We start from the raw sequence: 72089 nt of genomic DNA on the forward strand, positions 1-72089 counted from the left end.
TGGGGAGAAACCCTATGTATGTAAGCAATGTGGAAAAGCATTCAGTCAAAAAAGTAACTGTAATATACATGAAAGATCTCATAGTGGGGAGAAATCCTATGAATGTGAGCAATGTGGGAAATCTTTCATCCACAATTATAGCTTGCAAATACATCAAAGAACTCACACTGGAGAGAAACCCTATGTGTGCAAGCAATGTGGGAAAGCATTCAGTGCACACAATCTGTGTCAAAGACATGAAAGGATTCACATTGTTGAGAAACCATACATATGTGAGCAGTGTGGAAAAGGATTTGCTCATAAGTCTGTATTTTGTAGACACAAAAGATCCCACAGTGGGGAGAAACAGTATGTATGTGAGTAATGTGGGAAAGCATTCAACAGATACAGTAACTGTCAGAGACATGAAAGAACTCACACTAAGTAGAAACCTTATGGATACAATGTGGAAAAGCATTCAATGTGCAGTGTTGTAAAATCGACCCTCTCTGTAAGCAACGTAAGATGTCTTTTAGCTGAAATAGTAGCTTTTGTGTACATAAAAGAATTCACACTGTGGAGAAAATTTATGTATATAAGCAATGTGTAAAATGATTTGTTGATAAGTCCTCATTTCATAGACAAGATCTTATTGGGTGAGAAACCCTATGTATGTGGAAATGTAGAAAATCTTTTCATCACTAGAGTGATTCTCAACATGAAAGAACTCATTGTAATATTTCTATGCATTTGAACAATGGTAGATAGCATTCAGTGCCCAAAAGTGCCATCTAATAGAGGAATGATGCACACAAGGGAGAACCACCCTATGTATGTAGGCAGTGTGGAAAAGATTTGCTGCAGAGCTTTCATTTTGCTAACATAAAATTCTCAAACTGGGGAGTAAGTGCATATGAGAAATGTGGGGAAAAGTTAAATTGATTGAGATGCTAACCTCTAAAATGATGTCACATGGTCAAGACATATGTATGCAATGTGGGAAACTATTCAGTATAGGTGGGTATTTGTCAAATATGTGAAAGAAATCAATACGAAGTGTAAATAGGTAAGAGTATTTTGAAAATAGTTTGAAATTTACTCACATGTGGAGACATGAAAATAATACAAAAATTTGATGTCAATATATAGTCACAGAATTTAGAGAAAATATGCACTATGTTGGAAATATCCAAGTGTATTCATTTTGTGTTTTTAAATAAATCACACATATAATTTGATCTGTGTCTGGAGTCTTGCATTTAAAAGTATCACACACACACAAAAAGTAAAAGTGCTTCAGTTTTGATGTACAGTCCTTTTTGCCCTAGGAAATCATAGCTTCTTTTTCTATGCTCCATCCCAGACAATGGCATGGAGCACATGCTCCATCCCACTTGGCTCAACCACATATTTAGGGAGTCACTAGGTAACGCTGACTTGTTGCTTCAGAGATTACACATCAGCTCTTCGGCTAACCCAATGTACATTGCTTAAAGCCAATTAAAACAACAAAGAAATAACCCAGCCAGCTCTGTATACAATGATACATTGGAGATAAGGCCAAGTTTATCAAAAATGGAGATAGTTGCTCTTTTCAAGTAGAGTCATCTGGGTGGTTCTGCATGGTTTGATTTTATTTTTAACTCTAACTTCAGGGACTGGGAATTTTTTTTTTTTTTGGTCTTTTTCGTTTTTATCAGTACCAGGGATCAAACTCACGGTTGCCTGCTTGCAAGGCAGGTGCTTATGCCGCTGAGCTAAATCCCCAGCCCTAGGGACTGGGAATATTGACTATTTCCCATCTCTGACTTTCTACCTATGTGCTGTTTACTCTTGAATGATTGTGCAACAGAAAAAAGTAGGTTTCACTCAGTCCATTCAGATGCCCACCTGGCAGTGACCCTCATGAGGAGGATGCAAGGCCTCCATTATGCCATATGTTGGTTGTACTGGGACTGTACTTCAGGAAAGGCCTCAGTCAGCCACAATGACCAGTGCTTCCCACAGTCAGAGCAGCCTATTGCTTATGCTGTCTGTACCACTCACACATTTCACAGGAACTCAGAGGTTATTAAACATTCCAACCCTCTTCCCTTGAACTTGGTCCTGAATAATAGGAGGTGATCAGACTTGCCTTCTGCTTGCACTGAGTAGGGCTGACAGATTAACTAAGATAGCCTAAGGGGTCTTACCAGAAACTGGCAGGCAGGCAAGCAGACTGACAGATGGGCAGACAGAGATAGAGTACTCCTCCCTTTGTGGTTTGGTGTGAGCTGTTCAAGTGGGGATACAGGAACCCTCCTCCAGATCTATGAGGGGAATAGAAAAATCTTAGTAGTTCACCTTCCTATATGGACCTACAAGGTCCTTGCTACATCTGACTGGTGACCAAAGAGGTTAGCATGGTCAGTCTTTATAGCTGACGTACCAGATACAGTGACAAGAAGAAATACAGAAAAGACACTCAGGATTTGGAAGCAGGTTATTCAACATTCCCACCCTCTTCCCTTGAATTTGGTCCTGAATAATGGGAGTTGATCAGCCTCGCCTTCTGCTTGCACTGTTGATGTTGATGGGTGCAGATTGGATTCATTCCTATAATATCATGCCCTGATCTCTGGTGGTCTAGAACTTATAAAGAATAAGCAAGCAGAAAGTACAGAGACAGATGGCTTGTCAGTTGGCAATTGGTTCTTACTATGTGCATCATAGTGACCAGCCATGCTCCACAGTGATGAACCACTTTTAAGCGATATATGCCTCCAGAATTGGAACAGGAACTGGAATTCTTCACTGGGGCAACTGAAGAATACTGGCCGGGGGAGCATTTTCTTCTACAATATCTATTATATATTTTTTTCCTACTTATTCTTTCAATTTTTTCATATCAGTGAGAATTCGATTTTTATACATGTTTGTTCAGGTTATTTCACTGAAGAGTACGTATGAAGGTCCATTAATTTAACTATAAATCTCTCAACTTTATAGCTGAAAATTACACTAGTGTATGAAAAACAATCACATCTTTTTTATCTCTTCATTGGTTGATGGGCATTTGAGTTGTTTCCAAGATTTAAAAATGTGTGGTGTTGTAAACATGGCTACAAATACATGGCTGTGATAAAATTCATTTAATTCTTTTGGGAAGTTACCAAGGAGATACCAGGGAGGGGAACAGCTAGATCACATAGGCCTTGCAGTCCTAGTTTTTAAGGGAATCTCCACACTGAATTCCATAGAGGTTGTATCAGTTTATATTTCCACTGACAGTAGAGAAATGTTTCTTTTTTTCCACATCCCATTAGCATTTTTTGTTGATAGTTTTTCTTGATAATAGACATTTTTCAAATGTGGGATGGAATCTCAGTGTTATTTTAATTTGTATCTCTTGAAAGGTCAGTGATGATGAAAGTTTGCCATACATTTATTTGCCATTTGTACTTCATCTGAGAAGTGTGTTTTCATATCTGGTGCCCATTTTTGGATTGGGTTTTTAAATTTGGGGTTTCTGATTTTCATTAATTTTTAATGTGTTCTAGATACTAGTCCCGTGTGTGAGGAAAAACAGGCTAAAACTTTTCCCCACTCAGTGGGTTGTCTTTTTATCCTATTGATGATTTATTTTGATGTACAAAAGCTTTTTAATAAGATCCTAGTTGTTCATTCCTTGTGATATTTCCTATAAAATATTTTTTCAATTTGGCTTTTGCCTGCTTTAAGTTCTGAGTGTCCTACTTCTTTGCCTTTTCAACAGGTTATGTTTCTATTTTAATATTTAGGTATTTGAATAATTTCTTTTTTTAGTTTATAGTGAGACACATGGGTCTAGTTCAGCATTCATCATGTGGAAATGTATTTTTTAGCCCCATTTTTTAGAGAGGTTATGTTTCCTCAGGAGAAAGTGCTTAGTCCCTGTGTAAAACATTAGGTGGATAAGAGTGTTTGGAGTTGTTGCCGCATCCTCTAACCTGCACTGCTGATACTGATTTTATTGTTGTTGTTTTTTTGCAGTAGCCACTGGAAGAGGATCTGCTGCACATCTGGTTTCCATTTCCATATCTCCTCTTGCTGGCAGCTCCTTGGTGACAATAACACGCACAGAGATGTCATCTGCTGTGATAACCTGGAGCTCCTCCTGAGAGACCTGCCTGAGGTTCTTCCTAAGCAGGGGTCACCTTCCCAAAGTCTGTCCATGACGGCTTATTTTCATCATATATGGTTTATTCCTATAGGAAGATCAGGAACAGGGAAGTTTTCTCTTTGTTAACAAAAGTGTTGCAGTGCTGGGATCTATATTTCCAAGACTTAAGCAGCTACTTGAGGTGTCAAAATATTCTGTCAAACCCTTCAATGTGAATTTTCTGACAATTATTCGTTTTTTTGTTTCCTCAGACAGGTTCCCTTCCTATTGCTATGTCTTCTGACACAATTCAATCACCCTCTCACTGGACAATTCCTCCTCAGGAAGAAAATCTAGGAGTTATAAGTAATCCTCACCCACGTTCAGCGTGGTTATTTTAGTAAGCTCAGCCAGAGCTTTGTTGATATTTGCTACCCCTGCAGATATGGACAAACTCCCTGAGTGTCTTACCAGAAACCATGCTTACACTCCATGTTGACCTTATTTCTGGGCCAAAAAAGGACTTTGATTCAACCAGAATTGCAATTGTGTCTTCGCAGTGTTTTTTTATGAGGTTGAAGCAACAGTATGAGTGAAGGTCCTGCTCAGGCAGTGTGTGGTACAAGTTGCTTTAACACCTTCAGACATGGATCAGAGTGTAATGCTTCCAGGCAGAAAAATCACTTTCATTTCCAGTTAAAATTGGTAGAACAAAGATGTGCAGACATATTATCTACCATGCAAAAAATCGTCAATGGTCTGCTGATGTCCAAGAGGAACTTCTGTATCTCTGATATGGCAATAGAGGTGAAGATCTTGGAGAGGAACAGGATCACCCACTATCTTTTCTCCCTACTTTTTCTCTTGTAGTGATAAGAATCTGTGCATGTTGATGTGCTTGAAGGCCCTGTATTCCCACAGCACCAGATGCCAGTATTCAGTCTGTAGTCTGCAAGATCAGATGTAAGACAGTTATACTGTCCTAAAAAGCCTCGAAACACGAAAGTGTGTTGAATTCACTATGGAGGAAAATTCTTCAAGTGATCTTTTCCCAAATGAATGAGTTGTCATCCTTGAGAGATTTTCTCTGGTGATATATTTTCTCCAATTAGCTTAATTTTCCCCAAGTAGTGATAATTTTCCCATTAGTTTAATTTTCCAACATTCTTCACTTCCTTTCACATATGCACTTAAAGATTCAGCACTGTCTCTCATTTTATGTACTGAATAATGTTCAGTTAATTGTTAAACCACATATAGCTACCAGCAAATCCTCCATCATGGTTGGGTCCAGATTTTCTTTTCTCTACTTTCTTTTTCTTTTCTTTCTTTGTTGGCAGGCTCTCCCTGTGAGTTTAGGCTGGCTTTGATATCATTATGTAGCCCAATTTGGCTACCTGCAAACAGAGGAGCATTGGTGGAGTCCGGGGGAGGCTCGGTGCAGCCTGAGGGGTTCCTAAGACTCTCCTGCGTGGCCTCGGGGTTCACCCTTCGTAGACTCCAGGGAAGTCTGGAGCTGGAGTGGATCTCATCCATCAGCCAGCCTGGTAAGAACATAAAGTACTCAGACTCCGTGAAGGGCCGATTCACCATCTCCAGGGACAATGGCAAGAACACGCTGTATCTGCAGATGAGCAGCCTGAGCCCCGAGGACACGGCCAGCCGTGTATTACTGACGCAGGGGACACCAGTGAGAGCCCCAGACACAAACCTCCCTGTAGGGGCTCCTGAGAGCAGTTGCGATGTTCTTTACCCCTTGGAGTCTCGCCATGGCCTTTCTTCAGCCACCATGCCAGTCTATGAACCAGTGCCTAGGAATAATCCAAAAAGGAATGAGCTGCCTGACACGCTCATGGCCTTTCCAGCCAATTTCCACCAGCTCGGGATTCTAGTGCAGTTTTTCTTTATTTTCATCTAAACAATTACGGGTGCCATTTATAATAGTGTTTTTCAAATACTGAATGAAAATGAGGGAAAAAAGGAACAATTATCAATGCATTTTAAGTTCATTTCATTTATTTAACAGAAATATTAACAAATATAAGCAGAGTTCCTGTATCCTGCACCTGTTTTCTCTGCTATTGGTATCTCATATTAGTGAGCTACTTTTCTTTCACATAAAACACTAATATTGACACTCACACTTTTCTGAGTATTTTTTAATATATCAAATATCACCATTTTATTTTGTCACTATAATGAATTTTGTTTCAAGCAGGTTGTAACAAAATTAATGCAGATTATTCAAACAGAAAGTGTTAATACTGGAGATTTTAAGATATTAAAATTGTTTAGAATTCTAGCATGGACTCTATTGTTTTTATTATTAATTATTAGCAGGTGTGCTATACATAACACATATTCAGGATGGGAAATTGACCCACCACAGTCATGCATTTTCAGATCATTGTTTTGGTGTACCTACCTTTGTGAACAACTATTTTCAAGAAAGCACAAAGATTACTAGCACAAATCCAACAGACAAAGAGACAAACACGCACAAGACAATGTCCATTGAAATCAGATGTTTTTGGCATCTCTTCCTGAGCCTGATCAGGCAACAACTCTTACCTTAGTTAATGATGCAACCTATATCTGCAGCTTCTGTCACCCCCACTCACTCTGAGACCAGTATGAGGGGACAGCAAGTTAGCTGCTGAGGCCTTAGACCTGAATTCAGAATAGGTAGATTCTCTGGATTTTATCTTTTCTCTGTTGGAGCCTAAAGGTTGGATTTTTCCCCACTGGGACAATGGAAGGGTATTAGTCCCAAAGCAACTAACTGAGGGGGTTCAAAGGAGAGACATCCATTTGGGGTAATTTCTGAGGGCAAAGAACAATTGTACATGGGTTATTTTACCCCATTTCCCTTTGTTTTTGCAAAATGGGCCTAGTTGGTATATGGTGTTGTAATTTAAAATCCTTCCTCTTGCTCCCTCTTTTGGTCCTTTAGGGGGTCACCCTGACCATGCATGGAAAAGAATAGGGTCCTGTTTCTCAGACTTGGGGGAAAGAGACTCTAGCAGTGAGCATGGCAGGATAGCTGATGGGCCAACAGAGAGGAAAAGGCAGACTGAATGTGAGGGTCCCCTTGTTCCCTGGTGCATGGGGTTCCTAGGTTCTCAGGCCAGCATGAGGGAAGAAGCGATGCCCAGGATCCAACCTGCTGGGCTACAGGTATCCACCCATGGCATATTTTCTCCCTCCATCTGAACCCCAAAAGCCAGAATGTCTCTTGCTTTTCCAGGAGGTCTGATTGCAGCCTCAACCTCCTCCCCTGGCTCCCTACCACCAACAGAATTCATCCCATTGGACCTGTGTGTGAATTTGGAGCCAGGATCCATGATGGTTCTTTCTTCCCTGGGAACTGGATGAGGGACTTAATAACCCCTCCACTTCCCAGTAATGATGTTTGTGCCACATTTCAAGTATGGAGTGCTCCCAGAAGGCCCGTTCTCTGAGGGGAAGTGAGAATGGCTGCTCAAGTGAAATTCCAAAGTGAATGGGGGTTTCTTTGGCTTACAAGTACTGAGGAATCATGACCTGCAGAGGCCACATATGGGTATCTGGGGTTTCCTGGGCTTGATTTCTAATTTAATCTCAAGATTTTGATTGAGAAGCACTAAACACAGAGTAGGGAGAGAGGTCTTATGACACACCACTCCCTGTGGAAGCCCGAGTGTCTTAGGAAGTTAGGAACCAAATTGTCAGAAACAGTGGGCTGGTAACAGAGCAAATGAAAGGTGAGAGGGAGGAGGGAGGGGTCTGGCTAGTGCCTTACTTCAAGGCCCAATTATTCTTGAGAGGACAGTGGTGAAAAGGACAAACTACACTGGAAAATCCCAGCCTGGGAAGGAGATCTAGTACCTTTGGTCCAGAAGAAATCCAGCCCTTGGGCTTTAAAGAAAAAGTTTCTGGGGCCTTTGTGCTGCTCCTATGGTCCTCTTTAGATGGAGAACTGAGACCAAAGTTTATTTAAAGCTCTCTCTGAAGGCTTTTGTCCCTAGGTATCTTTAACACACTTATACAATGCACAGATTAAAGCTTGTTCTCACTGTCTGGTAGCCACAAGTTACACACCAGGGAAAAATAGATGTCCATTCCTCCCCCACCATCTCTCTCTCTCTCTCTCTCTCTCTCTCTCTCTCTCTCTCTCTCTCTCACACACACACACACACACACACACACACACGGAGGGAAAGGGATAGGAAGTAGAGAGATTTAATGGGAGAGTGAGTGGGAAAAGCAAGCCATTGAGCTCCTTCTCAGCATTAAGCCCCAGGCTTTACCAAAGCCCACGAACAACCTTCTGTTGCTAAGGCTGTATCTGCACCGTTTAGGACATACCCCCGCCACCCGTGAGGGGGAGCCAGAGCATCAAGTGGACTGAGTTTGTGCCCTATGGTTCTGAGTAACCGATAGAGCAGTTCAGAATGTTTCTCAAACTAAATACCTTTCAGTTGCCACAAGTGTTGTGCTTTTGGAAATAGCTTCCTCCAGTTTCACCTGGAGGCGGTTCTTTCCACTCTTTCTCAGGATCCTGTCTCTCACACCGGTTCCATGAGACACTGTGCTTGAGACGTCAGATAGGGGCTTCTCCTTATGAGTTTCTCTTTGGGCAAGCAAGATTTCCAGTGTCGTATCTGCCCCAGAAAGATAGAGTGTATTCCTGCCCTAAGGAGCTACCTGTAGAGGCTGCTGCTTTCTCCTCGTGGAGTGTGTCTCCTGACACCTCTCCCCAGTCTTGGCCAGATGAGTGAGTGCCTTTTTCTTCAGTGTCTTTATGAATAAACATTACTTTTTTTTTTTTTAATTTTTTGTCTTTTTCACTTTTATCGGTACCTGGGATCGAACTCATGACTGCCTGCTTGCAAAGCAAAGCGCTTATGCCACTGAGCTAAATCCCCAGCCTCCTGAATAAACATTACTTTCTAAGGGCTTAGTTTGGGAGTTTGTAGTTTCTGGAAAAGAAAGAAGAGATCCTAAAATTAAGACAAAGGAGAGAAGGGAGAGGATACAGGAAAGAAGGAAGAGGGAAGAGGGGAAAAGAAGAAAGAAAGAGAAAGAGAAAGAGGAAGAGAAAAAAAGAAAGAGGGAAGCCGTATCACTTACTTTAAACAAGTATTGGTCTTATTCTGTACTGTTTTGATCAATTCTATTATACCTGATGATATAGGCAACTCAGTTGAAAAATAGCAAGAGGCACAATGGTAACCACTTTTGATCACCTGGTATTTTATTTTTGTATCATAAGCTATGCCCACCCTTCTGTTCTGACTCTGTTTTGCTTAGTCACATTTGTTTTTATTCTCTTCAAAAAAGTAATAAGAACTGTGGGAGTAATAAAACCCAAAAAGTGTAATTGTTATTGTAAAAAAGAAAGGAAAAGAAGGTGGACTAAGGGATATAACTGCAGGTATGTTTGAGTGTGTAAGATGGGAAATCATATTACTGAGCTTTTGCTGGATCATTGAACGGAACTGTCTCCAATATCACTGTATGAATGTCCACTTTATATGCTTTAGTTTTATAATTTGGACAACTGTTTCTAAGAAGACAATATGTAACCTATTAACTAGAGATTTCTTACTGTATATTTTTTCTTGAAATTATGTATTACTTGTACCCTTTTACTGCTTTGTTTTTTTATGCCCTTTCTTTTTTCTCTTTAAATTAAAAACAAAAAACAAAACAAAACAAAAAAACCAAAAACACCCCCCCCCAAAAGTAGCGATCTGGTGTATTTAAAATAATGTCCACGAGGGGGCGTTACAACATCACTTTCTAACATGACCACACGACTAATCCATTCCCTGCTCCAGAAGGAAAGGCTGCTTACTGCCTCCGGGACGCACTCTCTTGGCTGTGACAAGTGGTTGTGCTTCCTAAAAGGAAGGTCCTTTTACCCATCCAAAAGGAGTAGCATGGAGAGCTGACCGTAGCTAATCTGTGGCTGAAGACTCTGGACCCGCGTACTGACCCTGTCCATTACTCTTCCTTCTGAGTACCTGGCCAGCGAGCCAGTGACATCATGTCTGAGGGATGTGCCCCACTGTTCTGCTGTCTGAGCAGCTCTCAGAATCCCGAATTCAGCCCCCGAAAAGGATCAAACGAACCAAGTTTAGAAGGGAAGGCTTTATTGGAAAGGATGAAAAGGAGAAGATAGACGGTTACTCTGATAAGAATCAAGTTAGGGGGTTCCTTGAGCCCTTGTTCCTGGCCTCTTTTTAGGCAGTTAGAGACTCTGCCCCATACCCAGAACCTGCCATACCTGGATTGGCTTCTGGACACCTCTGCCTACATCATCTCTTCCAGATCTATGTATAATTTCTTTCTATTTATCTGTCCTTGGCAAGGTCTTATCGCTAGAATGGGCAGCAGGTCAGTAAAGGGCTTCATCCATGGTTAGCGTCAAGTTAGTAAGGGCATGTGTGGGTATCCACTGTACCTGTTATCCCTGATTACCAGGGGAATTTCTCTAATAATAATCCACTCACCCCTGATTACCAGGGGAATTTCTCTAATAATTTTATAACTCCTAGCCAGGGTTAACTGGAACAATTAATGAGGCCCTTACCCTATTTTCTTGCTTTGTACAAACCTCTAGAGGAAGAAGGTTGAGGGTATATTCTGTGCACAGTGTATCTATTGAAACAAAAGGCAGTTTCAATGGTTGGCAAGGCATTATTTCTACAGTTTGCAAGAGATTTCAATGTACTAATTATTGGAAATAAACACAGTTTTGGACTCACCCAGCAACTCAGCAGTTAGTCCTAGACATGAGAATAGAGGCAAACGCTGTACTTAATTCACCTATAAATAGGATTAACATCTATGCAAAGGACATTTTATTTTGCTGCACAGTATCTGCACATCCCCTTTGCATGAGGTCATCATGCTTACTTTGTGAGGCTCAGGTAGAGGGGCTCCCCGGGGAACACATTTTGGCTGGAGGACCTGATCCTTTCTGGGTACAGAAAGGATCTACTTCCACACTGGTGGAAGTAGAAATTTTGCTCACAGTTTTGGCCGTAATAATAGGAGGGGTCCTTCTAACTAGGGCACCACGGAAAAATTCCAGGGGAGGATCTGTTGGTTGATATACCACTGTGAGTGCAGATGGCTGCTGGTGACAGGATGGGCCCAGAGGGTGGCACCTAGGTGAGGTGGAGAGTCTTAGGGCTCCTTGGTACTAGGGCTGATCAACCCCTCAAGTCTCTTTAGGGAGGTTCTGCTCCCCAGAGCCATCCCAATCCCTTTTCATTTGAAAAGTGAGTGAAATGATCACAAATGGAGAGATTGGAGAAAACAAAACATTCATACATTCCCTGATAAAGTTGTGAAATTTTTAGTTGGGGCAGGCAGTTTCCATTCAGTAAAACAGAGGTTTGTGGCGACTACCACGAAGTCATCCTTACTGAGCTCAGATGTTAGAATTTTGTTTAAATCCTGGCCAGGAAAAACAATCTCAAACACAAAAATGCCATTCCTATGTAAATGCCTATTTCTGATCTCAAAAAGGCCAGATGTCATTAGGAACAAAAGAGAGCAAGGCAGAGAGCCCAGCTGTGACAGCTCAGGGTGAAACTGCTGCAGGGGGCCCTCTTCAACATGCACAAAGCCCAGAGGCCAGAGCAACTTCAGTCTCTAGAGAGGATTCCAGAAGGGACAGGTCCAGACTGCCCTGGCCTTGCTGGGAGGGAGGGTGGGATGGGGGTGAGAATGGTGACCATCCTGCTGCTGCTGCTCCTGGGTCCTGGTACCATCACAGTCATCTATGGGACACCAAGGACAGCACCAGGTGCGCTGCACTCTGGAGCTGGGCACATGAGGTTCTCCTGTTCTGGCACCATAAGGAGGGGCACACCGGTGTGCCTGGGGAGAAGCTGGCACCCCTGTGTCTGGGACAGAAAAGAAACCAGGTGAGTTTTATTTCTGATTGCTTACCAAAGTCATTTTCAGGAATGGGGTGTATTAAGACTCTTTTTTTTTTATTTAAAGGAGAAAAGAAACCACAAAAAAAAGAGTTAAAAGCAAGAAACAACCAACAACATCACTAAACCCCAAGTAATAACTATATAGGCTTTCAAAACAAGCTGATAGGAATTTAACAATGGTTAAACAAATTGCATATTGCTATTTTGAAAAGAGTTGCTTAGGTTACCAGAGATAGACATGCAAAGTTAATCCAATTATATGAGTATTAACTGTTCTTTTCTAAGAACTAATAGAACTAGTAGTATAGTCATCTTAGCCAACTTATGTATATATACAAATATATGTATATATACAGAAATATATACAAATAAAATATATATACACATTTATATCTTTTTCCTTCTTTCCTTTCTTCCTCCTTCCCCTATCCCAGTTACTTTTCCCCTTTGAACAGTTTCTTACCTTTATGCAATGTTTGTTGTAGATTTGGGGTCTTATTTGCTCTTTCAGATTCTTACATTAGAGAGGCAATATGGTATTTACACATGTGACTTTTATTTATTTCACTTATGAGTATGATCTCCGGTTGCATCCACTTAGCTATAAAAGCCTCAGTGCATCCTTCTTTATAGCTGAGTATTGCTCCACTATAAAATACCACATTTTTTGTATCCATGCCTCAGTTGATGCTTTGTAAGTAGCTGTATTCATTTCTGTATGATTTTCCCTGAACATTGTTTATCTGTTTGCAGGAATCCAGTGTGACGTGCACCTGGCAGAGTCCAGGGGAGGCTTGGTGCATCCAGGGGGTGGTGGTCCCTGAATCTCCCTGACACATTCTCTGGATTTACCTTCAGTGCTTACTACATGAGCTGGGTTGGTCACATTAGAAACAACGATGATAGTCACACAATAGAATAGTCTATACCTGTGAAAGGCAGAGTACCCATCTCCAGAGATCATCCAAAAGCAATGCCTACTTGGAAATGAGCAGTGTGGGAGCCAAAGGCACAGCCCTGTATTTCTGTGGGAGAGACATATCTCCATGTGACACAAACCTCCCTTCTGAGGTGCTCTGGACCAGCAGGGGGCACCCAAGTTCATCAGAATATTATTTTGCTGCTAGGAGCACAATTGGTATTTAGAAATCTGGAGTTTTCATTTTGGAGCAGGTTCCTAGCAAGAAGCACAGACCCCTTTCTGCATGCTGCAAACTGCCAATTTAAAATACTACCTAATACTGTGGCACAGAGTGGGGCTTTCCTGGGTGTGGCCCATCAAGTTGACAAGATTTGCCTGCTCCTGTACCTATTTTTTGAGTTTTTTTTCCTATCAGAATGCTAGAATTTTAAAAAAAAGCTCTGTGTCTTCTAAGGTAATATACATTTCCTCACTCTTAGCTTATTAACATAATGAAATATTACATTATTTTACTGTAGAATAATGCAGTTAATTTAATTACATTAATTTAACTTAATGTAATTAATTTAATTAATTACATTAATTAAAATAATGTAAATATTACATTATTTACTGTAGAAACACAATTGGTTGTGCTGTGTTCTTTGTGTGGTGTTGGATTCTTTTCTCAGATTTGTTGAGAATTATTACAGATATGTTCACAGAAATGTCAATCTTTGGGGTCATTTTCTTATCTTGTAATACCTTTGTCTATATCTGGAATTAATAATGATGGCCTCATAGAGCAAGTTGGGAAGCATTCTTTCCTCTTAAATTTTCTAAACAATTTAAGTAAAATCAACATTATTTCTTCCTTCACTGTCTGGTGGACTATACCATTGAAAGTTTCTTTTCTCGGAAAGGTTTTAACTAAGAATTTAATTTTGCTATTTCTTTTCCAGGCTCTTTCTTTGAATGTGTATGTTCCATCTAGGAGTATCAGCTCCTTAAGCTTTTACCTTAGACCCCTGTTCATCATCATCCTGCAAAGTGGAGCCTCCTTAGTCCCTCACATTGATTGTGAGTATCTTCTTTCTCATTTTTTCTCATCAGTATGACTACAGTTTAGTCATTTTCGTTAACCCTTCTCAATATCTGCTTTGCCTTCATGATTTCTCTACTTCTCTGTTACATTTCACTGATTTTCCTTCCCTTTTCCTTTCTACTGCTTGTGCTCATTGATCTTGGGTTCCTCAGATGGGTGCTGAGGCTGCTGGTTTGCGGACTTTCTTCTCCCCTCCTCTGGGCAGTAAATGCTGAGTTGTTGACTGTCACCTGGGCCAGAGTGACTGGCTGAAATAGTAATCTCTGGTCTCACCATAGAAATGCTGCCAGGTCTGGCCTGGGGTGGGGATGATTCTATCAGGGAAAGGTATTGGAGGGGTACCAGGGTTTCCATATCTCTGAATGTATGTCTGGCTAACAAATCAGCAAGAGTTGTGGATAATGGTGACACTGGTGATTCACATGTGATTCTGGTGCTGTTACAGCCAGTGACTGGGCATGACTACAACCCCTGACCTGCAAGTATAGGAAAGCTGCAGAGGGCTGCAGAAAGAAAGTCCCAGTCTTCCGGTTTTGCACTTGCATTTCAATGGTGAGACTTTGTTTTTATGTGATTTGTACAAAACAATTTGATTCACAGCAGTGTAAATTTAAAAGAAAATCTAGGGAAAGTGAAAACCAAACACTGGGGAAGGCAATGCCATGCAAGCCACATTACACAATGGTTTGGAGGATTTCTTTTGGTTCAGGCCTGGGGTCTCCCCTATCAGCCCACCCCACTGATCCTTGGTTCCATGATGTGAATCTGGTACACAGCCTCCCAAAGGAAATGCTTCCTGATGGTGCTACTCTTTATTCTTTCAAAGAACCAACTCTTTGATTCATTGATTTTTTTGTATTGTTTTCTTAGTCTCTATTGCATTGATTTCTGCTCTGATTTTTATAATTTTCTCTCTTCTTTTGGCTTTGGGCTTGACTTGCTCTTCTTCTTTTAGATGTTTAAGGTGTAACATCAGGTTATTTATTTGTATTCATTCTGTCTTCCTGATGTGGGAACTCAGTGCAATAAATTTTCCTCTGAGGACGGCTTTCATTGCATCCCACAGATTCTGGTAAGTTGTATTTGTGTTTTCATTTGTTTGTAGGTATTGTTTAACTTCTTCTTTAATTTCCTCTGTGACCCACTGATTACTCAAGAGTGTGTTATTCAGTTTCCACGTGTTTGTGGGATTTTTGTAGTATCTTTTATCATTAGTTTCTAATTTCATAGCGCTATGATCCGATAACATGCAAGGGATAATTTCAACTCTTTTGCATTTATGTAAATATGTTCTGTGAGTTAATATATGGTCTATTTTAGAGAATGACCCATGTACTGCTGAGAAGAATGTGTATTCTGTTGTTATTGGGTGGAATACTCTGTATATGTCTATCAAGTCCATTTGTTCACAGTTGTGATTCAGTTCTTTTATTTCTTTGCTGATTTTCTGTCTGGTTGATCTGTCCATTGGTGTCAATGGTGTGTTAAGATCTCCTGTTATAATTGTATTACTGCTAATTTGGTTTTTCATTTCTGTTAATACTTGTTTTATATAACTGGGTGCTCTGGAATTTGGTGCATTTATAGTTAAGATAGTTATCTCTTCCTCTTGAAGTTTTCCCCTAACCGGTATGTAGTGACCTTCTTTATCTCTTCTGATCATTCTTGGTTTGAAGTTCATGTTGTCTGCGAATGGAATAGCTACCCCCGCTTTTTTTTGGGTTCCTGTTGCATGAAGTATTGTTTTCCATCCTTTGACTTTCAGTCTGTGGGTATCCTTTTGGGTTAGATGGGTTTCTTGTAGACAGCATAAGGTGGGATGTTGTTTCTTGATCCATTCTGCCAGTCTGTTTCTTTTAATTGGTGCATTGAGACCATTTACATTAATGGCTATAACTGTTGTATATTGGTTTATTGTTGACATGTTATCTTTCTGCAGTTGCATCTTTATCTTTCTGTTCTGTTTAATTGTCTGCTTCGTTTAATGGTTTTTTACTAAATGTATTTAAACTGTCTTTCAGTATTCTTTGCAGGGTTGGCTTGGTGATCATGAAGTTCTTCAGCTGTTCTTTTCATGGAAGTATCTTATTTCTCCATTGATTTTGAAGGACAGTTTTTCAGGGTACATCAGCCTAGGTTGGAAATCATTTTCTGTAAGTATCTGAAATACTTCACTCCATGCTCTTCTTGACTTTATTGTTTGTGCTGAGAAGTCTGCTGTGATTCTGATAGGTTTTCCTTTATAGGTGATCTGTCTTTTCTCTCTGACAGCTTTTAATATTCTATTCTTTTGTTTGATTTCCGGGATGGTCATTATTATATGCCTGGGTATAGTTTTATTTTGGTTATGTCTATTTGGAGTTCTATATGCTTCATGGATCTTGATATCAGTTTCCAATCTCGTGTTTGGGAAATTTTCAGCTATTACTTCTCTAAATATCCTCTTGACATCCTTTGTATTGTCGCCTTCTTTTTCATTTATCCCTATCAACCTTATGTTGTTTTTCTTTGCATCATCTTGCAGGTGTTGATTTGTTATTTCCTGATTTCTTGTTATTTTTAAAAGATCTTTCCTTTCATGTTCACTGGCTGCAATCTTGTCTTCAAGGTCTGGTTTGAAATTCTATCTTCACATACATTGAGGCTGTTTTTACAACTTTCAGTGGAATTTTTGATGTCCTGTATATCTTTTTGCATCTGTTTTATATATTCTGTTTGTTTCTTTTTTTTTCTTTTTTTTTTTATTTAAGAGGAAAAAGAGAAAAACACAAAACAAACCAAAGCGGCGTAAGGGTACACGCAATACAGAACTACAAAACAAAACAAAACAAAACAAAACAAAACAAAACAAAAAACCATAACAGTAAGAAATTACCTGCTAGTAGATTACACACTATTTTCTTGAAAACAGTTCCTCAAATCACAGTATCAAAGAACACAAGGTGGACATTCAAACAGGGAGACTGCAAACAGCTGTGTTCAATGTTCCAAAAACATTGATAAAGTCAGCTATTTAACACCCCCAAACACACTTGCTGTTATATCCGTTAGAGCTCTTTTTCTTTTTTTTTTTCCCCTCTCTTTTTTACAACAAAATTTACACATCTTGGATTTTATTACTCCTTAGTGCTTATTACTTTCATGGGGGGGGGGGGAAGAATACAGTCAAATATGGCAAAACAAAGCTGTCAGTCAATACCAAGGATAGACATAGCGCATGGTGTAGAACAGAGTACAAGTTTATCAACAATAGTTATCAACGTTGTCCCTTGTTTCCTTAAAAAGAATTGTCTATCTTATTAGATATTATAAAGTTGGACAAAACAGTAGAGAACAAGACCAATAAAACTTAGGCATTGTAAACATTACAGGACTTCCAAAGAAGACAATAGTCAAACCAGAATTGGTATCTTAGTGAATCTTATTGTCTTCAAAGTAGTTGCCTATGTCTTCAAACTTGATACTATCATATAGAATGGAACAGAGTCTAATCAGTCAAAACAAGATCGTGGGAGTACTACAGGACTTCAAAACAAGTTAATAGGAAATCGAAAAGAGTTACTATTTATATATCCTAATTTTTTTTTGAATTTTTTCTTTAATTAAGACAAACATAAGAAATGGCTAAATAATTTTTTTTGAGACAATAAGGGGGAGATTGAGATAAAACAGGACATAACAATATAACAATACAGGTCAAAGCATGATTGTTTCAGCAACCTAGTGGTTCACCACCAAATAACCCAACTTAATAGTAGTTACCAAGTGTCTGTCTTTTTCCTTGAAATATTTGAATAAAACTTCATATACTATAGCTTCAAATATTTCCATATCAAGAAGCCCAGAATAAAGCCTTTCCAATTAATAAGTGAAAACTTTATAAGGCTTCAAGGCCACATAATGGGGAATCATGATTACCACATATTTTTATATATTTGAATCATTACTTACATTAGGGAAACTATTCGGTATTCACACATGCGAGATTGATTTATTTCACTTATGAGTATGGTCTCAAGCTGCGCCCATTTATTGATAAATATCTCAATGTGATCCTTCTTTATAGCTGAATAATACTCCATTGTATAGAAATACCACAACTTTTTTATCCATTCCTCAGTTGATGGGCACTTGGGTTGTTTCCAAGATCTGGCGATTACAAATTGTGCTGCTATAAACATAGGTGCACATATATCACTGTGGTATGATGCTTTCAGTTCTTCTGGGAATATGCCTAGAAGTGGAATAGCTGGAATAAATGGGATTTCCAGTCCCAACTTTTTGAGAAATCTCCAGACAGATCTCCACAAAGGCTGTACCAGTCTACACTCCCACCAGCAGTGCAGGAGAGTTCCTTTTTCCCCACAGCCTCTCCAGCATTTGTTGTCGGTTTTCTTGATCCTGGCCATTCTTTCAGGAGTGAGATGGTATCTCAGTGTGGTTTTAATTTGCATTTCTCTAATGACCAATGATGATGAGCATTTTTTCATGTATTTATTTGCCATTTGCATTTCTTCATCTGAGAATTGCATATTCATCTCAGATGCCCATTTTTGGATTGGATCTTTGAATTTCGGAGGTCTGAGTTTCTTTAATTCTTTGTATGTTTTAGACAAGAGTCCCTTGTCTGAGAGAGAGTTCACTAAAATCTTTTCCCAGTTTGTGGGTTTTCTTTTCACTATGCTGGAGATTTCTTTTGACATGCAGAAACTTTTTAATAAGAAGTGGTCCCAGTTATTGATTCTGGGAAGTATTTCCCGTGCGGTTTGAGTCCTGTTCATGAATTCTTTACCTACTCCTATGTCTCCAAGGTTTCTACCTATTTTGTCTTCCAATAGATTTAGTGTTTCTGTTTTAATATTCAGATCTTTGACCCATTTAGATTTTAATTTAGTATATGGTGATAGACATGGGTCTAGCTTTAGTTTTCGGCAAATGGAGAGCCAGTTTTTCCAGCACCATTTATTAAAGAGACTGTCGTTCTTCCAGTGAACCTGCTTGGCTCCTTTATCAAAAATAAGGTGGTTGAGTGTGCTCGTAGTTGTGGTTGTATCTTCTAATCTATTCCACTGATCTTCAGCTCTGTTTTGATTCCAATACCATGTTGATTTTACTACTGTTGCTTTGTAGTATAACTTCAAGTCAGGGATTGTGATGCCTCCTGCTTTGTCTTTGCTGCTTAGAATTGCCTTTGCGATTCTAGGTCTCTTCTGGTTCCAGATGAAATTTAGGAGTGATTTCTCTAGATCTATAAGGTATGTTGATGGTATTTCTATTGGGATTGCATTGAATCTGTATAACAGTTTTGGGAGAATGGCCATTTTCACAATGTTTGTTCTTCCTATCCATGAGCAAGGGATGTCTTTCCATTTTCTGAGATCATCTTCAATTTCCTTTTTCAGTGTATTATAATTTTCACTGTATAAGTCTTTCACTTCTTTCGTAAGAGTAATTCCTAAATATTTCATTTTTTTGCTTGCTAATGTGAATAGTCCAGTTTCTCTTATTTCCCTCTCTGTAATTTTGTTGTTCGTGTATAGGAATGCTATTGATTTCTGATTATTGGTTTTGTATCCAGCCACATTACTGAATTTATTTATTGTATCTAAGAGTATTTCAATGGAGTTTAGGGGGTCTTCTATGTAGAGTATCATGTCATCTGCAAACAATGATAATTTAACTTCTTCTTTTCCTATCTTTACCCCTTTTATTTCTCTTTCTTGCCTAATTGCTCTGGCTAGTACTTCCAGTACTATATTAAATAGGAGTGGTGATAAAGGACATCCTTGTCTTGTACCCGACTTTAAAGTAAAGGCTTTCAATTTTTGGCCATTTAGTATGATGCTGGCTGTTGGTTTGTCATGAATGGCCTTTATTATATTGAGGTAAAGACCATTTATTCCAATTTTCTGTAAAGTTCTTATCATGAATAAGTGTTGGACCTTATTGAAGGCTTTTTCTGCATCTATAGAGATGATCATGTGATTCTTATTTTTGGCTTTATTGATATGGTGGATTACATTTATTGATTTGCGTATGTTGAACCATCCTTGCATTCCTGGGATGAATCCCACCTGGTCATGGTGTATAATCTTCTTGATGATTTGCTGGATCCTATTTGCCAATATTTTATTGAGGATTTTTGCATCTGTGTTCATTAGGGAGATCGGTCTATAGTTCTCTTTTATAGTTGGGTCTTTCTCAGGTTTTGGTACTAGAGTAATATTTGCTTCCAGGAATGACTTAGGAAGGATTGCTTCCCTTTCAATTTCATTGAATAGTTTGAGGAGTGTCGGCATTAGGTCTTCTTTATATTTCTTGTAGAATTCTGCAGTGAATCCATCTGGGCCTGGGCTCTTCTTGGTGGGCAAGGACCCAATTGCATTCTCAATTTCATTAGCAGAGATTGGGTTATTCAACAGTTTTATATCCTCTTGATCTAGCTTTGGTACTTCATATGCTTCTAAGAATCTGTCTATTTCTTCTGTGTTATCAAACTTTTGAGAGTAGAGGTTTTCGAAATAGGTGTTGATGATCCTCTGTATTTCTATTGGGTCTGTAGTGATTTCTCCTTTTTCATTTCTTATTGCATGAATTTGAGCTTTTTCTTTCCTTTTTTAAATAAGGTTGGCTAGGGGCTTATCGATTTTATTTATTCTTTCAAAGAACCAACTCTTTGATTCGTTGATTCTTTGGATTGTTTTCTTAGTCTCTATTGCATTGATTTCTGCTCTGATTTTTATAATTTCCTCTCTTCTTTTGGCTTTGGGCTTGACTTGCTCTTCTTTTTCTAGCTGTTTGAGGTGTAGCATCAAGTTATTTATTTGTATTCGTTCTGTTTTCCTGATGTGGGAACTCAGTGCAATAAATTTTCCTCTCAGAACGGCTTTCATTGCATGCCACAGATTCCGGTAAGTTGTATCTGCATTTTCATTTTCTTTTAGGTATTGTTTAATTTCTTCTTTAATTTCTTCTGTGACCCACTGATTACTCAAGAGTGTGTTATTTAGTTTCCATGTGTTTGCGGAATTTTTGCAGTATCCTTTGTCATTAATTTCTAATTTCAGAGCGCTATGATCCGATAATATGCAAGGGATGATTTCAACTCTTTTGCATTTGCTTAAATATGTTCTGTGAGCTAATATATGGTCTATTTTAGAAAATGATCCATGTACTGCTGAGAAGAATGTGTATTCTGATGTTGTTGGGTGGAACATTCTGTATATGTCTATCAAACCCATTTGTTCACAGGTGTGATTCAGTTCTGTTATTTCTTTGCTCATTTTCTGTCTGGTTGATCTGTCCCTTGGTGTCAGTGGTGTATTAAGGTCTCCTGTTACAATTGTGTTACTGATAATTTGAGTTTTCATTTCTGTTAATAATTGTTTTATATAACTGGGTGCTCTGGAGTTTGGTGCGTATATATTTAAGATAGTTATCTCTTCCTCTTGGAGTTTTCCCCTTACGAGTATGTAGTGACCTTCTTTGTCCTTTATGGTCATTGTTGGTTTAAAGTTCACGTTGTCTGCAAACAGAATGGCTACTCCTGCCTTTTTTTGGATTCCTGCTGCATGAAGAATTGTTTTCCATCCTTTGACTTTCAGTCTGTGAGTATCTTTCTGGGTTAGATGGGTTTCCTGTAAACAGCATATGGTTGGATTTTGTTTCTTGATCCATTCTGCTAGTCTGTTTCTTTTGATTGGTGCATTGAGACCATTTACATTAATGGTTATTACTGTTAAATGCTGGTTAATTGTAGGAATGTTATCTCTCTGCTGTTGCATCTTTATCTTTCGGTTCTGTTTAATTATTTGCTTTGCTTAGTGGTTTTTTCCTTTGTGTATCTAAACTGTCTTTCAATATTTTTTGCAGGATTGGTTTGGTGTTCATGAAGTTCTTCAGCTGTTCTTTGTCATGGAAGTATCGTATTGCACCATCTATTTTGAATGATAGTTTTGTAGGATATATCAGTCTTGGTTGGAAATCATTTTGCTTTAGGATCTGGAATACTTCACTCCATGCTCTTCTTGACTTTATCGTTTGTGCTGAGAAGTCTGCTGTGATTCTGATAGGTTTTCCTTTATAAGTGATTTGTCTTTTCTCTCTGACAGCTTTTAATAATCTATTCTTGTGTTGGATTTCTGGGATGGTGACTATTATATGTCTGGGTGTAGTTTTATTTTGGTTATGACTGTTTGGAGTTCTATATGTTTCACTGATCCTGATGTCAGTTTCTGATCTCATGCTTGGGAAATTTTCAGCTATTACTTCTCTAAATATCCTCCTGACATCCTTCATGTTGTCTCCCTCTCTTTCATTAATCCCTATCATTCTTATGTTATTCTTCTTTGCATCGTCTTGCAGTTGTTGAATTGTTGTTTCCTGGTTCCTTGTTATTTTCAAAAGATCTTTCCTTTCCTGTTCACTAGCTGCAATCCTGTCTTCAAGGTCTGAAATTCTATCTTCACTTTCATTAAGGCGGTTTTTACAACTTTCAGTGGAGTTTTTTATTTCCTGTATATCTCTGTGCATCTGCATTATGTATTCTGTTTGTTTCTTATATTGCTCGTCTAGGGATTCTATCTTTTTGTTTAGTTCCTCCAATTTTTTATCTGTGTTTTCTTTAGATATATTTAGAATCTCTTTCATTTCTTTTATCATTTCTTTTTTTATCTGGGAGATTATTTCGAGTTTGAATTTCTTTAAAGCTTCCTGGAGTTGTTTGTCAATTTTAGTGGCTATTGTGTCCGATATATGAGGTGGATGGGATATATTTTCTTCTATATACATCGCTCCTAGGGTTTCTTTAGATGGGCTGGAGGTTTGAGGTTGTAATTTGGTCTTTCGTTTTGTCATTTTCCTATATTTCTGTGTTTCAAGTGTTATTTGAAAGCTTCCTCAGGATCTGTTGAAAATCCCCTTCTATGTTTGGAGCTACTGGGACTCTGGCGCCACGCTACTCCAAGCCATTAGGCCTACAGAATCAGTGGCCCTCCTCTGCCTGCTCAGAACTCCGCAGTTCCAGACAAGCTGGGCCTCAGGGACACTGTGCGCCCACCTGCCCCTTGGAAGCTCCACAGTTCTTCAATCGCAGCTGGGTTAGGGTACTCACCACAGGCCGCAGTGCTTCAGGAACCTGTGGACCCTCCCTGGTTGCAGAGATATCCACAGTCCTCCAGACACGCAGAGAGGCCAGTGAGGGCACCCCAGATCTGCCCAGCTCCTCCTCTGCAAACTTATGGCCAGGCGCGGCAGCTAAACAGGCTGGGCTAGGCTGGTAGTGTGGGCCAGCCCACCTATCGGGAGCTCAGCAGGTCTCCAAATGAAGCCGGGAATGGGGAGGCTGATGTGGAAGCCTCAAACCCACCTCTCCCCTTCACTGCACCTGGAAGCCTGAGGGAACTCCAGCAGACTGGGCGCAGATATCCAGAGTCCTCCAGACACGCAGAGAGGCCAGTGAGGGCACCCCAGATCTGCCCAGCTCCTCCTCTGCAGACCTATGGCCAGGCGCGGCAGCTAAACAGGCTGGGCTAGGCTGGTAGTGTGGGCCAGCCCACCTATCGGGAGCTCAGCAGGTCTCCAAATGAAGCCGGGAATGGGGAGGCTGATGTGGAAGCCTCAAACCCACCTCTCTCCTTCACTGCACCTGGAAGCCTGAGGGAACTCCAGCAGTCTGGGCGCAGAAATCCAGAGTCCTCCAGACATGCAGAGAGGCCAGTGAGGGCACCCCAGATCTGCCCAGCTCCTCCTCTGCAGACCTATGGCCAGGCGCGGCAGCTAAACAGGCTGGGCTAGGCTGGTAGTGTGGGCCAGCCCACCTATCGGGAGCTCAGCAGGTCTCCAAATGAAGCCGGGAATGGGGAGGCTGATGTGGAAGCCTTAAACCCACCTCTCTCCTTCACTGCACCTGGAAGCCTGAGGGAACTCCAGCAGTCTGGGCGCAGAAATCCAGAGTCCTCCAGACACGCAGAGAGGCCAGTGAGGGCACCCCAGATCTGCCCTGCTCCTCCTCTGCAGACCTATGGCCAGGCGCGGCAGCTAAACAGGCTGGGCTAGGCTGGTAGTGTGGGCCAGCCCACCTATCGGGAGCTCAGCAGGTCTCCAAATCTCTGTTTGTTTCTTATATTATTCATTCAGGGATTCTATCTTTTTGTTTAGTTCCTCCATTTTTTAACTGTGTCTTCTTTAGATATGTTCCGCATCACCTTCATTTCTTTTATCATTTCTTCTTTTACCTGAGAGATTATTTCTAGTTTGAATTCCTTTAAGTCTTCCCAGAGTTGCTTCTTTATTTTGGTTACTATTATTTCAGATATTTCAGGCATATGGCATGTATTTTCTTCTATGTACATGGCTCCCAGGCTTTCTTGGTATGGGCTGGATGTTTGAGATTGCATTTTGGTCTTTTGCTTTGTCATGTTCCTATATTTCCATGCTTCAAGTGTTGTCCCAAAGCTTCCCCTGGGCGTGTTGGAAGTTATATCTCTCTTATGTCCTGGACTCCTGGGACTCCTCTGGTAGTGTAGCTCCATCCTTGAGCAGCGAAGCCCGTGGATTAAAAGAAGATTGCCAGGCTCCTCTCAGGTAGACCTAAAGCCTCCTCAAGCTACATAGCTCCCCACTCTGGCAGCAAAGCTCCCTTGAGGGAAAGAAGGCCACCTGGTGTGGTCCAGGCAATCCCAAATTGCGCTAAGCCCAATCTAGTATGGCTGCAAGCCCAGTGGGCCCCCCAACCCCCAAAGCAAGGATCTCATACTCTCCTAGGGATTGGATGTTGTGTAAACATCCAGCTCCTTGGATGGCAAAGCTCCCCGAGCTGATAAAGGGTCCCTCTATGGCCTAGGTTTGAGGTAGGCCTCAAACCTCCTCAGCAGGGCTTCTCCCTCCTCCAGGCCGAAAGAAGGTCGCAGGCAAGGTCAGAGCAATTTCCCGCAGCTTGGCCCTGTTCCCTCCTTCAGGTCGGGTAGCTACCGTGTGCCCTCCGGGTGAGAGAGGGCAGTCTGCAAGGCTGGAATGGGTTCCTAAGGCTTGGCCCAGCTCCCTCTTTCTGGTGGGCAGCTGCAGTGTGGCCTTTGTGTGAGAGAGGGCAGTCGGCAAGGATGCTACTCTTTCACAGAGATGGAAACAAAGAATTCAGGCCATGGTCATTGGCTGCACCTCACACAAATGTGTGTCATTCTTTATAAAGTGAGCTCTGCATACATGCAGAGATAGAAAGAAAACTTTTAAACTGCAGAGCTAGGTGTTTTCCTCCAGGGAACAGCGTTCATTGTGAGGAAGACAATCCTTAAGCTAATCCACAAAGTCAAGGTAAACAAAGTCCATTTGTGTGTGTGTGTGTGTAAAATACAACTTGACAGCACTATGTACCAGTCTTTGCTGGTCTGCCGGCAGGAGTTGGTGGGGAGGCAGAGGAGAAAGGAGAGCAATGCTTTTCTTCTTGTTCTGTTTTATGCATTTTGAGTGTTCTTCCCTGGATGGGGCAGCACCCAGCATAGATCACAGAGGCATGCATACAAAGGAGAAAGCTTTAAGTAGGACATACATTGCCACTTGCAGTGCGCACTTTTTTTTTTTTTACCGGTACCAGGGATTGAACTCACGACCATGCGCTTGCAAGGCAGGCGCTTAGGCCGCTGAGCTAAATCCCCAGCCTGCAGTGCACACTCTTGGTGGTGGTTGGTAGCTGTGTTGTGACTGACAGACTAAAAGTATAAATAACTTTAAGAGCAAAATGAAATAGATACAGTGGCATGGTAGATTCTGTGGAGATGGGAAGAGGATCTGGAGAAAGAAAAAGTGGGGAAGGGAAACAAACATAAACAAGATGTAATCTGCATGCATCTCAATTTCCAAACATGAGTATAAGTATATGTCTCACAAACACGCTAATCAACAAAGAATGAACTGTCAAAAAATTATCTGTGCTCTGTGTATTGTCTCTTAGGAAATATGGGCAGAAACCAGAAATTTCCAAACTCCCAGGGATTGTATGATGCCTCAACTCTACAACCCTGACTGTGCTGGATCAGTACAGCAAATACTAAATCCAATGGTGATGTTTTGAATATTAACCAGGAGCCAGTGATATGATGTACAGAACCTGTCCCTTAAAAACAGCATGCTTTCCTTCAATAGGCAGTGTAAGATGTTTAAAAACTGATCAGATTCTGTGCTACAAAAATGCATCTCTAAGCCACCCAACACTTTCCTGTAAAGACCAGGGGATGTGACCAGGCTCTCTCTGTGGTGTGCTTTGGGTGTACTGTCATGGGGACAGTCTCTAGAAGTTGATAATCCTGATTATCAACTTAATTAAGAGACTCCGAAGAGGTTTGCTATGGAGAGGTGCTAACTTCATAATGGTTCACTTCCTGATGAGATCACAGATGAAGACTCTCTCAGGAGGTGGGTGTGGCTGCAGGAAGTGGGTCACAGGAGCTGCCATTCCCTGCTCCAAGAGCACACACCCAGGCCCTCCATCCCAAACTGGAAGCCATTTTATTGCCATCTGGGAGATAGTTTCACCTCAAGCTAAGGATCTGTAGAGCTCTGCCAAAAGCACCTCCATCCACTACACACAGCAGTGTCCCTGAAGCAATACCCTACAGTTCTGTGGTTCTGCATATGAACAGGTGACTGCTCCCAAAGGCCATCTCATGTTCCAGTGATCTCTGGCCACCAAGCAGCCGTGTATTGGGGAGGGCAGAGCAGACAGAAAAGGCAACTGTCAGGCACAAATTGTGACACAGATGTTGGCTATCTGGGATTTTCCTTTTTATCAGTAAAATTTAAAACAGTTTCAAGAAAAACAGGGAACCATTACTGAGACAATAATTACCACAACATTCCCTGCCATCATCAGGTAATCAATCGTCCTCCCAGGAACATAGATGAAATGGTCTCCTGGGTGGCCATGAGGACCTCATGGAGCAGCATCATCAGTGATGCTAGAAAAGTGGCCTGCTCAGAGCAAGGGACACAGATGTGGACAAGCAGCATCTTTGCAGCCTGTAATTAAAATTGTTCATTACTCAGGGACACTCAGGAGCATGACAGCTGCAATTGCAGTGATGGAGAGGAAGACACATTTGCTGAGATGCAGTACACTGAATTCTGAGGTTTCTGCCATAGAGAATTCACTTCAGGGAAACAACACTGACACCAAGCCAGAGAAACTGAGGCTCTACACACCCCTGGGAAGGACCATAGAGGGACCCTATGTGGACCAGGCTTCATCCCAAATCATAAAATATGATACAGGGTCACAACTGTAAAGATCATTTACATTTTAAAACTACTGAAACTTAAGAAACAAATAATAAGTGCATAAAAATGTCAATGGACTGTGTAAAGGTTGTAGCTGGATCCAAAGGTCTTTTATAAGCTGATGAGGAAAAGGCAAATGTTCCCAAATAGTCAAGGATGGGGCATAGATCATGGCACCATGGATCCTCAAAGAGACTCAGTCACTCTCAGGGCACTGGAAGCAAGCTCAGGCTGAGAGGTTGGGGCACTCTTTTGGGGACTCCAGATCCCTCAGAGGAGGTTTGGAGAAGGGAATTGGTAGGACCGCATGCATGGAGACAGAGCACTGCCCTGTGATAAGTATGGACAGACAACAGATCCAGCTGATGATAGCTGCCAATCTCTGGGCCCTGAACGCCTCTGCACATGGAGGCAGTGCTGCTGGCTGCAGCTACCCTCCATGCCAGCTCTGTCCACATCTGTGGACAAAGAAAGGCCTCAGCTGTGAGTTCATCTTCCACCCTTTCCAGCTGTCCAAGCCTCTTTAATTCAGGACTCCAGAGCTCTCTCCTGACACACTGCAAGGACAGGGCCTCTGTCCCCCACTCCTGTGTCCTCAGTCTTCTGGGAGCATAAACTCCCAAATGCACACCAAACAGCTCAGCCTTGGTCAGCCTTGTCTATAGACACTAGGCAGCCCTGGAAATTGTTCACCATTCCGACTCTGCAGACCTCTATCTCCACGCAGCCTGTCTCCTCTGAGCAGTTTCTGAAGAAAAAAAAAATATGTTTCCAACACCTGAACTAAAGTCTTTGGCCACATCCCATGTAGGGTGGGAATTAATACTTTCAAACAAGTGCTCCTATGGTGTGCATCATGGGAGACCAAACACAAGACTCATGCTCTTTTATGCCTTGTGTCTAGATGATATTCCCACAGCCTCATGCAGTCAGAGGTGCAGCTTTTCAGAGGTGGCTAAATCTAGATTATGTTAATGATTTATGTTGCAATGGTAAGATTAAGGGTGCTAGGATTAAAACTTGGTGATTGCTTAATCAGTCCAATGATGAGTTTAGCACTCCCCTCATCCTGGTATTGTGGATACAATATAAGAGATAGAAAGGAGCTTGTCTCCTGTTTGCTTTGCTACATTCTGCGCGTCATGATGGGCAGATGCCTGTCTGTCATTCCATGCTGACTTGGAGCCGGTCACTTATGGACTGAAACCTCTACAAATTGTGAGCTAATTAAACCTTTCCCCCAGTTTAATTTTTATGTCAGGTATTTTGTCTCAGCAAAGAGAAAATCAACTAAGATATGCCCTGTGACTCCCCTGGCATTTGTGGGGTCCTCACATCTAACAGAAAGAGGCTAGCAGGTCAGTAGAGTCTGAGGTAGACACTTGTGAGAGGCACTGGCCAGCAACAGCCTGGTACCCAATTTGTATGGCACAGGGGAGTGATGGCCAAGGCCAAGCAGGCAGCACTCCCAGCCCCTCAAGTTAGTACCAAGCATGAGCTCCTTCATCCCCTGAGATGGAGACCCAGACCAGAACCTTCTGTTTTTTCCTCCCCTCTCTAGTCAGTTTCTGGGCTCTCAGGCACATAGGTGGGATTAGGGTGAGCTGGTACTCAGGAAATGCACCAGTTGTTCCAAGGGTAGGCCCCAGCAATGGGTCCTCATACTAGGTCAGGAAAAGACATGTCCATCAGGCGCATAGAAGGAAGAAGACAAATAATCTGTGCCAGGGCCAACCACCCAGAATCAGGCTGCCAGAACTTCAAGGATATAAATGCAAGATCAGCAACTCTCAGGAGCCAGGGCAGCTGAGAGAGGACAGTAAACTGGCACATGGAGATGTGCCAGAAAAAAACCTCAAGCATTCCAGAAAAAGCAACCCATAGGGGCCCAGAGCACCTGGCAGAGAAGGGAGAAGTCACTGCCAACCCCTTCCTAATCCAGAAGTAGCCATGGGCTCTCCTAGGAGGAAAAGAAGACTCTGGAGAGTTCTGCTCTAGAATAAATATCAACACATCCAGAAACACAGCAGAAACATGGAATCCCCACTGCAGAGCTAGTCATGAGCATCCAGAGAAGGCACAGGAACACCAGCAGGGGCAGAATTTTTGTGCAGGCCTGTGTCACTGTGAGGATATTATAGCTATATAGTAGATGATGACTACCTACCTACAGTGCCACAGACTCTCTAAAAGCTCCATCCTGAATCATAGCATGCTTGGGTCTGAGAAGCTCCTGAGCACTGGAAGTGGGGCTCACACAGTTCACTCACATATAAATCCACCAGTACTGACCTGAGATCCTCCCACAGGATGATGTGCAAGGATGGAGCAGGAACACCTCACGTCATGGCAGAAAAGGGGAAGCTGAGGGCTCCCATAGCTCAGCCAGGAATCAGCCTGAGGCCATCTGGGGACAAGGGAAGAAGGCTTAGCTGCTCTCCTTCCCAGTGCAGAGGCAGGAACACCACAGGCTGGTGTTTGAGGTAGAGGAGCCAGCCTATGACTGTGGCAATGGGAGGGAGCGAACTCTTAACTCCCATAGATTTTGTGTCTATAACAGGAGCTTTAAAATTGGCACAGACAGGGGGCTGGGGATTTAGCTCAGCGGCATAAGCGCCTGCCTTGCAAGCAGGCAGACGTGAGTTCGATCCCCAGTACCGATAAAAAGGAAAAAGACAAAACAAAAACAGAAACAAAAACAAAAAATTGGCACAGACAAGGTTCACAGAAGAATCCATATAGTGGGTTAGAAGACAGATTTGGAGGAAGTATCAACCAAGTGGAGCAGAGAAGAAGACAGAGGGTCATACACACGGGCAAGGCCTTGCACATAGTGTTGCCACATGAGACAACACAGAGAATTTATTTCAACATTGCATTAAAGAAGTAAAAAAAAAAAGTGTGTCCAGAAGCCCAGTATCAATATAGTATCTTTAACTTGAAAGCAGAACAGTCAGAACCAACCCTTCCTGTGAAGGAGAACGTTCCCCTGTGGGAAAACTACAAAGAAACCCAAGACAAGGATGAGCATCGGTCTCAGCACCCTGGCTCCAGAGAGTGGCTCCCAGCAGGGCCAGCATCGCGCCATGTGGAAGATCGCAGAGAGCCCTGGAGAGAGGCAGGGCCTGGCACTGTGCCTAGGGGAGCACTGGGCATGGTGCATCACAGCCCTCATGTGAACACGCTGGGCAGACACAAGGTATAGATTCTGTGTGGGTACAGCAAAGGAGGCCTTCATGGAATTGGACAAATTCAGATGGATGTAGAGGAGGACCCTGAGGCCATGGTTCAGGGACAGAGTCGGTGAGAGGTAAAGGGACAAAGACTGTGTCTCCAGGCCTTTCGAGATTGTCTTTGTTGGGTAGACAGTCTAGCAGGTCAAAGGCCTTAGAGTGACTCATCCACTGTGTGGGGACAGTTCTCGATCTGAAAGGAGGGCCCAGGACACCTGGTTCCAAATACAACACCACCCGCGGTGGATCCAGGATACTGCTGCACAAGCATGAGGCTACCTGCAGGAAAAAGCTGTCCAGAGCACCCTTCACTCTCACAGAGTGCACTCACGGACTCCACTCTTCTTGGCCAGTCCTGCTCTCAAAGAGTTTCTTGGCCCACAGGATCCCTGCCACCCTGCATTTTAGAGTGGGATTTGGTAGGGTCTGTGTCACTGTGGTATGAGTGTGATGGACATGGCTGCCTCACCACAGCAGGAATACCACAGCCTCACAGCACGCATCCAAACCCAGTGCCCGGCCCTACCATCCTGCTGCATAGAGCAGTGCTGAGCACACACCCAGGCCTCAAAGAGGGCCTTGAAATGGGGTGGTGGTTACACAGCCAGCAGTCATTATGCAACTGTTAGGGTACAAAACTGTTAGCAGGACAAAATCAGGGACCCACTCTTGGACTCTTGGACTCTTGGACTATACCAGGCATGCCTGTCCCTGCTGAGGGGCTCATGAGGAGAAAGGACAAAGGCACCCAGAAGGAAGTCACAGCTGACTCCCCAGGAAACCAGGCCTCACGTCCCTCCCAGGGATGAGACCCATATCAGACCAGCAGCTCCACAAGCCTCACCCTCAGCTTGATGAGCCCACAGGAGCCTCAGATGGTTCAGCTGGTGACTACACTTTTGGACATTGTTATCTCACATCTATAGGAGAAACCTGAGCAGAAGGCTGCTTTGTCCTGGCTCTGCCCCTATGGGTTCTGCCTGCCATCTGCAGATCCAGTAATTCACAGCTAAGACTTCACTCCACCCTGAACTCACACTGACTATTGTCCTACCACCAACTACCTACCCACCCTACTCACCTCCAAAATGCTATGCCCCGCACCCAGTGTGTACTCCAATCCTGGCTTTGAGAACCTATGTCAGCTGTGTTGCAGAACAGGTAGGTCGGGGCAAAGTGGTCATCCAGGGTCACCCAGCTAGGCCCCCAATCTATGTAGTCCTGACATTTATTTGCTTTTCTGGGGTTCTCTCTGAGAGATACCAAGAATGGGATAAACCAAATCTGAATTGCCCTTGAGCACCCACCGTACTGTGGGTCTTATCATACCTTATCTTCTCCTGCAAGGAGCCCACCAGGGCGTCGAACATCAAAGCCTTCCACCCTTCCTGACACCAGCTCCTACTTGCAGCACAGTGCTCCAGGGACCCTAGCAGAAACACACGTGCTGTCCCGGGAGGCAGGTTCACATCCTAGCTCTTGCCCCTGCCAAGAGCACGGGACATCTCTGAGGGTCTTGACTGGGGAGACACAAACCAAAGATACTGTGCAAGCTCCTCCCTTGTTCGTGATTACCTGTAGAAGTTTGGGAGCTTGAGGTCTGTGAGACTTGTATTTGGGATGGACAGGGCTTTTTGTGAAGTCTCCCACTGTGTACCCTGATAACTATCACAGTGAGGAACCCAGTAGGAAAGCCAACCACCACCTGGTCTTAGGCTCTACTCAGATGCCAGGAGGAGCTAAGGTCAGAGACTTTGCTGCCCTCTCATCGTTGAGTTCAGGCCAGGCACAGCATCCACCTCACCAACTCTGAGGTGCTTAGAGGCAGCCACATGAACCCCAACACTGGTGGACCTCTGCTGCTGCAGCCTGCTGCCCAGAGCCCAGAAGCACCATCAGTATCCAGACTGGCTCTTTTCCTTTTGGCCCACTCTGCTGGAGTCAGAGTGAGCAGCTCCCCAAAACCCCAGGATGACTCTCTGTGCCAGAGCTCAGGCAGCTCCATTTAGCAACCCAGGAACCTCCTCCCAAGCCATCCTCACCTGACACCCACAAAGCTAAGGTGCCTTCATTGAAGCAAAGCTCCCTCAAGCCCTTTGAGAGGGATCTCTGGGACACTTAGACCACAAAGGCCTCTGCTAGAAACTGTCTGAGAGCCCGAGGAGGTTGAGTTCACCCTGGAAGGGAGAGACTGGTGCTCATGGAGTAAGAAGCATCTCCTAGCCTTGCAGCTGGCCTGAAGGAAAGCAGTTCCCATTCCTGGCCTGTCATATACCCACCTGGCCTTCTCTGTCTAAAGGAACCTACCTCCCTGTTGGCACCACCTCCAGTCCCACTCTGGTTATTGTCAGGGCTCATCAGACTGCTGTCATTCTATGAAGAAGGAAATGAGGAATTTTTATAACCACTACATTGATGCAGCTCATAGCAGCAACAAGAGCCTGCTATGGTGCACTAAAGCATCAACAGAGCCTGGGGCCATGGAGGCCATGCAGGTTCTGCCTACATAGCTGTACAAGGCTGGCTGGGTGCTCCCAGGTGTACTGCTGGCTGGGGCTGACATGTATCTGACTGTGCTACCTCTCCTCTCAAGCAGGAGCTCTGAGCTTCTCCAGTGCCTCTCAGTTAGCCCAAGTGTCACTAGAACCTTATTACCTCAGGTTTCTAGGCCTAGCCCACGGCATGCAGCATTCCCAAGTGCCCAGTGTACATGAACAGAGCACAGACTTGGTGCCCACCTGGAAGCCAACTCAGGGGTCCTGAACCAATTGTAGGCACCCTGAGAGCTCAGACTGCAGTCCGGCTGAGCATCCAGGCTGGCATCTCATATCTGGATGCATGTCCAACCCCATGTGGCACTGTTGCCCTTCAGTACTCCCCAGAATCCTCCCTGCAGCCCCACATCCAGGCCCAGGCTCAGCGACGTTCAGCCATATGGCTAAGTGCAGTTGACCACCACACCACAGCAAGGCAGCTGAAGCCTCACTCAGATGTCCCGTTTTGCCCTGGCCCAGAGGTGGACTTGTGTGCATGGATGTATGGACAGTGCTAGAGCTAGAACAGGACAAAACCAAAAGTCACATTCATGGCAGGACCTGGGGTAGGGTTACCTGCGAAGGAATCTGAGGTGACAGATAGTTGAGGACCGGACAGGAAGAAGAAGCCAGAGGCCCATATGTAATTTGTAGCTGCCCAGAAAAAAGCCTTGTGGGGTCTCAGCCCTCTTCTTCCTCTCTCCTGAGGAAATCATTGTGGCAGGGACTCTGTATCCATTCCCTCATCCACATCACTCCCATGGTGGTAGGATTGAGGTCCAGAGAGCTAGTGAGGAGGGTGGCACCCTGCCTGTCTTGGGGTCATCAGGTCTCAGGGACATCAGCACAGAGGCAGGATGCAGCTGCCAAACTTAGGTAAACTCCTCCTCTTCTGGGGTTATTTCATCAAGCACATGGACCCCTCACTCCAGACTTCCAGCTGCCAGCTCCACCCACAGCTCGGAAATCCTGGTTCATCTTTCTGAGAGGCCTGGTGGAGACTAGGTGGCAACTCAGGGCCCCAGAGTCAGGCCATATTGTCAAGGCTTCTGTCACTGTGTATCTGGAGTAGCAGCCACCACAGTTATGGGCTCTGTGCTCAAAACATCCTGCCCCACCAGGCATCAGTCTATCCCCATCTGCCATCTTCTCGATGCTCCAGAGGCTGACTCCTGGATAACCCTATCCTCAGCTGCTGGTCCCAAGAAGACCTTGGAAGCTTTGGGCTTAGTCACTCACCTGCAGTCAGTGTCCAGAGCAGAAGTCCTGAGCACAAAAGGCCATGAACACCAGGAAGGGCCCATGTTGTTGTCCCTAGACTCCCAAACCCTGCTCTGCTCTGCCCTACAGTTCCCTGCTATGCTCTCACTGCCCATGGAGAATGGCGGAAGCTTTTCCTGGGTCCTTAAGCTAGTGGCTGAAGTTCTTCAGGGTGTAGACAAGAACAGTCATCCAAGAGGACCAGCAACCCTGAGCAATCTTTCTGAGGCTGAGTCCTGAAGAAGCCACTGTGTGAAGGTGAAGACATACGGCAGCAGGTCAGTTCAGTATGCAGTGTTTCACACCAGGACCATTTCTCTCAGGCTCCCTGAGTGCATGTCTCTCCCCTCCACAACTGATCTGGGTCTACTGTCCTAGTTGGGCTGACCCATGTTTCTGTGTCCTCCTCAACTCCTCCCTGTGCTCACTGCCACAGGTCGTCCACACTGTGTCCTCTGCCCTGCCTGGGAGATCTGGACAGGCTCATGTGCAGTTTAGTTCCCCAGCTGGGTGGGAAGCAGAGGCCTCTGCAGAGCTGTGCCCACACATGGGCACAAATAGACTCAGCCTGAGCAGGAAGTCCAGGGACTGGGAGAGGGGAGCCAGGGCTTGGGGGAATCGCCCTGAGGCCGGATGAGTCTAAGAGGGATTCTGAGCCCAGCGATGGGGAGGACCCACAGGACAAGAAGGTTTTTGCTGATGTCAGTGTCCCTGTGTACTGAGATAGCTGGTTCCTCAGTAATACCCAGTCATCCAGAAACCTCCTCCTCCAGCCAGCCTCATGTGGAGAATGAGGCTTTTGTGGTCTGAGAAATCTCCCACCTCTCCTCAAGGGAGGGAGACCAGAAGGGAGAGGTGTCAGAGAGTGACACCTATACCATGTGGCCCTCATCACTACCAGAGATCACCAATACCCACCCCCAGTCTGCTAATATTGGTCAGAGGCTGAGCGCCATGGACCACCAGCCCGGTCCAGGAGACCTTGTGGGAAAGGGAACTTTTTTGGACCCTGTAGGTGGCAGGGAAATTTGTGCAGGCCTGAATCACAGTGATACTATAGTGATGTGTTTGGTAGTTCCCACAGTGATACAGGGCACACATAAAATTCACCCTGCAGCTGCCCAGAGCCTGGACACCAGACCATCCTTCAGGAATCATCCACCTGCCACACATGGACAGAACCCCGGTTTCCCTGGGCAGATTCTGCACAGCTCCAATTCACAGTGGGTATGGTGGTAGCTGCCAGGTCCTAAACAGTTCCTGCAGTGTCCCTGGAGCTCCAGCACTAGGGCTACACTCATATCCTGGTACCTGTGTGCCTCAGCCCCTTGAGTACATTCAGGTATTCTTGTTTGTTGGTGGGACAGAGCCTGATGTTCTCATTTTCCTGGCAGAATTTGGTGCCTGTGGCCAGAGGTGATGTTTCAGGGGCACAGCCCTCAAGGAGACAGGAAAAGCTGGCTCCAGCCACTGTGACCCAGGCCACAGAATGCATGGCATAAATCCTGGGGACACATGGAGCAGAGGCCCCACAAACCCAGGACTGAGGTTTGCTCTGTGTGCACCAGGACTCTGGTCTCTGTGCCCACTCAGGTCTGACAAGGGAGCTAAATGGTGGGGACCAGAGTCCAACCAGGTTGCAGGACCACTCAGTAGAACACCCCAGGAAACTACACATTTGGGGGTCCATAGTTATGGGCACAGAGATCCCAGGCTGAGGCAGCACATAGAAAATTGCACAGTGCAACACTGAGCTCCAACCTCTGCAGAAGAAGATGTTGAGGCAAAGTGGCTTTCTGAGCTGCCACTAAGCAGCCCATCCCAACCCTGCTCTCTTGAGCTCAGTCTCAATGGCTAGGTGCTGGCCTCCTCATCCTTCCCATGCCTGCATCTCTACCCCATCTCTACCTGCTCACTCAAGAAGGGATCAGGCTGTCACTCATGTTCCCTTCCTGGGAGAAGTGGCTCCCACCTAGATCCCAACAGCAATGCTGGTCTTAGGTGCACAGTGGGCCCAGGGCAACCCTGATCTATATGCCACAGTCTCTCCTGGGCTTGACAAGTCTAGGACCCATGATCCCACTCTGGGCAAGGCTCACAGGAAGCAGATAAGCTCCAGGCCACTTGCAGAGGCCAAGCACCTTCCTGTGCCCTTCCTGATCTCCCCCATCTGCTTGCTGTGGGAGACATCACAGGGTCACCCTGCACACACCCCACATTACAGCTGCATGCCTCTTTCTTCCTTCCCTCCTTCCTTCATTTGGCTTGATGCCAAGGCTTCCGATACTCCCATCCTAATTACATGGGGTCACAGGTCTCCAGGCTGAGGTGCAGAGCATGACATTCACCTTTGTCAGGCCCTACACTGGTGAAGAAGGAAAAACAAGCAAGAACTTTTATTCAACATTCCAGAAACTTCTCTCAGGTCTGCAAGGAAATGATCCATTTCTCAATATCTTCTAGCATTTTTGGACCTTACACTTTTGGTTTCTCAGATCAGAAAAACAATGCAGCAGATACATATGTTTGTTCAATTTATTTCACTTAAAATTATTGTCTCAAAGTGCATCCATTTACCTGTAAAAGTCTTAAGTTTATTCTTCTTCATGATAAGTAGTAATACATTTTTTAAAGATAAAACAAGTCTTATTATTTATTCATCAATTAATGGGCATTTGGCCTGTTTCCAGGTTTTGGTTATCACAAATGTTTCTGCTATAAACATGTGTGTGCATGTATCACTGTGGTATGAAACCTTTAATTCTTTTGGGAAGATACCAAGAAAGGGAATAAAATAGCTGTGTCAAATACTAGTTTTAGTTTTTGGAGGAATCTCTGCCCTGATTTTCACAGTGGTTGCAACAGTCTACATTCCCACTAAAAGTGAAGGATTCCTTTTCCCCATACCCCATAGGTATTTGTTTTTGGTTGGTTTCTTGATAATAGCAGAATACATACAAGTGCAAATTGCCCATGATGAATGTGATCATCATCTATATCTGAAATATACCGAAAATATTAATTATTTTTAAACAGAAAATGGATATGATAAATCAGATAAGTACTAATTCAATTGTAGTGGGGTACCTCAGTATCTTACTCTCATAAACAGATCAATTAATCAAAAAAAATCAAGAAAGAAATATCTGAGCTGAACCCGATTTTGAATAAGTATACTCAATAGATGTCTACAGTTTTCAGAATGCGTAGTCTTCTCAGTGCATATATGGATCTATGTGCATGTATCACAAACACACAAGAATATCCATCCTTGCACATAACTGGAGAGAGAGAGCGAGCGAGCAAGAGAGCAAGACAGAGAGAGAGAGAGAGAGAGAGAGAGAGAGAGAGAGAGAGAGAGAATATAGAATACAATGTGACAGCAGTATGTACCCAGCCACTGCTGGCCTCCCTGGAATGAGGGAGAGAACAAAGGGCAGCAGTGCTTTGCTTCTTGTTCTGAGTTTCCTGCATTGTGAGTGCTCTTCTATAAGGTGGAAGCAACCAGCATAGATCACAGAAGCAAGAGTACAAGGGCACAAGCTATAAGTGGGACACACACTGCCTTTGTGCACCACATTCCTGGTGGTGGTAGAGAGCTGTGCTGTGTCTGAGAGAGATCCAAAAATAAATATATTAAAGAGCAAAATGAAAGGGACATAGCGAAAATGGCAAGGTAGACTCTGTGGACATGGGAAGAGGATCTGGAGAAAGAAGAAGAGGGGAGGGACAGGATAAAAGAGAATAAAAGTAAATAAGATGCAATTTGCATAAATGCCAGTTTCCAAAGATGACTAATTATGACATGTCACAAACATATACTAACCAAAATGGAGCAAATTTTTATTTATTTATTTTTTATTGGTACCAGGGATCGAACTCACGACTGCCTGCTTGCAAGGCAGGTGCTTATGCCGCTGAGCTAAATCCCCAGCCCCGGAGCAAATTTTTAAAAAAAGAAAAAAATTTGTGCTTTTTATGTTGTCTCTTAAGAAGAGATTGGCAGAAACCCAGAGATTTCCATGCTTGCTAGTACCGTGTGATGACTCTACTCTGCAATGCTAGCTGTGTTAGAACAATTTAGAAAATACTAAAGCCAATTCTGATGATTGGAATATTACATAGGAGCAAGTGATAGGAAGTACACCTTTCTCTTAAAAAGAGCATGTTTTCCTTCAACACTCTGTACAAAACTTTTAAAACCTGATCAGACTCTGTGCTACAAAAGTGCTTTTCTATACCATCTAACAGTTTTCTGTAAGGACCCGGGGGCCAGGCTCTCTCTGTGGTGTCCCTTGGGTGTGCTGTCATGTGGATAGTCTCCTGCAAAGTATGACAGGAATCCTGAACACCAACTTAATTAAGAGATTCCTGGAGAGGTGATTGAATGGGGAGGTGCTACCTTCATAATGGTTCACCAACTGGTGAGCTCACAGCTCTATTATCAGGAGATGGGTGTGATTGCTGCAAGTGGATCATTGGAGCTGCCCTTCCCTGCTCCAGGAGTGCACCCAGTCCCTCCAACTACAAGCTAGAAATGATGTGCCATCCAAGAGGTAGTTATGCCATCCAAGAGGTAGTTATGTTTCATGCCAAGGCCCTGTGGAGCTTTGCCAACTGCATATTTATCGACTAGACAGCAGTGACTTTGCAACCATGTTCTGCAGTCCTGCGATTGTGCATCTGCCTACCTATCTGCTCCCACAGGACACCATTATATTCCAGTGCTCTTAAGCCACCATGCAGCTCTTGTGGTATGGAGGGAAGAGCAGACAGAGAAGGCAATGGTCAAGCACAAAATTGTGACGCAGACATTGTCTACCTGGGGTTTTCCTTTCTATCACTTAAATTTAAAATTACCTCAAGAAGAAAAGAGAACCATGATGGAAACTATCTTCACCACAATATCAAATAATCAATCACACTCACAGGATCACAGATGAGATGGTCTTCTTGGTGACCATGTGGACCTCATGGAGCAGCATCATGAGTGATGCTAGAAGACCTGCCTGTTCAATACAAAGGTAACCAGGAACATCATTGTAGCCTGCAACTATTCAGATCAGGGAGGCTCAGGAGCATGACACATGCCATTCCAGTGACAGGAAGGAAGACATATTTGCTGAGGTTTAGTACTCCGAACTTTGAGGGCCATGCCATAGGGGAATTCACTGCTTAGAAGACAGCATTAACACCAAGCCAACCGCCAGAGAAACTGAGGCTCCACACCAGTCTGGGAAGGACCATAGAGGGGCCCTAAGTGGGTCAGGCTTCATGTCAAACCATAAATTATGACACAGGGTTACCTTTTTAATGGTAAATAACCATTTTAATGGTTATTTATATTTCACAATTATCAAAATTTTTATTTCATTTTATGTTACTTTTGTCTTTTTTGAGACGGGGTCTCGCTATGCAGTTCAGGCTAGCCTTGAGCTCACTTTGTAGCCTAGACTGGTCTCGAACTTGTAAGGATCCTCCCACCTCAGCCTCCCTAGTGCTGTGATTACAGGCATGAGCCACCATGCCTGGCTCACAACTACCAAAATTTACAAGCAAAAATGTGCCTAAAAATGTTGATGGACTATGTAAAGGATGCTGTTAGGATACAAGGGACTTAATAAATTGAAGAGAAAAAGGCAAATGCCACCAAATAGGCACAGCTGATGGCTCCTCAGAGGGACTGAGTCTCTCTCTGGGCACTGGAACAAGCTGAGGCTGAGAGGATGGGGCACTGGTGTGGGGACTCCAGATCACTCAGGGAGGTTTGGAGAGGGGAACTGGGAGAGCTACATTCATGGAGACAGAGCACTGCCCTGCAATGGGCGTGGACAGACACAGACTCAACTGGAGGTTACTTCCAATCTCCTGGCCCTGAATGCCACTGGACATGGAGGCAGTGCTGCTGGCTGCAGCTATCCTCCACTGTGGCTCTGTCCACATCAGCTGGAAAGGCCTCAGCTGTGAGTTCATCTTCCACCCTTCCCAGATGTTCAAGTGTTCTTAACTCAGGACCTCATAGCTCTCTCCTGACACATCAGAAGGACAAGGTCTGTGTCCACAATCTCCAGGGAGGACAGACTCCCAGCATCCACACTAACCTGCCCAGACACTGCCAGCCTGGTCTACAGACAGCAAGCTGCTCTGGTAACTGTTCACCAGTCCAACTCTGCAGACCTTTTTCTCCCCACTCCTTCAGTCTCCTTGGAGCAGTTTTTGAAAAAAAAGTGCACATAATTCCCTAATGAAAATCTTTGGCAGTCTCCCATGCGGGGTGTGAATTAATAACTTCAAACAGTGCTCCTGTGAGGGACATCATGGGAGACCAAGAAAGAGGCTGTTATGTCTTGTATCTAGACATCACAGAGGTTCATGCAGTCATAGGTGCAACTTTTTCCAAAGGTGGCTGAATCTAGAGTACTTGATTGATGATGTAATTCTAAGTCTCAGGGTGCTGGTATTAAGGGTTGGTGATCACTCAATCAGTCCAATGATTGGTTTATCACTGCCTTAATCCCGGTAACCTGGATGCAATATAAGGGCTAGAAAGAGACTTGTCTCTTGCTTGCAAACTGCCTTCTGCCCACCATGAACTGGTTCTCCTCTATGATGCCTGTCTGTCACGAAGCTCTGTCTTGGAGCCAATTATGGACTGCAACCTCTATAAACTGTGAGTTACTTAACCTTTCCCCCTTTTAGTTTGGGTGTCAGGGACTTTGTCTTAGCAAGGAGAAAAGTAACTTAAGTCACGCTCTGTGTATCACCAGGCAATTACAGGGTCCTCATATCTAACAGGACAGAGTCTAGCAGGTCTGTAGAGTCTGAGGCTAGACATTTGTGGAAGGCATTGGCCAGCAACAGCCTGGTGCCCAAGCTGGATGGGACAGAGAATGATGGCCAAGGCCACCTAGGCGGCATTCTCAGCCCCTGACATTAGCGCCAAGTACAATGCGCTTGAACTCCTCAATGGAGACTGAGACCAGAGCCTTCTGCTGCTCCTCTAGTCAAATCCTGGACACTCAGACTTACACATGTGAATTCAGGTGAGATGGTAATGAGGAAATGCTCAGGTTGTTTTAAAGGTGGGCAACCATGGACGGTTCCTCATGCTGGGTATGCAAAAATGTGACCTTATATTCCCCTAGCAGATAGAAGGAAGAAGACAAATGACCTGTGCCATGGCCAGCCACACAGAATCAGGCTGTGGGAAACTTCAAGGATCTAAATAAAAGATCAACAAGTGCCAGGAGCAAGGCTAGCCAAGGTAGACAGCAAACAGGCACCAGAGACACAGCAGAGAAAACCTCCACTCATCAGCCCTTGGGGACCAGGGCACCAGGCATCCTGGAGAGAAGTCACTGCCAAGTCCCTCCAGGCACAAACCTGGCCATGGGCTCTCTGAGAGCACCAAGAATGAGATAAACCAAATCTGGATTGTTCTTGAGCACTCACAGTTCTGTGGGTCTTATCATACCTCATATTCCCTCACCCCAGGAGCCTACCAGGGCACCAAAGTTCAAAACCTTCTAGACACCCTTTCCAAATTTCCTAACTCCAGCTCCTACTTGCAGCACAGTGCTCCAGGGACCCCAGCATGAACACAGGTGCTGTCACAGGAGGCAGATTCACATCTAGCTCCTGCTATTTATGAGGGTCTTGACTAGGGAGATATAAAAACAAAAATACTGTACAAGCCCCTCCCCTCTTCGTGATAACCCATAGAAGTTTGGGAGCTTGAGGTCTCTGAGACTTATATTTGGCATGGCAGGGCTTTTTGTGAAGTCCCCCACTGTGTACTCTGGTAGCTACCACAATGAGGAACCTGGAAGGAAAGCCCACCAAGCACCTGGTGTTTAGGCTCTACACACTCAGATGCCAGGAGGAGCGAAGGTCAGAGACTTTGCTCTCCTCTCACCCATTGAGTTCAGGCCACGCACAGCATCCTTCTCACCAACTCTGAGGTGCTCAGAGGCAGCCACATGAACCCCAACACTGGTAGAGTTTGCAAAACTGTGCAACTTGGTTAGAATTTTGATATACTTTTATAGCAATTAAACTGCAAAGTAAGGAGTGATGTGAAGTGAGCAAGAATGGGGAAGGCCTTTGTTCCCTTTTGCTTGGGGTCAGAGATGCTTCACAGTTGATGGTTAGCCCTTCCTATTCTTAACATACAGTCATGGGTCTGCTAATTCAGGAAAATTTACTTCTTACAAAGGGAACAAAGGTTGACACAGCATCATTTGTCTCTCACAAAGGGAACAAAGGTTGACACAGCAAACAGGTTACTAAGGTGATGATGCATACAGAACAGTATGGGGAAGCTTCAGTTAATGTTTAACTATGTGGTAGATGCGCCAGTTACATGGTTACTAGGGTGATAAGCATGGCACAAAATGAAAAAGCTGTTTTTGCTAATAACAATCTTTTTAACTTTGCATTTTAGCTTTTTTTTTAAAGCAAAAACACTGTTCATTCTTTCATGTATATTCAAGTTCAACAAAACAAAACAAAACAAAACAAAACAAAACAAAACACGTGGTGTGGAGAGGTTGCTTGGTTTCTTGGCACTCCAGGTTCCAGCATGGCTTGGGTCCCAGTAGACACAGATGGCTTCCTTCCTGGGCCACTGCAGCCTGCCATACATAAATTAGAAATTAATGATAAAAGATACTGCAAAAATCCCACAAACACATGGAAACTGAATAACACACTCTTGAATAATCAGTGGGTCACAGAGGAAATTAAAGAATAAATTAAACAATACCAGCAAACAAATGAAAACACAAATACAACTTATCGGAATCTGTGGGATACAATGAAAGCTGTCCTCAGAGGAAAATTTATTGCACTGAGTTTCCACATCAGGAAAACAGAATGAACACGAATAAATAAACTGATGTTACATCTCAAACATCTAGAAAAAAGAAGAGCAAGTCAAGCCCAAAGCCAAAAGAAGAGAAAAAATTATAAAAATCAGAGCAGAAATCAATGCAATAGAGACAAAAAAAATCCAAAAAATCAACAAATCAAAGAGTTGGTTCTTTGAAAGAATAAATAAGATCGATAAGGCCCTAGCCAACCTTATTAAAAAAAGAGAAGAAAAAGCTCAAATTCATGCAATAAGGAATGAACGAGGTGAAATTACTACAGACCCTATAGAAATACAGAAAATCATCAACACCTATTTCAAAAACCTCTACTCTCACACAGAGGAAATAGACAGATTCCTAGAAGAATACGCAGTATCCAAGCTAGATCATGAACATGTAAAACTACTGGATAACCCAATTTCTATTAATGAAATTGAACACATAGTTAAATCTTACCTACAAAGAAGAGCCCAGGCCCAGACGGATTCACTGCAGAATTCTACAAGAAATACAATGAAGACCTAATGCCAACACTCCTCATCCTCTTCAATGAAATTTAAAAGGAAGCAATCCTTCCTAAATTGTTCCTAGAAGCAAATTACTCTAGTCCCAAACCCAGAGAAGGATCCAACTGAAAAAGAGAACTACAGACCAATATCCCTAATGAACACAGATGCAAAAATCTCAACAAAATACTGGCAAATAGGATGCAGCAAATCATCAAGAAGATCATACACCAGGACCAAGTGGGATTAATCCCAGGCATGCAGGGATGGTTCAATGTACGTAAATCAATAAATATAATACACCATATCAATGGGGCCAAAAGTAAGAACCACATGATCATTTCTATAGATGTAGAAAAAGCTTTTGATAAGTTCCAACATTCATTTATGATAAGAACTTTGCAGAAAATTGGAATAGATGTTCTTTACCTTAATATAATTAAGGCATTTATGACAAACCAACAGCCAATATCATACTAAATGGCCAAAAATTGAAGGCCTTTACTTTAAAATCAGGCACAAGACAAGGATGTCCCTTATCACTGCTCCTATTTAATATAGTACTGGAAACACTGGCCAGAGCAATTAGACAAGAGAGAGAAATAAAAGGCATAAAGATAGGAAAAGAAGTTAAATTATCATTATTTGCAGATGACATGGTACTCTATATAGAAGATCCCCAAAACTCTATTGAAACACTCCTAGATATAATAAATAAATTCAGTAATGTAGCTGGATACAGAATCAATACTCAAAAATCAATATCATTCCTATACACTACTGTGGGGGATGAGGAGTCACTTTGAAGGCCCTGGCCCCCTTGGGACCTGCAGTAAACAATAGCCCCCGGTATGCGAGACAGAGGCGGGGCAGGAATGCCTGTTCTCAGTGGGGATGTTCCCCCCCTCTGAACCCATGCTGTGTGACTTGGCTTTGTTTACAGAGTCATGAGGAAGTGGCCGACCACCATTGTGATACTAGGAATAAACATAATTAACAACATTCTTGGGCTAATGAAGTTCCTCCTGGGTTAGAGGGGCTAGAAGAACTGATTTTGCTTGTTTGCTTAACTTAGATAAGTTTAGATAAACATTGTAGTCTGTCACATTATAGCTTATCACAAAGAATGCTTTTTCACTAGTTAATCGTCTGTGCTCTGTGAATTGATCTGGTTTACTATATAAGAATCCTGGAATAAAGACTTGGCGTGCAGTGCAGTGCATTGTAGTTGCTATTGCCGTGTTTCTCTGTTTCTTTTCCTCACGCTGCACCCCCGTGTCCCGATCTGGTGTGTGTGTGCCTCTTCCCGGGGTCCAGAGTGCACTAGACACTCCTGACAAGTGGTGCCCGAACAGGGACCCTGATGGTCGCTTAGGAGAGGTGAGTGTATATATATTTACTACGGGGAAATGGGACAATCTTTCTCTTCTCCTTTCTTAAAAATTCTTAAGCATTTACTTTCTATGTATGGCATATCGCTCAGGTCAGCTGACTTGGATATGTGTATTCATACAATTAAAGAATATAATCCTTGGTTCCCAGATGAAGGAACTTTGGATGTAGAATTATGGAGGAGGGTGAGAGCTAATATAGAGAAGGCTATGCAACAGGATGAAAAAATTCCTTTACGTTTTTGGGCTATTTGGTCGGTTGTGTACTCTTTATTAAAAGCTATGGAAGATGAACATATTGTAGAAAATCTCCAACAAGAAATTAAACCGGTTATTCAGGAATTACCCCTCACAGAGGAGGAGCAAACTGTAGTCCAAAATGACGCTATCGCTTTAACTAGTGAAAAAGCGTCCAAACCGAAAGTAAAACTTGCCGCAGCAATGTCAACTTCTGATGATCGCCCACTATTACAGGCTGTACAATGCCTAACACAGGTGGTAGAATAGCTTTCCGTTAAGCAGAGCCTACCTATATATCCCTCCGCACCTCCCCCATCTGACCCTGACTGGAATAAAGCTAAACTAGCTTTGGCCAATATACCAAAAATAGGGGATTCTGATGAGGAAACGTCTGTCTTTGCTTTTCCTGTTATTAGGCCACAACCTGTGGATGGAGTGGCACCTCCCCCTAGATGGGAAGGATTTAATATGGATGATTTAGCAAAATTAAAAAAGGCCGTGACCCTTTATGGCCCTCAGGCTCATTACACTAGAGAATTAGTAATGGCAGTAGCAGATCAATATGGTAATCTTGCTCCTTATGATTGGAGAACCTTGGCTAAAATTCTTTTAAAGGAGCCAGAATATTTACAGTGGCATATGTGGTTTATGGAAGGTTGTGCTGAGAAGGCAAGGCAAAATGCTGAGGATCAAGATCCTAATGTTAGACTCATTTTCTATCCCATGCTCTCTGGTACAGGTTTTTATGATACTGTTGAACATCAGGCTGCGGCCCCAAGAGAGATTCATGCTCAATTAAAAAATATTGCTTTAGAAGCTTGGGATAAAATACGGCCTCAAGGATCAGAATATGGATCCTGGGCTAAAGTTCTGCAAAGAACTAATGAACCGTATGTTGAGTTCATTGCAAGACTTCAAAATGTTATAGAAAAAACAGTAGTGGGGCAAGATTTACAACAACATCTCTTAAAACTTTTAGCCTTTGAAAATGCCAATGATGAATGCAAAAAGGTTTTAATTCCAATAAAAGATACTGGAACGATTGACAATTTTATAAAACAATGTAAAGATTTAAATTCAGAATCTAAAAAAATGCAACTGTTTGCTGAAACCATGGTAACCACATGGAATAATTTGCAGTCTAAAAAGGAACAGTCTTTGAAATGTTTTGGTTGTGGTCAGACAGGGCATGTAAAAAGGGCCTGTCCAAAACTTTTAGGCAATGATCAAGGAAAAAAATCTAAAGCCCCTGGCTTATGCCCAAAATGCCATAAAGGGCGTCATTGGACTCGTGAATGCAGGAGTAAACAAGTTAACTCAGCTGAACAGAAGGGAAACGGGAAAATGGGCCCTACCCCAGGCCCGGGACAAATCAATGGGGGAAACCTACCATATTCTCCTTGCAACCTGCCACCCAACACAGCGCCGCAGTGGACATACCAGCAGTAAAAGACATACAATTAAAGGGCGGACAATCTCCTGTGAGAATTCCTACAGGAATTTTTGGCCCCTTGCCTGCAGGAACTTTTGGCTTACTCATGGGTCGGTCTAGTTTAAATCAGAAAGGCATTACTGTTCATTTAGGAATTATTGATGCAGATTATACTGGAGAAATTCAAATCTTGATGTCCTCACTTGCAGATTATAAATTATTAAAGGGAGAACGTATAGCTCAACTCATATTACTGCCCTATATCCCGATAGGATCCTCTGTTGTTCAGCGAACAGGAGGGTTCGACAGCACTAACCCTATTAATGTAATGTGGACAGCTAAATTATCTCAACAACAACCTCTTTTTTTTTATTTAAAGAAAAGGAAACGAAAAAAAAAATACATGGAGATTTAAAAAAAGGGTAGAAATAATACAAAATTACAGACAAACAAAAGGTAAGAAATTGCCGGTTGATAAGTTACAAATTGTCATCTTCGAAATGGCTGTTCAGGTTATAGAATTAAAGTATTTAGAATGACATTCAAAAAAGTGACCCTACAAACCATTCTGCTCTATGATCGAACAAAAGCTCCGTAATATGATTATCAGTCCCACCTATTTGTTTTACATCTCAAAGAGGGTAAGGTTAACCATATCAAAACAGAACAGAACATTTAAAAAAATAAAAAACAATTTAAAGAACAGATTTCAAAGCAAGTCCACTGGAGATCTTCCTTATCTAACTGTCTCTAGCTTCTTACAAATAGTTGTCCCTAACTTCACCCACTTTATATACTTATTGCATATTATAGAATTAATCAAATCATTACAGGATGATGATGTCTTTTTAGGTCCTCAAGTTCCAAATTAGGGAAGACAATAGCAACTACCATTGCATCTCTCATTCTCTTTGTGATAGCCGTCCCCATCTCTGCATATGCTGAAGTTGAGCTGAAGAAACCAGTCCAATGTCATTCTAATCAGCAAACAATAGATTGCTAGAATTTATATTATAATGCTACAAAATAAGCCTCGGGTTTTTCAGGTCTCTTCCTCAGAGTATTTGTTCCTATCCTCTCTGTATTATAGGGAAAACCAAGTCATAACAAGACAGCAAAACAATTTCCTAGAAAAACATGCAATGGATAAGACATATAAAACTATAATATAAATGATCTTCTGTAGCTACTATGTTTTCTCTTGTTATTTTCAATAGATTTGTCCATAACACTGGCTTATTATAGTTAAACATACTATCACCTATTTTTATAAAAACTAAACTTTGACTGCATTGTAGTATTTGAGAGCTGTTACTGATTCATACCAGTATGGATATCCTTTACATCTTGTCATGCTCAGAGTAGTTTCCTCTACTTTTAGGGTTGATTCTAACATGCATACCGATTTCAAATAGGATCAGTCAAGGCCAACCAATAGTCTTATGATTCAGATACAATTAAGATCAGTCATAGTAAGACAATGTAAGTAATACAGGATTTCAGCCTAAGTCAATAGGAAAGTAAGGATAGTTACCATGGTATAACCTGCTATTTTTGGTTCTAGAGGTCTGTGTCCTCAAATCTGACATGAGTGGACAGACCAGAACAAATTTAGTTCAATCTAAATATGGCACTAGGACTACTGTGTCTTTTAAATCGTTATACACCATTAGCAATGACCTCTGCTTTTTTTTTAAAATATAGTTTCAGAGCTGTCTCTACTAAAGACTAGCTTACCGTCTCTGCCTCATGTCTGCTACTCCACTTTTCTGCTATAATTTGTCCACCTTATTCCCTCATTCCATTGTCTGCCCCGTTCACTGAGGCCTCTCTGCCACTGTAGCTGGAATCCTGATATCTCTTCCTCTCTTTCTCTGTAATGTCCTTCAGCGCTCTCTGTAGGGTTGGATTGGTGGCCACGAACTCCCACAGTTCCTCCTTGTCTTGAAAGTATCTTATTTCTTCATTAATTTTTGGAGAGAGTTTTGACAGATATATGAACTTTGGTTGCATATTTTTTTCCTTCAGGACTTAGAATATTTCTCCCCACTCCCTTCTTGAATTAAGAGTTTGTGTTGATAAGTCTGCTGTTATTTTGATAGATTTCCCGTTATAGGTAACCTGCATCTTTTCTCTGGCTGCTTTTAATATTCTGTTTTTTTTGGTGGATTTCTGGGATCTCGATTATTATATGCCTAGGTGTAGATCTGTTTTGGTTGTAGGTAGCTGGCGTTCTGTATGCTTCTTTTATCTGGATATCATTTCTTTTTGCTATACATGGGAAATTTTGCTTTAATATATCTGTGAATATTTTTTGTATTTCATTTTTGGATATTCCTGCTTCCTCACTCACATTCTTTATTCTTAGGTTATGTTTCTTTTTGTCATCTTCCAGTTTTAGAATTGCTTCTTTCTGGTTCCTTGTTATTTTTAAGAGGCTTTTTCTTTCACGTTCATAAGCCCTAAATCTCCCTTCAAGTTTCAGAAGGTTGTCTTTAGTTTCTGTCAAGGCATTTTGCCAATATTCAATGGAGTTTTTAGTTTCCTGATATTCTCTTTGGATCTGTTTCATATATTCTAAGTTATGCTTAAATTCTTCTTCAGATGCTTCTCTTTCTTTTCTGATTTCCTCAGTTCTTCCATCTGTGTTCTCTTGGGCGGGGCTTGTCATTTCTTTAATTAATCTCTTTATATCTTGCCTCACTTGGATCAGGAGTACATCTTTAAATTCCTCTATGAGATCATGTAGGTACTTTTTAATTTCGGCTGATGCTGTGTCGAGTAGAGGATGGTTACTGTGTTTGTTCTCTTCAGTGTTTAGTTCTCTTGGGCTTATTTTCTCCTGTTGAACAGCTGGAGATTTTTTTAAATTTTTATCTCTTGTCATGTTTCTGGTTTCTTTCAGACTTTCCTGGAGTTCTCTGGCCCTCTCCGAATTGCTTAGGGCCTTTCAGAAGCATGCTGGCTTGAGTTTTTGCTGTCCTCCCCAATTTGCTGTTATCTGGGGTAGGCTGGGATGCAGGGGCGGTACAGTCTAGTCTCTAGCCTCTGTGTCAGTTAGTTCATAAATTAGGCTGTACTTTCTGGTTGTCACTGAGTTGTGACTATTTTGTATCTGCTTATTGGGCCCCAAGCAGAGGCTTGGTTTAGCCCCAGTAGCTCCTGCCAGTTCTCTTTGTATCAGAAGCAGCTGAGTAATGTCACTATGTCACAGGATTCTGCCCAAGTCCCAGCCATTCTCTTCCAAACCTCTCTGTAACAGGAGCACCAGAATAGCAGATCTGCCCAAAACTAAGATGGCTCCCACTAAGTTCTTTGTGTGGAGCTGAAGCCAGCAAGTAATCAGGCTCTGCCAGGACTCAAGATGTCTTCCACCAGCCCTCCCTACAAGGGGGACCTGGTGATGTCACCAAGCTGCGGTTTCTGCCGCCAGGCTAATATGTCTGCACCAGACTCTGTGTTATTGATTTCCCCGTGGTGGCGGGCCAGCTGTTCTCTGGCCGAACCCAGCAGCCGCGGGGTTCTCGGTACTCACCAGAGTCTGGTGCAAGTACTCGTTCCGGGACCACCGCACACCAAGCTGTCCACTTTTCCCGCACTCCCGGCACAGCGCTGACCGGTCAGTTATCTGTGCACCATTTAGATTTGAAACGCCAGAGCTTTGTACATCCGTTCTGGTGCAGCAGTGCAGTCCTGGCTGCTACTTGGAGACCCGGCCCGGGTCTCAGTTTCCCGCAGTCCCCAAAAGCAACTCAGCTTTTCGTGCTGGGTCCACGAGTCAGTTTGTTGATTTAAGGGCGCAGGATTTGCAGCCTCCCGTTATCGGCGTTGAAGGTCTCAGCACAGCTTTAAATCCTCCAGCTGTACTGTCTTGGTTAATAAGAATTGCTATCGATTTGTCTGGCCCTCTCCATGCTGTCTTTTTTTAGCTTCGAGTATGAATTCTCTGGAAAGACTCTTCGCTCGATCCCCTAGCCCGCCGCCATTTTCAGCACATTCCAACAACAACCTCTTATTAATATTTTTATTGAGCATAAGAAAATTCAAGCTCTTATAGATACAGGTTCAGATATTACTATTATTAAGTCTACTGATTGGCCTTCTCATATTATTTATATTATTATTCCATGTAATATAAAAGGAGTAAGTAAAACTCCAGTAAATACAATTGGTCAAGCCACAATGCATATACATATAAAAAATGAAGAGGGTCAAGTTGCTGTTATTAAACCTTATATCTTAGAAGTGTCAGTTTCTATTTTAGGAAGAGATATATTAGAACAATGGGGAGCTCATATACATTTGTAATATTTTAGATGTCTCTGCAGCTTTGGGGAATGAATCCTTTAAAGCTTACTTGGAAAAATGATGACCCAATTTGGATAGATCAGTGGCCTTTGACTACTCAAAAGTTACAGGCAGCACAGGAATTGATTGATCAACAACTTTTTCTACATCACATAGAACCATCCACATCTCCTTGGAATTCTCCAATATTTGTGATAAAAAAGAAATCAGGCAAGTGGAGACTTTTAACAGATTTATGCGCTGTTAATGCATCTTTGTATCATATGGGAGCTCTTCAGCCTGGCATTCCTTTACCTTCAGAGCTCCCTGCTGGTTGGCATGTATATATTATAGATTTACAGGATTGTTTCTTTAATATTCCCTTACATCCAGAAGATAGAAAACGGTTTGCCTTTTCAATTCCTCAAATAAATTATCAAAGACCTTATCAAAGATATCAATGGAGAGTGTTACCCCAAGGTATGATGAATTCTCCAACTATATGTCAAATTTATGTTGATGCAGCATTAAAACCAGTGCGTGCACGATGGCCTCAGGTTTATATGGCTCATTATATGGATGATATATTATTCTCATATAATGATAAATATGTTTTAGAAGATATTTTGAAAACTTTACCTCAATATTTTTCCCCGTTTGGACTTGTAATAGCACAAGATAAAATTCAAAAGGAAGAAATTAGTCATTATTTGGGATATGTTCTTACTAGACAAAAGGTTATTCCACAAAAAATGTCTATTAGGAGAGATAAGTTATCCACTTTAAATGATTTTCAAAAATTATTAGGAGACATCAATTGGCTCCATCCCACACTAGGTATTCCTACTCATGCATTACAGCATTTGTTTGCTACTTTACAGGGCTCTTCAAACCCATCTAGCCCTCGTACATTAACAGCAGAAGCAGAGCAGGAATTACAGTTTGTAGAACAACAAATTAAGGATGCATTTTTAATTAGGATTGATCCTCAATTGCCTCTAACTTTATATATTATTAATACTTTTCAATATCCCTCTGCAGTTTTAGGTCAGAATGCTATGCCAGTAGAATGGGTATTCGCTAAAACTAAGCAATCTAAAAATGTTATGCCTTATATTGACATGGTTGCCTCTTTAATTATGAATGGTAGAGCTCATTCTATAACTTTGATAGGAAAAGATATAAACAATATAGTTATCCCCTTAACTAAGGAACAATGGGAATATTTGTTATCAATTACTGAAACCTTACAAATTGCCTTAGCAGATTTCATGGGGACCTTTTCATATCATTTTCCTAAAAGTAAATTATGGGACTTTTTTAAACATCAACAATTTGTGGTTAATACTTTATTAGCTGTACAACCAATTCCACAAGCTTTGACTATATTTACAGATGGATCTAAAAATAAAGCTGCATATTGGACTCAAAAATCTTATTGGGTATGTCAGACAAATTTTAATTCTGTGCAACAAAATGAACTTTTTGCTATATTGCAAGTGTTTTTAGATTTTCCTGACCAACCTATTAATATTATAGCTGATTCAGCCTATTCTGTTGGAGTAGTGACAAATATCTATTCAGCTGTGTTATATTCTAATAAACCTACTTTATTGTCTTTATTTCAAAAATTACAAATACATGTTCAAAAAAGAAACCCAGTGTGTACATGGGATGAAATCATAAAAATCAGGACAGAAATATTTTCTACTTATTAAGAAATCTATGCAATGTATCAATAAATCAAAAAGTTAATTCTTTTAAACATTAAATAAAATAGACAATTCTGTAGCTAATTTTATTTAAAAAGACATGGGCAGACCTAAATTAATTGTATTAGGAATGAAAATGGAAAATCTCAATGGATTCTGCAGAAATCTAAAAGATCAGTATCTACTTTAAGAACATAAATCTAATTAGATGAAAAAAATCAGAAGAAATAGACAGATTTCTAGATATATGTGAACTGCCAAAGCTGAATCAAGAAGATAAAAACAGTTCTAAATAAGCCAATATTACTCAATCAAACTGAAGAATTACTTTTAAAACTACCCACAAAGAAAAGCCGACCTTCTAATGGAGTCACTGATGAATTCTACAAGAACCTTAGAGTAGATCTAACACCACTATTCCTCAAACACTTGAAAGAATTGAAAGGGAAGCAATATTCCTAAAGCACACATTATTCTGACACTAAAAACCAGAAAAAGATCTAATCAAAAAAGATAAGTAAATGCCAATCTCAGTAATGCACAAACATGCAAAATTCCTCAATAAGATACTGACCAAACAGAAGGCAGCAAATCATCAGGAAGATAATACACAATCTCAGGATTGCAGGGATGGTGTAACATACATAAATCAATAAATGTAATACTCCATATCAACAGAGCAAAAGGCAAAAATCACAAAATCATCTCAATAGATGCAGATAAAGCTTTTTAAAATTCCAAACTCATTCACGACAAAATTCCTAAAGAAAATTGGAGTAGAAGTTCTATACCTCAATCTGGTAAAAACCATCTATGACAAGCCAACAGCCAACATCACACTAAGTGTTCAAAGTTTGGAAGCTTCTCTCTAAAATCGGGAACCAGACAAGACAGCCCACTGTCACTACACCTCTTCCAAATAGTTCTGGAAACATTAGCCAGAGAAATTAGAAAAGAAAAATAAATAATTTTATTATTTGGGTAGGAAAGAAAAAAGTTTAATTATCGTTATTTGACGAGGATGTTATACTTTTCATGGAGGTATCCCAAAACTTCCCCAACAGATGCCTAGAATTAGTAACATAATTCAGCAGCATAGCAGGAAACAAAGTGAATACTCAAAAATTCATAGTGCTCCTGAAGTCAAATAACAAACTCAGTGAGAGAAAAGGAAAGAAAACACCTTTCACAATAGCATCAAGAAAAATGAAATACTTTGAAATCAATCTAATGGGAAGTAAAAGATCTATGCATTGAAAACTACAGTACTTTCAAAAAGGGGATCACAGGATATCAGAAAATGTAATGCATCATATCAACACAATCATCTCAATAGATGTAGAAAAAGTTTTTTTTGGTAAAGTCCAGCACTCATTCTTTGAAAAAAAAATGAAAAAGCTCTACAGAAAATCAGAATAGAAATTATTTATCTCAATCTGATAAAAGCCATCTATGACAAGACAACAGCAAACATCATACTAAATATTCAACCACTGAAAGCTTTCACTTTAAGATCAGGAACAAGACAAGAAGGCCACTGTATCACTTCTCCTCCACATAGTTCTGAAAATATTAGTCAGAGGAATTACAGAAAAATTAAAAAGAATATGGATAGGAAAGGAAGAAGCTTAATTATCATTATTTTCAGAGGATTTGACACTTTACCAAGAAGACCCATAAAATTCTCCCCCCTCTCAGAATTAATAAAAAATTTCAGTAGCATAGCAGGATACAAACTCAACACTGAAAAATCCGTATGGTTAGGGTTGGAATAATTCCTGAACATGAACAACAAACGCATTGAGAGAACAGGCAGGGGAACGACACCTTTCACAATAGCAACAAGAAAAATGAAATATTTCAAAGTCAATCTAATAGGAAGTAAAAGAAGAATGCGCTGAAAAATACAGCACTGTGAAAAAGCAGATTACAGAAGACAACAGAAAATGGTAATATGTCTTCTGTTCTTGGATGGGCAGTACCAATACAGTGAAAATAGACGTACTTCCCAAATTGTTAGACAGATTTAATGCACTCTGAATTAAAAGATCAACTTACCAAAATACCTTATGAAATTGGAGAAAACAATCCTAAAATTCATAAGGAACAGAAGGGAATAGCAAAAATATTTCTTGGCAACAAGGGCAAGTCAGAGGGCATCACAATCCCTGATTTGCAGTTAAATTTCAAAGTTATCATGATAAGAACACATGGAGGTTAACAGTAGATGCAAAAAATACTTGCAAGCAAGCATTCTCAGCTCCCTTACCTTTGACAAAGGAGCTCAACACCTTCACTGGAAGAAAGACATTCCTTTTAATAAATGATGTGGGGAAACTGGGTTTCCACATGCTGAACATTGAATCTATACTGTAAATTGAAACGAAATCTCATTCTAGCGATAAAAAATCAAACACCAAGGATGCCCATGCCATGCAACCACACCATACAGAGGTTTGTAGGATGGTTTTCAGTCCGGGGGTATCCCCCATCATCCCACCCCACCGATCCGTGGCTATGTGATGTGAAGCTGGTATACAGTATGTGCTTCCTGATGGTGCTACTCTTTCACAGAGATCGAAACATGAATCCAGGCCATGACCTCTGCTCAGCACCTCACACAAACTTGTGTCATTATTTATAGAGTGAGCTCTGCATGTACACAGAGACAGAAAGCAAACCTGTGAAGTGTAGAGCTCAGTGTTTTCCTCCAGGGTACAGCTTTCAATGTGAAGAAGGCAACCCTTAAGCTAATCCACAAACTCAAGATAAAACAAGTCCATTTGCCTGTGTGTGCGTGCATGCATGCATGCATGTGTGTATGTGTATGTGTGTGTGTGTGTTTGTGTGTGCACATGTGTGTGCATGTGTATGGTCTGAGGTTGAACACAAAGCTTTACATCGAGCTAGATCCCCAATCCTTATTTATTTATTTAAAAAAATTTTTAAAATTTTATTTAAAAGGAAAAAGAGAAAAAATAAAACAAAACAAAGCAGTGTAAGGGTACAAGTAATACAGAACTACAAAAAAAAGTAAGAAATCACGGGTTAATAGATTACATATTATCAGCTTAGAGATAGTTGCTCAAATCACAGTATCAAAGCATACAAAGTGGACACTCAAACAGTGAGACTGCAAACAGTTGTGTTCAATGATCCAACCAAAAACATTAATATGGTCAGCTATTTAACACCCCTAAAGACTCTTGCTGTTGTATCATTTAGAACTCTTTTTTTCCCTCTCTTTTTTACAACAAAATTTACACATTTTGGGTTTTATTACTCCTTAGTTCTTATTACTTTTTTGGGGGGGGGGAGAGAATAAAGTCAAATATGACAAAACAAAGCTGTCAGTCAAACCAAGGATAGACATAGCACATGATGTAAAACAGAGTACAAGGTTATCAACAATGTCTCTTGTTTCCTTAAAAAGAATTGTCTATCTCATTATATATTATAAAGTTGAACAAAACAGTAGAGAACAAGACCAATAAAACTTAGGCATTGTAAACATTACAGGACTTCCAAAGGAGACAATAGTCAAACCAGAATGGGCATCTTAGTGAATCTTATTGCCTTCAAAGTAATTACCTATACCCTCAAACTTGATACTATCATACAGAATGGAACAGAGTCTAATCAGTCAAAACAAGATAGTGGGAGTATTACAAGATTTCAAAACAAGTTAATAGGAAATCAAAAAAGTTACTATTATATACCCTGCTAATTTTTTAAATTTTTACACTTAATTTCAAAAACATAAAAAGTAAATAATTTTTTAATGAATAAGGCAGAGATTGAGATAAACCAGGACATAACAATATAACAATACAGGTCAAAGCATGATTGTTTCAGCAACCTAGTGGTTCACCACCAAATAACCCAACTTAATAGTAGTTACCATAGTGTCTGTCTTTTTCCTTGAAATATTTGAATAAAACTTCATATACTATAGCTTCAAATATTTCCATATCAAGAAGCCCAGAATAAAGCCTTTCCAATTAATAAGTGAAAACTTTATAAGGCTTCAAGGCCACATAATGGGGAATCATGATTACCACATACTTTTATTTATTTGAATCATTACTTACATTAGGGAAACTATTCGGTATTCATACATGCGAGATTGATTTATTTCACTTATGAGTATGGTCTCAAGCTGCGCCCATTTATTGATAAATATCTCAATGTGATCCTTCTTTATAGCTGAATAATACTCCATTGTATAGAAATACCACAACTTTTTTATCCATTCCTCAGTTGATGGACACTTGGGTTGTTTCCAAGATCTGGCGATTACAAATTGTGCTGCTATAAACATAGGTGCACATATATCACTGTGGTATGATGCTTTCAGTTCTTCTGGGAATATGCCTAGAAGTGGAATAGCTGGAAAAAATGGGACTTCCAATCCCAACTTTTTGAGAAATCTCCAGACTGACCTCCACAAAGGCTGCACCAGTCTACACTCCCACCAACAGTGTAGGAGAGTTCCTTTTTCCCCACAGCCTCTCCAGCATTTGTTGTTGTTGGTTTTCTTGATCCTGGCCATTCTTTCAGGAGTGAGATGGTATCTCAGTGTGGTTTTAATTTGCGTTTCTCTAATGACTAATGATGATGAACATTTTTTCATGTATTTATTTGCCATTTGCATTTCTTCATCTGAGAAGTGCGTATTCATCTCAGATGTCCATTTTTGGATTGGATCTTTGAATTTTTGGGGTCTGAGTTTTTTTTAATTGTTTATATGTTTTAGACAAGAGTCCCTTGTCTGAGAGAGAGTTCACTAAAATCTTTTCCAAGTTTGTGGGTTTTCTTTTTACCATGCTGGAGATTTGTTTTGACATGCAGAAACTTTTTAATAAGAAGTGGTCCCAGGTATTGATTGTGGGAAGTATTTCCTGTGCGGTTTGAGTCCTGTTCATGAATTCTCTACCTACTCCTATGTCTTCAAGGTTTCTACCCAATTTGTCTTCCAATAGATTTAGTGTTTCTGTTTTAATATTCAGATCTTTGACCCATTTAGATTTTAATTTAGTACATGGTGATAGACATGGGTCTAGCTTTAGTTTTTGGCAAATGGAGAGCAAGTTTTTCCAGCACCATTTATTAAAGAGACTGTCGTTCTTCCAGTGAACCTGCTTGGCTCCTTTATCAAAGATAAGGTGGTTGAGTGTGTTTGTAGTTGTGGTTGTATCTTCTAATCTATTCCATTGATCTTTGGCTCTGTTTTGATTCCAATACCATGTTGATTTTACTACTGTTGCTTTGTAGTATAACTTCAAGTCAGGGATTGTGATGCCTCCTGCTTTGTCTTTGCTGCTTAGAATTGCCTTTGCTATTCTAGGTCTCTTCTATTTCCAGATGAAATTTAGGAGTGATTTCTCTAGATCTATAAGGTATGTTGATGGTATTTTCATTGGGATTGCATTGAATCTGTATAACAGTTTTGGGAGAATGGCCATTTTCACAATGTTTGTTCTTCCTATCCATGAGCAAGGGATGTCTTTCCATTTTCTGAGATCATCTTCAATTTCTTTTTTCAGTGTATTATAATTTTCACTGTATAAGTCTTTCACTTCTTTTGTAAGAGTAATTCCTAAATATTTCATTTTTTTGCTTGCTAATGTGAAGAGTGTAGTTTCTCTTATTTCCCTCTCTGTGATTTTGTTGTTCGTGTGTAGGAATGCTATTGATTTCTGAGTATTGATTTTGTATCCAGCCACATTACTGAATTCATTTATTGTATCTAAGAGTGTTTCAATGGAGTTTAGGGTGTCTTCTATGTAGAGTATCATGTCATCTGCAAACAATGATAATTTAACTTCTTCTTTTCCTGTCTTTACCCATTTTATTTCTCTCTCTTGCCTAATTGCTCTGGCTAGTACTTCCAGTACTATATTAAATAGGAGTGGTGATAAAGGACATCTTTGTCTTGTGCCTGATTTTAAAGTAAAGGCTTTCAATTTTTGGCCATTTAGTATGATGCTGGCTGTTGGTTTGTCATAAATGGCCTTTATTATATTGAGGTAAAGACCATCTATTCCAATTTTCTGTAAAGTTTTTATCATGAATAAATGTTGGACCTTATCGAAGGCTTTTTCTGCATCTATAGAAATGATCATGTGATTCTTATTTTTGGCTTTATTGATATGGTGGATTACATTTATTGATTTGCGTATGTTGAACCATCCTTGCATTCCTGGGATGAATCCCACTTGGTCATGGTGTATAATCTTCTTGATGATTTGCTGCATCCTATTTGCCAATATTTTATTGAGGATTTTTGCATCTGTGTTCATTAGGGAGATCGGTCTATAGTTCTCTTTTTTAGTTGGGTCTTTCTCAGGTTTTGGTACTAGAGTAATATTTGCTTCCAGGAATGACTTAGGAAGGATTGCTTCCCTTTCAATTTCATTGAATAGTTTGAGGAGTGTTGGCAGTTTTGTCGGCAGTTTAGGTCTTCTTTGTATTTCTTGTAGAATTCTGCAGTGAATCCATCTGGGTCTGGGCTCTTCTTTGTAGGTAAGGACTTAATTACATTTTCAATTTCAGTAACAGAGATTGGGTTATTCAACAGTTTTACATCCTCCTGATCTAGCTTTGGTACTTCATATGTTTCTAAGAATCTGTCTATTTCTTCTGTGTTATCAAACTTTTGAGAGTAGAGGTTTTCGAAATAGGTGTTGATGATTTTCTGTATTTCAATTGGGTCTGTAGTGATTTCACCGTTTTCATTTCTTACTGCATGAATTTGAGCTTTTTCTTCCCTTTTTTAAAACAAGGTTGGTTCAGGGCTTATCGATTTTATTTATTCTTTCAAAGAACCAACTCTTTGATTCGTTGATTCTTTGGATTGTTTTCTTAGTCTCTATTGCATTGATTTCTGCTCTGATTTTTATAATTTCCTCTCTTCTTTTGGCTTTGGGCTTGACTTGCTCTTCCTTTTCTAGCTGTTTGAGGTGTAGCATCAAGTTATTTATTTGTATTCGTTCTGTTTTCCTGATGTGGGAACTCAGTGCAATAAATTTTCCTCTGAGGACAGCTTTCATTGCATCCCACAAATTCCGGTAAGTTGTATCTGCATTTTCATTTTCTTTTAGGTATTGTTTAATTTCTTCTTTAATTTCTTCTGTGACCCACTGATTACTCAAGAGTGTATTATTCAGTTTCCATGTGTTTGTGAGATTTTTGCAGTATCTTTTATCATTAATTTCTAATTTCAGAACGCTATGATCCGATAACATTCAAGGGATGATTTCACCTCTTTTGCATTTGTTTAAATATGTTCTGTGAGCTAATATATGGTCTATTTTAGAGAATGATCCATGTACTGCTGAGAAGAATGTGTATTCTGATGTTGTTGGGTGGAACATTCTGTATATGTCTATCAAACCCATTTGTTCACAGGTGTGATTCAGTTCTGTTATTTCTTTGCTCATTTTCTGTCTGGTTGATCTGTCCCTTGGTGTCAATGGTGTATTAAGGTCTCCTGTTACAGTTGTGTTACTGATCATTTGAGTTTTCATTTCTGTTAATAGTTGTTTTATATAACTGGGTGCTCTGGAGTTTGGTGCATGTATATTTAAGATAGTTATCTCTTCCTCTTGGAGTTTTACCCCTTACGAGTATGTAGTGACCTTCTTTGTCCTTTATTGTCATTGTTGGTTTAAAGTTTACATTGTCTGCAAACAGAATGGCTACTCCTGCCTTTTTTTTTTTTTTGGATTCCTGCTGCATGAAGTATTGTTTTCCATCCTTTGACCTTCAGTCTGTGAGTATCCTTCTGGGTTAGATGGGTTTCCTGTAAACAGCATATGGTTGGATTTTGTTTTGTGATCCATTCTGCTAGTCTGTTTCTTTTGATTGGTGCATTGAGACCATTTACATTAATGGTTATTACTGTTAAATGCTGGTTTATTGTTGACATGTTATCTGTCTGCTGTTGCATCTTTACCTTTCTGTTCTGTTTAATTATCTGCTTTGCTTAGTGGTTTTTTCCTTTGTGTATCTAAACTGTCTTTCAATATTTTTTGCAGGGTTGGTTTGGTGTTCATGAAGTTCTTCAGCTGTTCTTTGTCATGGAAGTATCGTATTTCCCCATCAATTTTGAATGATAGTTTTGCAGGATATATCAGTCTTGGTTGGAAATCATTTTGCTCTAGGATCTGGAATACTTCACTCCATGCTCTTCTTGACTTTATTGTTTGTGCTGAGAAGTCTGCTGTGATTCTGATAGGTTTTCCTTTATAAGTGATCTGTCTTTTCTCTCTGACAGCTTTTAATAATCTATTCTTGTGTTGGATTTCTGGGATGGTGATTATTATATGTCTGGGTGTAGTTTTATTTTGGTTATGACTATTTGGATTTCTATGTGCTTCACTGATCCTGATGTCAGTTTCTGATCTCATGCTTGGGAAATTTTCAGCTATTACTTCTCTAAATATCCTCCTGACATCCTTCATGTTGTCTCCCTCTCTTTCATTAATCCCTATCATTCTTATGTTATTCTTCTTTGCATCGTCTTGCAGTTGTTGAATTGTTGTTTCCTGATTCCTTGTTATTTTCAAAAGATCTTTCCTTTCCTGTTCACTAGCTGCAATCCTGTCTTCAAAGTCTGAAATTCTATCTTCACTTTCATTGAGGTGGTTTTTACAACTTTCAGTGGAGTTTTTTATTTCCTGTATATCTCTGTGCATCTGCATTATGTATTCTGTTTGTTTCTTATATTGCTCATCTAGGGATTCTATCCTTTTGTTTAGTTCCTCCAATTTTTTAATCTGTGTTTTCTTTAGATATATTCAGAATCTCTTTCATGTCTTTTATCATTTCATCTTTTACCTGGGAGGTTATTTCAAGTTTGAATTTCTTTAAAGCTTCCTGGAGTTGCTTGTTAATTTTAGTAGCTATTGTGTCCAATATTTGAGGTGAATGGCATATATTTTCTTCTATATACATCGCTCCTAGGGTTTCTTGAGATGGGCTGGAGGTTTGAGGTTGTAATTTGGTCTTTCGTTTTGTCATTTTCCTATATTTCTATGTTTCAAGTGTTATTTGAAAGCTTCCTCAGGGTCTGTTGGAAATCCCCTTCTATGTTTCCAGCTCCTAGACTCTGGCACCCCATTAACCCAAGCCTCTGGGCCTGCAGAACCAATGGCCCTCCTCTGCCTGTTCAGAACTCTGCAGTTCCAGATAAGCTGGGCCTCAGGGACACTTTGCGCCCACCTGCCTTTTGGAAGCTCCACAGCTCTCCAAGCGCTGCTGGGATGCGGAGGCGGATGTATCCTCCTCAAACCTGCCTCTCCACTTCACTGCACCCGGAAGCCTGGAGGGTCCCAAACAGTCTGGAATTTGGGCAGAGTGTGCTGAGCACCCACCACTGGCCGCGGTGCCTCTGGAACCTGCGATCCTTCCCTGCTTGCTGAGATATCCCCAGTCCTCCAGACACACGGGGAGGCTGATGCAGGCGCCCCAGATCCTCCCAGCCCCTCCTCTGCACAATGATGGTGAGGTGCGGGAGTCCCAAGCAGGCTGGGCTCAGGGGATAGCGTGCGCCTGCCTACTCGTTGGAACCTCCACAGTTCTCCAAGTGCCTATTTACTTATTTTTTAATTTTGAGAGAGAGTCTCATTAAGCTGCTAAGGTGCCAGGCTGGACTCAAATTTGGGATCTTCTTGCCTGAATTTGCTACAATGCTGCGGCTAAAGGCATCTCTGTGCTGGACTCCAAGTCAGATTTTAATGGAAGTTTCCCTGCTATATATATATATATATATATATATATATATATATAACAAGTACAGCCTGAAAATAAAGCAGGGGATGTGATCAAGACCACAGTGGACACATGCACTTTTTTGGCTCAGGGGGGACTGTTGAATTGTTATGGAGGGAAATCCTAAGGAAAGTTCTTGTCCTGACAAAGTAGGTCATGGAGGTTCAAGTATGAAGCAGTGTCACTGTGTGACCACAGGTGCATAGAGCATGAGGAAGACTATTTTGTGATGAGATTTAGCTAGGTCACCTAGAACTCAGAGCTCATACCTCTCAGGCATAGGTGAGCTTCATCAAAACACCAACTAGGTGAGACCTCTGTGCTTATCTGTAAATCGAGAACTTGAGAACAAAGTCATAGAAATGAAGCATTTTGCAACATGTAGTTTATAAATTTTGAGTACTGGTCTGGAATGGATGAGTTTGTTATGTGAAATATGTCGACCTAGTTTAGGCAGTCTTATCAGGGCCGAAGAAACACATGGATCAAACTAAACATGTTTAACAGTAACTTGCTATTAATTATGCTAACTGTTATCCTGCAAATTCTAACCATGAATTGCAGGAGCATGGGAACTGTTCTCCAAGGTCCCTTCTTTAGCTCACTTAGTTCGCTCATCCTTCTTTTCAGCATCACCCACATGCAGATGTGAATCTCTGTGCATATATCACAGACAGAAAATGAATCCAGCTTTTCCCTTAATTGCCTGTGTGTGTGTGTGTGTGTGTGTGTGTGTGCAACATATAATATAAATTGACAGCTCTATGCACCCAGTGTGCTGGCCTGCCTGATAAGAGTTGTTGGGGAGGGCAGCAGTGCTTTGCTCCTTGTTCTGAGATTTCTGCATTGTGAGCGCTGTTCCATGAGGTGGAAGCAGCCAACATAGATCTTAGAAGCAATAGTGCAAGAGCAGAAGCTATAAGTGTGACACACAGTGCCTTTGTGCAGTGCACATTCCTGGTGGTGGAAGGGAATTGTGTTGTGTCTGAGAGAGATCCAAAATATAAATAAAGTGAAGAGCAAAATGAAAGAGATAGAGTGGAAATGTCAAGATAGTCTTTGTGTCGATGTGAAGAGGATCCAGATAAAGAAGAGGGGAAGGCAAGGGATAAAAGGAAATAAAATAAAGAAGATGCAATTTGCATATATTTGATTTCCAAACATGAGTGCAATTATTCTGCCACAAATACATGCTAATCAACAAGGAATTAAGTGTCAAAAAAATCTGTGTTCTGTGTATTGTTTCCTAGGATGATACAGGCAGAAACCAGAAATTTCTATATTTCCAGGGACTGTGTGATGCCTCTACTCTACAACCCTGACTGTGCTGGATTAACTCAGCAAATACTAAATCCATTGCTGGTAACTTGAATATTACACAGGAGCCCATGACATGCGGTGCAGAACCTGTCCCTTAGAAAGACTATGCTTTCCTTCCACAGGCAGTGTAACACTTTTAAAAACTGATCAGATTCTATGCTACAAAAATGCTTCTCTGTGCCACAAACACTTTCCTGAAAGGACTTGAGGATGTGACCTAGTTCTCTCTGTGTTAGCCTTGGGTATACTCTCATACGGACAGTTTCCAGCAGTGTGTGACAGGAATCCTGATCATCAACTTGACTAAGATGTTCCTAAAGCGGTTTACTGACAGAGAGGTGCTAGCTTTGTAATACTTCACTTTCTGATGAGATCCCAGGTGAAGTAGGTCTCAGGAGGTCTCCAGTCATCTTGCAGCTCTGATATTGTGGAGGGCAGAGCAGACAGAACAGGCAACTGTCAGCCACAAATTGTGACACAGATCTTGGCTTCCTGGGATTTTCCTTTTTATCAATGAAATTTAAAGCAATCTCAAGAAAAAAAGGGAACCATTACTGAGACAATCTTTACCACAACATTCACTGCCATCATCAGCTTGCCATGGGGAATTCACTTTTTTAAAACTTTTTAAAAAAATTTTATTTAAGGAAAAATAAAACAAAAAAAGGGTATAAGTTATACAGAATTTCAGAAAAAATAAACAGTAGGAAATCACTAGTTAATTACATATTGTCATCTTAGAAATAGTTGTTGAAGTTACAAAATTAAAGCATATAGAGGGGCCTTTCAAACAGTGAGACTGCAAGCAGTTTTGTTCAATGATCCAACAAAAGTCAGTATATGGTTATCTATCTTATACACTTAAATATATATGCAGTTATATCTTTTAGAGAACTTTCTTTTCCTTTCTTTTGTACAATGACAATTACACAATTTGGGTTTTATTACTCCCACAGTTATTACTACTTTTTTTTTTTGAAGAAAGTAAAACCAAATGTGACATATCAGGACAGAGTCAGTCAAATCAAAAGGATGGACATAATACATAATGTAAAAACAAAATACAAGGTGATCAACAATGGTTATCATACTGCCTCTTGCTATCTTAAAAAGAATTGCCTACATCATCAGTTATAATAAAATTGAACAAAACAGTAAAGAATAAGACCAATAAAACCAAAACATTGGAGACATTAGAGGACTTCAAAAGAAGATAATAGTCAACCAGAATGGGCGTCACAATGGATCTTACTGTCTTCATAGTTGTTGCCTATACTTTCAAACTTGGTACTATCAAGCATAACAGAATAGAGGAAAATCAGTCAAAACAAGATGGTGAGAGCAATACAGAGTTTCAAATCAAGTTAACAGGAAATCAAAGTGGGTTACTACAATATATCCTGCTATTTTTTATTTATTTTTCCCTTAATTAAAAAGATAAAAATTAAAAAGTAGATAATAAAAAGGAGATTGAGATAAAAAAAGAGGGCATAACAGCAGAACTGTGCAGGTCAAAACATAGCCATTTAAGCAAAATAGTGTTTCACCACAAGATAATGTCGACATAATAGTAGTTACCATAGTGTCTCTTCCCTTAAAATCTTTGGGTATAATTTCGTATACTGTAGCATCAAACATATCAAGACAATGTAAAACTGTTTAAGAGAATGACAGTATTACAGGGTATTTAGAATTAACTAACAGAAAATGAACAATGGTTTCTGTATTATCTCCTTGTCTATAAAACTTTTTGTTTATATTATCACATATAATAAAATCCAATAAGATACAACACATTAAAACCGATGGAGACAGAAGAACAAAAGCTTGATGGGACTTCAAAACAAGAGGATATTAAATCAGAACTACCTATTATAATGTCTTGTTTTCTCCAAAATTGCTGTTCCTAACATCCAACGTTCTCTGCCTCATTTCTGTTGAGCTCTTTTTCTGTCATTAGTCGTCAGTTTGTCCTCTTCATTTCGCTTTCTGCTCCATTCATTGTGGCCACTCTGCCACTGTTTCTGGAATCTTGGTATTTTTCATTTTTAGAATATCCTGCAGTAATCTCTGTAGAGTTGAATTGGTGGTTGCAAATTCCCCTAGTTCCTCTTTATCCTGGAAGCACCCTGTTTTTCCATCAATTTCTAGGGACAGTTGTGCAGGATATATCAAGCTTGGCTGGAGGTTATTAATTTCAAAGCTTGAATTATTTCCCCCCACGCTCTTCATGATTTGATGGTTTGTGCCGAGAAGTCTGCTGTAATTCTGATGGGTGTTCCCTTGTAAGTGATCTGTTTCTTGTCTCTGATGGCTTTTAGTATTCTGTTCTTATATTGGATTTCTGGAATTTTGATTATTATATGCCTAGGTGTAGCTCTGTTTGGGTTGTAGGTGGCTGGGGTGCTGTATGCCTCATGCATCTGAGTATCTTTACCTTTTGCTAAATTAAGGAAATTCTCCTGGATTATTTCTGTGAATAGCTTTTGTAGTTCATTTGTTTGAGTCCCTACTTCTTCTTTTATGTTCTTAATTCTTAAGTTATAGATCCTCTTATCATCTTCTAGTCTTTGTATTATTGCTGTTTGTTTTCTTGTTATTTTTAAGGAATTTTTCATTTCATGCCCCCACCTTACAAATCTGTCCTCCAGTTCTGATAATCTATCCTTAGTTTCTTTCAAGCTGTTATGCCAGCTTTCAATAGAGTTTTTAGTTTCCTTGTAATGTCTTTGAACCTGCTTCATGTATTCTATGTTTTCTCTATTTTCTCCATCAAACAATTCTCCCCTTTTTTTCTGTTCTTCCATTCCACCATCTGTCTTTTCTTGGGCGTTGCTTAGCATTTCTCTAACTATTCTACTTATTTCTTGCTTTATTTCATTAAATACTTCATTTTTTGAACTCATCTATAAGGCTCTGGAGATACCGCTTTATATCTATAGGTGCTGTTTCAGATATTGCATGTTTTCTGTCTTCATTCTCATTTGTATTTACCTTTCCTGCATCAGTGGTCTCAGGATTGGGGACTGAGGAACCTTTCTTGTTGCTCCCTTTTCCCATACTTTTTGTTCCTTCCATACAAGCCTATGTAGGAGGCCCAGCTTTTTTTCCTCTTTGTCTGTTACAGTTTGTTTGAATCCACTGGCTAGGTGTTCCCGCCCACTGCAGTGTACTAGGGAGACACAGACCTCGGCAACCTCTGCTGGACCCACCCCTCCAGGTCAACCTACTGAATGCTTCACTGCTAGGGTGCACCGCCAGGCACAGGGACCTGATTTGGGCTAGCCTACTGGATCTTAGTCCACGGCGTCACCAGGCCAAGCGCTCCCCACCACTCCCACTTGAGAGGGGAATATGCGACTAAAGTCACTGCAGGGCTCTATTCTGGCTAGTCTGCTGGTTCCCAGAATGTCCTCTGTTGGAGTCTCCCAGTCTATGAAAGAGTCCCCATTTCTCTCACTCACGGCAGGTCGATGGAGGGCTCCCTGCCAGTCCCGCTCTCAACGCCATTTGGTTCGATGATTCCAGCTCTCAGAGCTTTCGTGCGTCTCTCCCTGCCGTGCGGATTGGGACGCAGTAGCAGCAGCAGGAAATTCAAATCACAGCTTCCAATGGCATGGGATCCAGCTTCCACACTGAGATTTTATCTGTTCCTGTTATAGCATCAGGATTGCATTTACAGTTGGTTTCTCTCAGCTTAGTTCGTTCTTGGGTCAACAGGGTACATCTCCCCTCATGTAGGACTCCTCACATGGCACTGCTCCTGGATTCTAAACTGGTAATCTCAGAGAGCCTCCATAGCTGCTGTTATTTGTCCGCCATTCTCTCCTGGAAGTCCAGTGTTTTGTTTGGGAATTCATTTTTAGGAAGACAGTATTGACACAATGCCAACCCCCAGAGAAACTGGGAATCAACATAGCTTTGGGAAGGACCACAGAGGGTCGCTATGTGTACCAGGCTTCAACCCAAAACATAAACTGTGAAACAGTGTCACAACATTGCTTGTCACAACGTTATTTGCATTTTCCAACTACCAAAACTTAGAAGCAAATAATGAGTGCATACAAATGTTGATGCACTATGTAAAGGATGCTTCTAGGATCCAAGGGTTTTAATAACCTGAGGAGTAAAATGGGAATGTACCCATAATGGGCAAGGATGGATCATAGCTTGTGGTACCACAGCTCCTACAGGAGCTCAGTCACTGTCTGGGCACTGGAAGCAAGCTCAGGCTGAGAGGATGGGGCACTGCTGTAGGGACTCCAGATCACTCAGGGAGGTTTGGAGAAGGGAACTGGGAGAGCTACATTCATGGAGACAGAGCACTGCCTTGCAATGAACATGGACAGACACAGACTCAACTGGAGGTTGCTGCCAATCTTCTGGCCCTGAATGCTTCTGGACATGGAATCAGTGCTGCTGGGTGCGGCTACCCTCTAACCAGCTCAGTCCACATAAGCTGTAAAGGCCTCAGCTGTGAGTTCATCTTCCACCCTTCCCAGACATCCAAGTTTCCTCAACCCAAGACCCCTGAGTTCTTTCCTGACACACTGCAAGGACAGGGTGTGTGTCCTCACCCCTGTGTCCTCATTTTCCAGGGAGCACAGGCTTCCAGCATGCATACCAACTTGCTTGGACTATGCCAGCCTTGTCTACAGACAGTAGGCAGCCCTGGCAGTTGTTCACCAGTTCAGTGTTCTAGATCTCCATCTCCTCACTCCCTCAGTCTCCCTGAGCAGTTCTGAAAAAAAAAAGTAAAAACATATTTCCATCAACTGAAGTCTTCGGCAACCTCCAACTCAGGGTCAGAATTAATGGTTTTAAACAAGTGCTTCTGTGGTGGGCATCGTGGGAGACCAAGTAAGAGGCTCTTGCTCTGTTATGCCTTGTGTCTAGATGACACCCACAGCCTCATGCATTCATAGGTGTGGTTTTTTCAGAGGTGGCTGATTCTAGAAAATGTGATTTTCTTGTAGTGTAATGGCAAGATTAAAGGTGCTAAGATTAAGGGTGGGCAGTATCTAAATCAGTTCACTGATTGATTTATCACAGCCCTTATCCTGGTAACCTGGATACAATATAAGGGACAGAAAAAGGCTGATCTTGCTTGCTTTGCTACTTTCTGTCCATGACAAACTGTATCTCCTCTGTGATGCCTGTCATTCAACCAAGCTATGGAGCCCACTGATTATCGACTAAAATCTCTAGAAAGTGGGAGCTGCTTAAACATTTCACCCCTCAAATTTGCGTGCCAGATATTTTGTCTCAGCAAGGAGTGAAGTTAGGTAGACATGCTCTGTGACTCCCCAGGCATTTATGGGGCCTTTACATCTAACAGAGCGGATACTATCAGGTCAGTAGAGTCTGAGGCTAGACACCTGTGAAAGGCACTGGCCAGCAACAACCTGGTGCCCAACCTGGAAGGGACACTGGAGTGATGGCCAAGGCCAAGCAGGCAGCACTCCCAGCCCCTCAAGTTAGTGCCAAGCATGACCTCCTTCACCCCCTGAGATGGAGACCCAGACCAGATCCTTCTGGTGCCCCTCACCCCTCTAGTCAATTCCTGGACTGTCAGGCACATAGGTGGGATTCAGGTGAGCTGGTGATCAAGAAATGCCCCTGTTGTTCCAGGGCGCTCAGTGATGGATCCTAGAGAAAACAACCTTTGTGGGAGGCAGCCAGGCACAGTCAGGCTGGGGGAAACTTCAAAGATCTAAATGCAAGATCAGCAACTGCCAGGAGCAGGGATAGCCAAGGTAGACAGTGAATAGGGAGAAAGAGACATGCCAGAAAAACATCCAAGCAGAGGAAAAAGCCTCCAACCAGAGGCACAAGGCATCAGGCCTGTGAGTGGGAGATCACTGACCCAGAAATGGCATGTTTCTCCCCTGAGAAGAAAAGAGACCTGTGCAGAATTCTAACTCAGAATAAATTACAACTCCCCCAGAAGCCCAGCAGAAACAGAATCCCCACTGCAGAGCTAGTTGTGAGCAACCAGAGTAGGTACAGTGTCAACAGCAGGGGCAGAATTTTTGTGCTGGCCTGTGTCAATGTGGCAGTATGGTAGCTACTATTATACCCACAGTGACACGGACCCACTCCAAAAGTTCTACCCTGAATCACAACACCCTTGGGACTAAGGGACTGCTGGCCACATCGGAAGTGGGGCAGGCACTGTTTACTCACAGGCAAATCACCAGCCGTGACCTGATATCCCCTCACAGGGTGATGCGCAGGGATCTAGTAGGAACACCTCATGTCATCTCAGAAACCGGCAAGCTGAGGGTTTCTATAGCCAAGTTAGGAAGTAGCCTGAGTCCATCTGGAGATCCAAGGAGGCAGGCTTAACTACTCTTCCACCCAGTATGCAGAATTGAGGTCAGGTGATTTGGTCAGGGACCTCAGGTGACCTTCTGAATATGATTCAGGACCTAAGGCTCAGAAAAAGCCAAAGACCCACATGGAGCTTTGAGGCTGGCCAGAAGCAATACTTATGGGGCTGCGCCCTCTTCCTCCTCTCTCCTGAGGAAACCACTGTGGCAGAGACTCTGTACCCACTCCCCAACCACATCCCTCCCACCATTGAGAGACTGAGGCTCAGAAAGCTAGTGAGAAGGGAGGAAACCCTGCTTGTGGCTGGGCTTGGGGACATCACCACAGAGGCAGGATGCAGCTGCCAACCTTGGGTGAACCCGGGCTCTTCTGGGGCTATTTCAATAAGCACTTGGACACCCAGGACTTCCTGCTCCCAACTCCACCCTCCACGCAGAATCCCTGGTTAATCCTTCTGAGGGCCCTGGTGGAGACTGGGTGGCAGCACAGGGCCCAGGGGAAGGCCATATTTGTCACGGCTTCTGTCACTGTGTATCTGGAGTAGCAACTACCACAGTGTTGTGCACTGTGCTCAAAACATCCTGCCCCACCAGGCTTTGTTCTGACCCCTTCTGCCATCTTCCCAATCCCCCAAAGGCTGCTGAATCCCAGATAGTCCTGTCCTCAGATGCAGGAGTAGCGAAGACCCCAGGAAGCTGTGGGCTGAGGCCCTCACCCACAGTCAGTGTCCAGTCAGTGACCTAAGCACAAAAGGCCATGAACACCAGGAAAGGCCCATTCTCAGTCCCCACACCTCAAAACCCCCCTTTTCTCTGCCCTATGTGTCTATGTTAGCCCTCACTGCCCTTGGGGAAGGAGGAAGCTTCTGCAGGGTTCCCATGCTAACAATCACAGGTCTTCTGGACACAGAAAGGAAGAACAATAGCCCAAGTGGACCAGGAGTGATAAGCAATTTTTCTGGGACTGAGCCCTTTTCCTCCCCTCTCCTGAGAAAGCCTCTGTATCAAGGTGAAGACACAGGGCAGCAGGACAGTTCAGTATGCAGCTGTGTCAGATTATCACTGTTTCTGACAGGTTCCTTGAGTGTACGCCCCTCCCCTCTGTGGCTGGTGGGGGTCTACTGTCTTGTTGGGCAGAATCTAGGACCTTGTGCTCTCCCCTCTACTCCTTCCTGTGCTCACTGGCACAGGTCATCCACCCTATGTCCCCTTCCCTCCCAGGGAGGTGTGGGTGGGGCTCATGTGCAGCTTAGCTCCAATGCTGGGCGGGAGGCAGTGGCCTTTGCAGAGCTCCATGCATGTGCACAACCAAGCTCGGCCTGAGCAGGAAGGCCAGGGACTAGGAATCTCCAGAGCTTAGGAGAGATGAGCCAGGGCTTAGGGGGATCCCCTTATGCCAGATGATTTTAAGAGGGATTCTGAGCCCAGCAATGGGGAGGACCCACAGGACAAGATTTTTGTTGCAGTCTGTGTCACTGTGGATTGGGGTAGCTGGAACCACAGTGATACCCAGTCAGACAGAAACCATTCCCTCAGCCAGCTCCATGAGGCGGATGAGGCTCTTGGGGTCTGATAAATGTCCCATCTCTCCCCAAGGGAAGACCGGAAGAGAGCTGTGTCAGAGAGAGATACCTGCTCCATATGTCCCTCATCACTACCAGTGATCATCAACACCCACCCACACCCTGGTAATACTGCTCAGAGGCTGAGAGCCATGGACCACCTGCCTGGTCCCAGGAGAGGTTGTGAGAAAGGGACCTGTGTGGGACCCAGTAGGTGGCAGGGGAATTTGTGCAGGCCTGAGACACAGTGGTTATTATAGTGGTAGTGGATGGGTCTCACTGTGACACAGGTCACACATAAAACTCAGTTTGAGACTCCTCAGAC

The 72089-nt window shown here is 42.0% G+C and overlaps 1 long non-coding RNA gene across 1 annotated transcript; it reads left to right on the forward strand.

The window, feature by feature from the left end:
- The first annotated feature begins 11757 nt into the window (after positions 1-11757).
- Positions 11758-18014, forward strand: LOC134477137 (uncharacterized). The gene is made up of 3 exons (XR_010049048.1): positions 11758-12021; positions 12790-14017; positions 14488-18014. It is a non-coding gene; the product is annotated as an uncharacterized LOC134477137 (long non-coding RNA).
- The last annotated feature ends 54075 nt before the right edge of the window (positions 18015-72089 follow it).

This window comes from Cavia porcellus, unplaced genomic scaffold (genome assembly GCF_034190915.1).
Source record: "Cavia porcellus strain 051 isolate PalLab524CR breed Dunkin Hartley unplaced genomic scaffold, mCavPor4.1 scaffold_8, whole genome shotgun sequence".
In the NCBI taxonomy this organism is placed as follows: Eukaryota; Metazoa; Chordata; class Mammalia; order Rodentia; family Caviidae; genus Cavia; species Cavia porcellus.